The following is a 68,430-nucleotide window of genomic DNA, read 5'->3' as shown; positions in this document are numbered from 1 at the left end:
GTGGAGAGGGCGCCTTTACCCCCAGATGACCTTTGACTTATGCCCATTTCCCTCGTTTAGGCTGCGGGGAAAGGGTCTGGCCATGCTGCATGTGACCCGAGGGGTCTGGGGATCCAGGGTCCGAGTATGGCCCCTGTTGCCCGCGCTCCTCGGCCACACCTGGGCCCTGTCATCGCTGGCGGCCAAGATGGGGGAGTACCGCAAGATGTGGAACCCCACGGAGCCCCGTGACTGGGCCCAGCAGTACCGCGAGCGGTTCATCCCGTTCTCCAAAGAGCAGCTGCTCCGCCTCCTGATAAAGGTACCGCCCGTCCCGGGTCCAAGAGCCTGGGAACTACGAATCCCGGCAGGCCTCGCGGCGGTACAGCCCTTCATGCTATAGAGGGCTGCCCTGGCGCCCCTAGGGAGTTGTAGTTCCTGTTCCCTTTATAGGCCCAGGTGGGCGTGGAGTGAGTTGTAATGCAGGGGACTGACCTTTGAGATGCAGATACAGCAGCAGTTCCAGACTCTAGCTTGTTCTGGGGGCTGGAACAAGCACTCACTGGGGCATGGTTTTTCCCTCTACAAAATGAGTATAATAATCATCCTCATCATTACTATTACTACTGCCTAATAATAATTATTATACCCACGAAGCTATAATTATAATGATACCACACAGAGCTCTTATTATATGGCACTGTGCTAAACATTTCCCACATATTATTGAATTATTGAACAACCCAATAAGAGAGGAACCACCATCATTCCCATTTTACAAATGAGGTAACTGAATCAGGAAAAGGGCAGTGACTCACCCAAGGTCATGACTAGTGGCCCAGATTTGAACCAAAGTGGTCTGACTCCACAGCAGGGCGGGGACAAGGGTGAGGCAAGTAGGCACTTGCTCGACCCTAACAGCTTACCCCACTATTGCCATCATACTTGTGATTATTCTGTATTATCATTCATTCATTTAATAATTATTGATTAAACACCTATATGGACTAAGTCCTGTGCTGGGCTTTATCCATACACAAAAGTATACATACACACACATAAACACACATGTACATATACGGACACACATAATCACATCACATTCTCACCATTGCTTTTTTGAGAAAGAGGGTATGATCCTCTGTTGCCGATAAGGAAACAGGCTCAGAGAAGTGATGACATTCACCCCGGGCACCGAGATAGGAAGCATAAAAAAGTGGTTAAATATGTGTGCTCTGGAGTCAGATAGGCCTGGATTGGCCACCACTTCTCTTTATACAGACAGTGTAGCCCTCAGCAAGTGACTTCCCTGAATCTAAGTGTCCCCTCTGAACAATGAGGGTTATAATTCCATCAACCTCCTTGCATCCTCTAGAGGATGATATCATGCCAGCAAACAGTGCCTGGCACACAAATAAGGAGTGACTGCTGGCCAGTAAGTGTCAAAGCGGGAACTTGAACATCTAGCTCTTCGAGTCATCTGTTTTTCACTCTCTGGAGCTACCTCAGTTTCTTGGCCAGTGAAATTGATCAACCCTTGTCCCTTCTAAAACACGCCCAAATTTTAAAGAGCCCAGAGCTCTGATTGTCTGTCTGGGCTGCCCAGGAAAGAATTCCTCCCCATGAGGAAGTAGGGAGAGGCCTAAAGAGAAGTTTTGCTTCCCGAGGTAACAGGAGTTCCATTCCAGTCCTGCGGAGAAGGCGGCTTTGGAGGAGTTCGTGACCCACGTGAACTTTTGCACCTTGTTCCACTACCATCACATCCTGGCCCAGCTGCAGGTGAGGACAGGGCCCCTCTGGCCCCGTCATCCTTGTTTGCTTATCCATTCATTAAGCAAAAATTCTCTGAGCGCTTACTTGGAACCTGGCCCTGTTCTAAGCACCGGCAATGCAGCAGTGAGCAGAACAGATGAAGCCATGCCCTTGTGGAGGTGACATTCCAGTTGGGGAGATGATAAATCAATAATTATAAAATATGATACCCAGGAGTTGTAAGTGCTATTGAAAGTGGAATAGAGAGGGACGAGAAGGGCACCTGTTTTAGACAGGGTGGTCAAGGAAGGCTTCTCTGAGGAGGTGACAGGTGAACTAAGACCTGAGTGAAGCGATGCAGCGAGCCCGATGGGTGTCTGGGGAAGGACATTCCAGGCAGAGCGAAAAGCAAGTGCAAAGGCCCTGAGGTGAGAGAGGGCCTGGAGTGTTGCGGGAACGGCAATGGGACCACTGGCTGGAGGGAGAGAGGGCAGGAGGTGAGAGCAGAGAGGGAGTGGGGGAAAATTGTGCCTGGCCTTGCGGGCCACGCAGAGGACTTGGCTTTTATGCTATGTGAGCTGGGAGCTGCTGCAGGTGGGCTCTGAGCAGAGGAGGGTCATGAGCTGATTCGGGTGTCAATAGGATCCTTCTGGCTGCCATGTAGGGAACAGGCGGTCAGAGGCAGGGAGATCTATTAAAGAGTCTATTATGTTTGTCCAAGTGAGAGATAATGGCAGCTCCCACAAGGGTAATAGCAGTGGAGGTGGTGAAAAGTGGTCAGACGCTGCTAGTGGTCCGAAGGCATCAGCATTCGGCTGTGTGGGCAGGGCCTTGAGAGAGAGAGGAGTCAAGGGGGCCTCCAGCGGTTCAGGCCTGCTCCTCCCGAAGGATGCAGCTGCCACTTACCGAGATGTGGAAGACAGAGTGGGGGGCAGGAGACAGGTCTGTGGGGAAGATTGAGAGCTCGGTTTTGGACTCAGAAATTTGAGCTGCCTATTGGACAGCCCGGTAGAGAGAGGGACTTGAATGCCCACAGGCTGGAGATCAGGGGAAGGGGCTGGGCTAAGAAATAACCCTGGAAGTATCTAGATGGTGCTACATGCAGCCACCAGGGGGATTAGTCCTGAGGAGTGAGTGCCAGTCCTGAGGTCGGGGAGGGGAACTGGAAGCAGTGAGGGGGCTGGATAAGGAGCAATCAGAGAGAAGTAGAGCTCCAGGAAACGGCGGAAGCCAAATTCTCAGCACCCTCCTCCTCCTTCTCCACGATCTTGTGTTGGGCGTCTCCAAGACCACCCTCAGGTTCACTGATTTTCACGAGGGGCTCACAGAACTCAGAAAAGCTGTTATGCTTCCAGTCCTAGTTTATTACAGCGAAAGGAGAACAGACAAAATCACAAAGGAAAAAGGCAAGGGGACGGGGTCCAGGAGAGACCAGGTGAGAGCTTCCGGTTGTCCTCTCCCAGCAGAGTCACAGGAACAGTGCTTAATTCGCTCATCAGTGATGCATGACAACACGCAGGGTGGGTGATAACCCACCGGGGAAGCTCACCTGAGCCTTGGTGTCCAGGGTTTTTTATGGTGGTTGGTCAGGCAGGCGTGGCTGACCGCCTACGTGGCTGATCTTACTTACTTAGTCTCCAGCCCCGCCAGAGGTCAAACTGCTACTTTATGGCCCCACCATGAGTCACATTGTTAGCACAGACTATCGGGTGTGGCCCAAGCCCCTGGTAAACCAAGATACTCTCATCAGGCAGGATAGTCCAAGGGCTTAGAGGTTCCCTCCCAGGAGCCCACCAGTTCTTTGGAATGTGCAGGGTTTGGACAACCCAGGCCTGCCGAGTTAACCCTTTACTGCTCCTGCCCCCCTATAGCTCTCCTCTTTGCTTTGATGAGGGGCAACATCGGCCCCTCTGTGTCAGGCTCAGCAACTCCTTCCTGCAGAACCGAGGAGCAGCTGCCATCAGCCCCATTTGCAGAAGCAGAAACTGAAGCTCCAAGAGGGCCCAGATGTGCCCAAGATCATACAGGTCCCAAGTGGCAGAGCCAGGATTTGCACCCCTGTCTCCTGGCCTCCAAGCTCTTCTTTGGAGCACTTTTTAAAAAAGTTATTTAAAAATATATTATTATATAAACATTTAAATATATTGAAACAGAAAGCATATACAGTGAAGACACACATTCTCACTGAGGCAGCAGGTTTTAAACGGAGACACTGAGAGGGTTGGGTAGAAGCACCAAAGGTGAGTGAGACACACTGGGTGACCATTTGCTGGTGACCTAAGTCCCTTGAGGAACCAGGCAAAGAACAAGAAGAGCCCCAGTTCAGGCACCAGCTTTGTCGTTCACTAGGCGTGCGGGTGACCTTGGCAGGTGACCTCTCTCTGCTCCTCCTTTCTCCTACGCATTTATTCATTGAATTCACTCACTAGATATTTACTGAGCGCCTACTGTGTCCCCCGAATGGTTCCAGCCCCCAGGACACAGCGGTGAGCCTGAGATGTGTGTATCTGCCTCATGGCGTCATGTTCTAGTGAGGGAGACAGACCCTTGACAAGGTAAAGAAGTAAAATATGTTAAGAGGTGCTAAGTACCATAGATAGGGGTGCCAGATAAAGTACAGAGCACCCAGTTTACTCATTTCCTACTGCTGCCATAGCAAATTACCATCAACTGGGTGACGTAAAACAAGAGATTTATTCTCTCAGAGCTCAGGAGGCTGGAAGTCCAAAATCAAGTTGTTGGCAGGGTTGGTTTCTTCTGGAGGCTTGCAGGAAGGGAACCATCCTATGCTTCTCTCCCAGCTTCTGGTGGGTGCCGGCAATCCTTGGCTTGTGGACACATCACTCCAATCTCTGTCTCCATCTTCACATTGCCTTCTTTTCTGTGTGTCCTTTTCTGTCTCTTATAAGGACACTCTCATTGGATTTAGGGCCCACCGTAATCCAGTATGATCTCACTTTGATCCTTACCTTAATTATACCTGCAAAGACCCTATTTCCAAATGAGGTTGTATTCTTTTTTTTTTTTTAATTTATTTTATTTTTACTTTTTTAATTTTTGGCTGCATTTGGTCTTTGTTGCCACACGCGGGCTATCTCTAGCTGTGGTGAGTGGGGGCTGCTCTTCATTGTGGTGCGTGGGCTTCTCATTGCTGTGACTTCTCTTGTTACGGAGCACGGGCTCTAGGCACGCAGGCTTCAGTAGTTGTAGCATGCGGGCTCAGTTGTTGTGGCTCATGGGCTCTGGAGCACAGGCTCAGTAGTTGTGGCACACGGGATTAGTTGCTCTGCGGCATGTGGGATCTTCCCGGACCAGGGCTTAAACCCGTGTCCCCTGCACTGGCAGGCGGATTCTTAACCACTGTGCCACCAGGGAAGCCCGAGGTCATATTCTGAGGTTCCAGGGGGACATGAATATTTAGGGGACAGTATTCAACCTTCTATACCCAGTTAAATTTGAATTTCAGTTAAGCTATGAATAGTTTTTTTTTTAAGTATAATTATGTCCATGTAATATAATCCTTATATATTGCATAGGACATACTTAAACTAAAAAATTATTTGTTGTTGATCTGAAAATCCAATTTAACTTGATGTCCTGCATTTTATTTCTTTTTAGCTAAATCTGGTAACCCTAATTAAGAAGAAAAAGAAATCAGAGGTATTTTTGCAATTTTAGGTGGGTAGTCAGGGAAGGCCTCAGTGAGGGGGTGACATTTGAGCAGCGACCTGAAGGAGGCCAGAGTGAGCCATATGGAGATCTGTGGGAACGATAAGTGCAAAGGCCCTGTGGCAGGGGTGTGCATAGTGTGTAAGGAGGAACAGCAAGGTGGCTGGTGGGGCTAGAGCTGAGTGCCCAAGGGGGACAGGGCTGAAGATGAAGTCAAAGAGGGGACCCGGGGCCAGATCCTGCAGGGCCTTGTGGGGCACAGGGAGGACTTTGCTTTGACTCTAGGTGAGGTGGAAGCCAGGGGAGGGTTCTGTGCAGAGAATAGGCGTGAGCAGATTTAAATGACAACAGGCGCCCTCTGGTGGCCGTGCCGGGAACAGACTGGGGGTGAGGATGGGAGCCGGGAGCTGGGAGTCCCGCGCTGAGGCCACCACAACAGTCCAGGGGGTGAGAAGTGGTCAGATTCTGGATCTATCAATATTCCCAATGTGGTGCCATCAGGATTTGCTGACGGGCTGGAGAAAGAGAGGAGTCCAGGCTGACCCAAGGCTTTGGGCCTGAGCACCCGGAAGGATGGGCTTGGCCTCTTCTGAGATGGAGAAGATGGGGGACGCTGTGGGGTGGAGTGGCGGGGGGAATTGGGGAGGGAGCATGTTTGGGGAGGAGTTTCAGGACCCCAGTGTGGGACATAGAAGGCTTGAGAGGGGGGTGGTGGGGACGGTCGTGAGTCAGACGCTCTCCCCCCTGTGCAGGGATGAATTCAGACTGTGAAGGCGAGGGTCTGTGTGAGTGGATGTCCACACTGACCTTGATGTCTGTACCAGGGTCTGTGTGCAAATTAGAAGAAAGCACCCCTTACCCTAGCCTGGGGCTGTCTAATATGATAGTCACTATCTACACGTGGCTGTGTAAATTTGAAATAATTGAAATTAAATAACAATTTAAAATCCCATTCCTCAATTGCATCCACCACGTTTCAAGGGCCCAGTGGCCATCTGTGGCCAGCTGCAACCTATTGGATGGTGCACATGGAGATGTTTCCGTCACTGCAGGAAGTTCTATTGGATGGTGCTGTTCTATATCCTTTATTTCCTTATGAAAAGATGATAAATGTCTAGGTCTGCAGCATCTACAATGGTACAATTTAGGTCTGGTACCTTTGGGAGGGCACATCTAGAATGGTTGTTTTGTTGGAAGATAGGGATTAGAGGATGTTATTTTGTGGGCTTGATGTTGGATTTGAGGCAACTGTGACATCTCTAAAGAAATGTCAAGTGGAGAGTTTGTATTAGTTTCTATAAAGGCTTAGCTGCTGTAACAAGCAGACCCCACAAGGCAATAGTTTAAAGGAGGTGGAGGATTCTTTCTCTCCCACTTAACAGCCTTGTGTTAAGTGGGCCAGGGTGTATAGGCAGCTCTGTTCCACATGAGATGATGCCGGGACCCAGGTTCCTTCCAACTTGTCGTTCTGCCATCCCCTTAGGGCACTATCTTCATCTCTGTGGGCTCAGAACTGGGTTGTAGGCAGAAGAGCATTCTAAGCTGGTAGAACAAGGAAAGAGTAGAAAGTGCAGGGGGGGCAAGAAGTGAGGGAGGAGGTGTACCTGTCACTTCTGCTCACATTCTGTTGATGAATTCTCCTAGCCACACCTAGCCTCTCAGAGGAAGATGGGAAATGTAGTCCATCTGGGCAGCCCCATGGCCGCCTTCACCTCTATTACTGTGGCAGAAGGGGAAGACAGAGCTCATGCACTGGAAATGGGTATTAGGTCTGGAACTTGGAGGAGAGGTCCGAATTGGAGATGTGGGTTAGGTAATTATCTGCGCAGAGGTGGTGTTTAAGGGCATGGGGATGGCAAGGTGACTTAGAGCGAGCTTGAGGGAAGAGAAGGAAAGAGGGCCTAGAATCAAGCCATGGGGTACCCCATCATTTAAAGGATGGGGCCAGGGACATCCTTATGTGTACCCACAATCCCTCATGCAGTGACCTAGCTCATTTTTCTTCTCTCTGACTCTCTCCTCAGGCCTTGTATGACCCCATCAACCCTGACAGGGACACCCTTGACCAGCCTTCACTTACAGACCCCCAGCGTCTGTCCAATGAACAGGAGGTGCTTCGGGCTCTGGAGCCCCTGCTGGCCCAGGCCAACTTCTCCCCGCTCTCAGAGGACACCCTGGCCTACGCTCTGGTGGTCCATCACCCTCAGGATGAGGTCCAGGTGCTTGTCTTCCAGAGGAGAACCAAAACTCCCAGGATGCCTTGGGGTAGGGGTGGAGCCTTTGGGAAACAGAGGCTGCTGGGAGTTGTAGTCCTGAACACAGGGCACTAGCCCTTGTGGCACCTTTGGTGAATTAGAAAAAGGCGCCTCTTTCTCAGGTCACTTCACTGCCATCTGTTGTAAAAGTATCATAAGATACAGGTCTTCTTAGGACTAGAGACTTTATCACCATCTGCCAGAAAACCAATACAGCTGTCCTTTGGTATGGTGGGGATTGGTTCCAGGACCCCTGTGGATATAAAAATCCCCGGATGCTCAAGTCCCTTATATAAAATGGCATAGTATTTGCATATATATATGCACATCCTCCTGCATACTTTGTCATCTCTGATTACTTATAATACCTAATACAATGTAAATGCTATGTAAAGTAGTTGGTGGTACACAGCAAATTCCAGTTTTGCTTTCTGGAACTTTATGGAATTAAAAAATTTTTTTCTCCATGCCGTAGTTGGTTGAATAAATGATGTGAAACTCACGGATATGGAGGGCTGACTATAATAAATAATATCAGTACAAAATACTCACCATTAAAATCAACAAAATTAGGGAATTCCCTGGCAGTCCAGTGGTTAGGAGTCAGCGCTTTCACTGCTGGGGCACAGGTTCCACCCCTGGTCAGGAAACTAAGAAGATCCCATAAGCCATGTGGTGCGGCCAAAAAAAAAAAAAAGTCAACAAAATTATAATAAAAATACTAAAATCTTCCAAAGTTCCACATTTTAGTGATTTTTAAGATGTGCTTTTTTTCCGAAGTCATACTTTACTGTCTCTGAAATTGGGATGTGACTTACAAGGGGTAGTGTGAAATAGTTTAATTGGCAATATATTTTCCCTTTTAGTTGCTTCATAAAATAATAAATTATAGAGTATCTTAAAATCAATGGCATCTTAGATTCTAGGAAATACGGTAGTAAAGATGACTGTGATGTGAATGGCACCATCTTGGGCGTTGTGCCCTTGTGCAGTATACAACGTGAACAACCATACGTGGCTGTTCTGCCTACACACTGGGTGATGATAAGCCTGGGAAGTGGGGAGCAGGGGATCATCCGGGGCAGGGGCATCTAATTCGAGTATCCCACACTCACACCCCAGCTTATGCTCAGCTGCCCCTGTTTCCTTCTTCCCCCTTGGCAGGTGACGATAAATTTGGACCAGTATATCTACATGCAGTTCTGGGCCCTGGGCCAGCGAGTCGGGCAGATGCCCCGTAAGTCCAGCGTGGGCTCCAAGCGTGGCTTCTTCAGGTCGCCCCCTGCAGAGAGGTGAGGCGGCCCTTGTTCCCCAGCTGCAGCGAGAGGGAGCAAGGTTAGAGTCGAGAGGGGACTGACAGGTCAGTGTCTGGATTTGGGTGTCTGGGACCCGGGTGGGAAGTCAAGAAAGGGGGAGAGGTGAATCAAATACTGCCTTTTCTTTCCAAGGAGAAGTAAGAACTACAATTCCCAGGGGAAGAGAAAGGGTAAAGACATTTTTCTCCATTTTCCTAATGAGGAAAACTGAGGCTCAGAGAGGGAAGACCACATTCTGAAAAACTGGTACCGCCAGGATTCTGATGAACATTATGTTTTTAACAGATATTCAAATACAGAGTAGGGTCAGGAGAGCCAGACCTTCTCACAGTCAGCCAGTGGACCTGTCAATCACCCAATCCTTCTGGAAATCAGTGTATCAAATACGGTCACGAATCCAAAAACAAAACACAACAAAAACCAAAGATAAAAAGTCTCTTATATCCTTTAAACCAGTAATTCCACTTCCAGGACTCTCTTCCAAGGAGATACTTATACTTGCAGAGTCTGTGTTTAATTATCTGTCTCTCATGCTGGCCTATAAGCTCCACAAAGGCAGCTCCACAAAGGCAGTGTTGTCTCTCCAGAGCTAAATAGCACTCCCTGGCACCTAGCAGATACTCTGAAATATATATAGAATTTGAATTTGAAAATTAACTAAAGTAATAAACTATAATGGAAAATTTAAAAAAAAGAATAGAAGTATATACATATATACGTGTGTAACTAAATCACTTTGCTGTACACAGGAAACTAACACAATATTGTAAATCAACTATACTTCAATTAAAAAATAATTAAAAAGATAATTAAAGAATCTTAGCTCTCATTTATCAAGTTCTTAAAATCAGAAGCAACCTATGTGTCCAATAATAAGGGATCGCATCATGTCACTGATCCCTTATTGTTGGACACTTATGTCTGACTTTCCTCCCACCATTGTTACTTAGCTTTTAAAATGATGATGTGACTACAGAGCCAGAGAGAGTGTCCTAGGGTTGGAGTGGGGCTCCCTGGGGTGATCCTGACCATCCTTGCCTCTCCATCTCTGGCCATCAGGAGATACTTTAAGCGGGTGGTGCTAGCAGCCCGAACGAAGCGGGGGCACTTGGTGCTGAAGAGCTTCAAGGACATGCCGTTGGAGGGCCTGGAGCAGCTGCTGCCCGAGCTGAAGGTGCGCACGCCCACCCTACAGCGGGCCCTGCTCAATGTCACATTGGTCGTCTCGGGCGTGGTGTTCTTCGTCAATGTGGGCATGGTGGTGCTCTCCGACCTCAAGATGGCCACCTCCCTGCTGCTGCTGCTCTTCACTGCCTTCATGGGCCTGCGGGCCGCCAAGGTAAGCGGCCCACCCCGCCAAGCCTGCTCCTTGGTGTTCAGCCAGGTCAGGCCACCCTATCGTTTTGTTTCTCTTTTTGTGGATTATTCCTGCTTCGTGCTGTGCTTCCTTTCCTTTCCTTATTTACTCAACACAACCTTGGGCAGGTTTCTTGATCTCTCTGTGCCTCGATTTCCTCATCTGGAAAATGGGTATAATAGCAAGACCTGCCTGGTAGGGCTGTTGTGAGGAGAAAATGAGTGAATCTGTGAGGAACACTGGATGCAGGGCTGGCACTTGGCTAGTGGGACACAAGTGTTCACAGCCACTCACTGCACGCTTAGTGACGTGGGAAGGGTGTGTGTTTTAGAACCAGACTGCCTGGGTTTGAATCTAGTTCTACCGTGTTCTAGCTGTGTGACCTTTTTTTTTAGCTTTTTTTTTTTTTTTGGTGGCTGCACCACGTGGCGTGTGGGATCTTAGTTCCCCGACCAGGGATCGAACCCATTCCCCTGCAGTGGAAGCGTGGAGTCCTAACCACTGAACCTCCAGGGAAGTCCCTAGCTGTGTGACCTTGAACAAGCTGCTTAACCTCTCTGTGCCTCTTTAAAGTGGAGATGACAGTGGGGGTTGTTGTGGGGATTAAATGAATTAATACGCATACAGTGTGGAAAACAGAGCCTGGCACATAGTACAGAAAGTATTATATGAGAGTTCGCCATTAGCATTATTACTATTATTATTACTGATTGGGCTCTTGTCTCCTGAGGCTGGGCTTCCCCATCCTGGCCAGGTGTCACTATCACCAGGGGAGCTATTTTATAAACGCAGCCTCCTGTGTTCTAGCCCATATGGACTGAATTGGAAACTCTGGGACCGGGGCCTGTATTGTTAACAGGCTCCCTTCCTGATTCCGCTACACGTGAGTGCAGGGCCGCCTCATCCAGTTGTGCAGGTTGTTCAGCATCCAAGGATGCGCGCCCGAAGGGACAGTTGGGGGCTGGAATCCAACTTGTGCTTTGCTTGCTGAGCCGCGAGCTCTGTCTCGAGGCTGAGGTGGCCTCGAGGGGCTGCCTTTTACTGATTCTCCCCAGGGTTGGCACTTGCCCCAGGAATGTGGACTGGCATGAAGTGTCTGTTGTGCCCGATCATTCACTTGCTGGTTCATTGGTCTTCAAGCTGTTTTCAGCCATCCCAATGGGCTCGTAGGCAGCCTGGTTAATAAATCCCACAGATAATAACCAGACTGCGCTGGCTGAGAGGGTTGCGGGTGTGGGGGGAGCACTTCCTACCTAGAACCAAGGGTCAGGTGGGATTGGAGGGAAGCTCTGAAAGGCGGGGACTGAGCCTTTCAGGGGGCTGGGTGAGCACAGCTTGGGGGGATCTCACAGTGATGGAGTCTGGGGTGCAGCGTGGTGAAGCGAGGCCCCAGAGGGAGTGGCGAGGGCCTTGAATGCCAAGGCAGGGGCCCTGGACTTCAGCCTCAGGGCAGGGGGCTATGGAAGGGCTGTAGGCATAGAGGGCGTGTGGCAACCACGGACAACGGAGGGGAGGGTGCCGAGCTGCTCTGGGGAGGACATGCACAGTTCTAGCCCAGGGAGGACCATCCGTGCCACCTCTCAGTGGCCCGTGGGGATGGAGGGTCCTGAGCCTCTTGGGCTCTGACGCACCCAGTTTAAAACCCAGTTCACTAGTTAATTTACTGCATCCCTTAGACATGGCTGAGCCTCCATGCCTTCACTTTATCATTTATTTATTTACTTATTTATTTATTTGGCTTGTGGGATCTCAGTTCCTCAACCAGAGATTCAGCCCGGGCCATGGCACCGAAAGCACTGAATCCTAGCCGCTAGACCACCAGGGAACTCCCTCCATGCCTTAAATGTGGGCCTCCCTGGCCTCTGGCCAGCTGCCCGCACAGCATGCATCTTCCCCTAAACCCCCTTGTCCTCCCGAGTTCCCTGTCTTGGGGCAGATGCTCAGATCAAACACCTGGGAGGCTGATTTTGCCACAGGATACACGTCCCTCTTTCTCCCTCCACCCCCCCCCCCAAAAGAGCTCGTCCACTTCCGTGGTTTCCACAAGCAGCTCCCCATCATCTCCTAGATCGGGCTGCTCTGTGCTCAGCCTGAAGCAGCCAAGTTGGCTAGGTGGAGGGCAGCATCTCTCCCACACCTGCTCCTCCTCCTGGTTCTCCATCTGTGGTTGACCCCGTTGTCCCCCAGTCACTGGCTAGACCCCTGGAAGTCGCCCTGGCCCTGCCCCCCAACCCGTCAGTCCTCAGCCCGTCCTTCCTGCCCCCCCCCCCCCACTCCAAGTCTCTGTGCCCATCTCCTCTCCTCTCTCCTGGCTCCAGCTCAGACCCTCTTCCTAGCCCCCCCCGTTGGTTCCCTCCAGCCCATCCCCATTGGCCCCGGGGCTGGCCCTGCTTCTCCCTTGCTCACAACTTGGCATCGGAGACCTTACTTCCCCAGCCTCATCTGACACAATTCCCAGCTTCAGCTCCACCAAAATATACTTGTAGCTCCTCCCCCCGCTTCTCTTTTCTTCTCTCTCTTTGCACATGCTGTTCCTCCTTCTGAAATGTCCTATCCCCGTTATCGGGCTGACCAACCCTGCCTCAGCCCTTACCCTCAGCTCAGAGGCTCCAGAAAGCCCTCCCAGTCTTCACGGGCTGAGAAGGCTCCTGCTGTACTCTGGTTCACTGGGGGCCCCCTCAGCCCAGCACAGGGGAGGCCCGTGAGGCAGCCTGAGAAGGGTTATTGAGCTGGCATCCCAGAGATGCCGCAGGGCCGGTCCTGCCCTGGAGGGAGAGGTGTGGGGCACATGGACAGACAGCCACGTGCCTGACGGAGGTCGCAGTGGGCCCTGCAGGAACCCGAGGATGCATCTGCCCATCTGTGGGAAGCGACGACCATCCTGAACCTTGACAATGAGGCAGTGAGTGTTTCCCAGGAACAGCTAGAGCTGGCTTGGCCTGTTCCAAGGCCCAGAAGCCTGAGAGAGCAGGGTGTGCTCAGGGCAATGCTCGGGGTAAATTGACTAATTCACTGTGGGCTGCGTTCAGAGGGGAGAAGCACGAGGTGAGTGGGAGAAATCCTCAGGGGCCAGGCCATGGAGTTTGGACTCTCTGAGGGCACGAGGGAGCCATGGGACGGCTGGGAGCAGGGGAGGAGCAGGGTCAGTCCCGGGGCTGTGCGGAGACAGACTGGAGTGGGGAAGACTGAGGCCGGGGGGAAGGCCGGGGCTGTGCACTAAGTGGGCTGGAGGGGAGGGGACCCGGCCGAGAGAGTCAAGGCAGGAGGCTGGAGCCAGATCCTGACAGGCTGGCGAGGAGGAGGCGAGGATGGTGCCCGAGGTCTGGCCTGTGATGGGCTAGATGGTGGGGCCACCCCAGATAGGGACCCCAGGGGAGGAAGAAGCTGCGCCGGGAGCTGGGTGAGAGGAGACACCACACTCAGCGTGGGCCGCGTTGAAGGGAACATCCAGGTGGCCAGTGGTGAGCCCTCTCCAGGGAGAGGTCTGGCCTCATCTGCGTGCCGCGGAGTGGCACGACCTGCTCACTTAACCTGCGAGAATTCTACTCCATAAGCTTGGCAGAAAAGAGGCACACAACCCAACGTGTTTTTCATACCAGACAGTCCCGAACGCACGCAATTCCTGCATCTTGCCTCCAACCAAAGAAATGGAGATTCGTTCCAATGTGGGGACATTAACCAACTGTGCTGGCCTTGTAAGAAGAGAGTGCAGTTCACACAGAGCGTGTCATTGGTACTGTGCTGGCCATTTCAGCGATTTTCCAGGGCTGTGTTCATTTCAGAGGCATTTCACCTTAGGTCTCCGAGTAAGATGGGCAGCACTCTATGGGCAGAAGATACTTGTGTTTCAAGGACCAGCATCCAGCAAGGGGTGTGGACAAATATGTGTAGCTAATGTTTCAATGCTTGTGACTGGCCAGCCTTTGTGTCAAGTGTTTTATTAACTTCCGAAGCACTTCCTGTCATCTGCCTTGGTTCACAGACAGCGCTGCCCGAGGACTCAGGTCTATAGCCACAGCCTCACGGCTGGAGGGGGGCAGAGATGGGACTGGCATCCAGGCCTGTGGGCTGCAGGACCCAGCAGCCTTGAACTCATTTGGTGGATGAGAAGAGAAATCTGGGTGGAGGGTCTGCGTGTGAGCCCCAGAGGGCACTGGTGGGCTCTCATTTCCCTCCTTAGGGACAACAAGGGTGGGGAAGGGGCTCCAGGCGAGGCGGGACCAAAGGTGGGGGAGGGGGCAGCCAATAGACAGCTGGGCCCCAGACCTGGCCCTCCCTGCCTTCTTCTCTGAAAACGGCTCATCAAGTATTTGTTGTCCGTTAACACTTCTCTTTGACAATTTAACATTTAAAACCTTTTTTTTAATTATGGAAAAGTTCACACAGATGCAGAAATAGAATAGTGTAATAAGCTCCCTTGTAGCCAGCGCCAGTGTCAGCAGTTAGCAACAGTCAATCAGGTTTCACCTAGAGACCGCCTCCCCGACCGCTGGATTATTTTGAAGCAGATCCAACACGCATCATCTGGAAACACTTCAGTATGTGTCTAGACGATAAGGATTAAAAAAAAAAAAAAAATCATAGTAACAAAAAGTGCCCAGACTAAAACTCCTATGGTCCGGAAATCCTCGAACACATCCATTAATACGTGGCTCAGAGGAGCAAACCAGGGGCGAGAGCATGTGGGTTAAACATACAAATACCCAGGCCCCAGTCCTGGGGACCTGAACCGAAGAGGTCTGGGGAGGTCCCTGGAGCCCTCGGGAAGGGCTGTACCAGCGTAAGTGACCCAGGGGTGTGTATATGGGTGACGGTGCGTGCTGGGTGGGATGGCGGGGGGGTGGTGTTTGGATGGGGGTGTGGAGCCCCAGGACGGCCCTGACCCTCCCGGATCTCGTCTGGCCTGCAGATGTTCGGACAGCGGCGCAGCGTGCAGGCGCTGGAGCTGGCGCACATGCTCTACTACCGCAGCACGTCCAACAACTCGGAGCTGCTCAGCGCCCTGGCCCTGCGCGCGCAGGACGAGCACACCAAGGAGGCGCTGCTGGCGCACAGCTTCCTGGCCCGGCGGCCCCGGGGGGCGCGGGGCCAGCCGGAAGGTAGGACTGCGAGCGCCAGGTGCCCCGCCCGCCCCGCCCGCCCCGCCCCCTTTGCAGCCCCGCCCCCGCGAGGCCCCGCCCCTTCCCACCGCTGCCTGGCTCAGATGTGGCCCCACGTGGAACAAACTCCACCCTGCCCCTACCGGGTTGAGACAACCATTAGTCCCAAGTGGCCCTGCGCCAGTGAGACACCATCCCCACGATGCCCACCTCCCAGTCCCGGCTCGCGCTGGTGAACCCGATTCAGCAGTCGGGACCCCTGACCCAGCTTCTGCTCTTCCCTGGGGTGACCTCCCTCTCCTAACCTCAACCTCGGTAGGAGTCTTGGATCAGGCTCCTGTTGTGGCATGCTCCCCACTCCCCGCCCGCCTCTTCCTATACGTGAACCCAAACACTTCCTACAAGACAGCCTTATCCGTTACCTGTGTAAGCGCCAGGTGGTCCCTCCCCTGAACAAGAGTCCCTGGCTTGTCCCCAGATGAAAGCCCCAAAGCTGAGCCTCCTAGGCTTTGTCCCACTCCCCTAGGCTTCTCCCAAACCCAGACCCCTCTTATTCGCCGTGCTGCACCCTCCCTGCTGCGCGCTCTCAGTCCTTCCAGGTCTGTCTGACCTCCTCAGGACACCTGCCTCTCCCTCTGCAGAGACCTGCCAGTGGCTCCAGTCGGAGGTGGAGAACTGGCTTCTAGCCCAGTCAGGCTGTGACGTGGCCTTCAACGGCACTCGGGCCCTGGCCCACCTGCAAGCCCTGACCCCCAGCATCGGGATGTACCCGCCCCCGGGTTTCCCCAAACTAGACCTGTTGGCTACTATCACTTCCCCCAAGGCCGCACCAGCCAGCACTGACGAACCCTTATAGAAACCTCTCTGTCCCGCCCCGCCCAGCCAGCAGGTTGGGAAGTAAGCTCCGCCTCCTCCTCGACAAGCCGTCAATCATGGCTACGATGCTTCAACACTCCACAACTTCCAGTTACTTATTACTACTTAACGTTACTCTGTTTTCTTAAACAAAGTCGCCCATCAAGGCAGCCAGCTGTTGCTAGGCCCCCTCTTCGGATGAACAGCCAATCAAGGCTTTTGGGCCATGCTTTTGTTCCATCTTGGTCCCCCGCCCCGCCCCCCCCCCACCGTAAACATTTAAACGTGGTGCCAGCCAATCACAGCTGTGCAACGCTACAAACCACCAGGCAGAGTTGTTAAACTGTGCCCTCTCGAGGCTATATATCACTGTCTTTTTAGCCTGTACCGGGCAAACTGCCCATCGTGTTCACCGAGGCAGAGCTCCAGCCCACGTCCAATGAGAGCCTTTTAGCCCGGTTCTCTGGCAAACCGCCAATGACAGCTGTTGGGCACAACCAACCTTGGGCAGCCAGTTGTCCCTGCATGGAAGCAACCAATCAGAATTTTTAGAGGAGACCTGATCTTTCTATCAATTGCAGCTACTTATAAGGCAGGCCATTTGGTCAACTGTCGATCAGCTTGTCCAGGCTGAAGGGGTTGGGAGCCTTGTGCCAGGCAGAAAGCTGGGCCAGGAGGAACCAGAAACTATCCTCACCCCAAGGCTCACGTCCACTCAGGCCCCAACAACAAAACTCAGGCGCCTTCCCTGCCCAGGTCCCTCACCCTTTCCACAGAAACTACCTCAGCCTGGATCTTGCCTCCACCAGTGGCCTGTGCAATATTTATTGGTCTATCAATTTCTCCCCTGTCCCCTCTCCCAAAGGAATAAATCATGTTTCATAAATCTGGATGAGTGGGGTAGCCGCAGGGGTTGGAGAGAAGGAAGGCATTGGAATCCTGGAAAGAAGAGACTCTGGGTCTTGGGGGAATGCATTTTGGGTGGGTCCCGGGCAAAGAAAGCTGTAGTCCTAGAGAGAGACTAGGCTTGGAGTTGGTGAAATAGATTGGCTGTGGGTCACAGAAGAGGATTTTAGGGAGGAACTGACTCCTGAGCGGAGCCCTGGTTCCCCAAAAGACTGGGTCTTCTGAACACGGAAGATAGGGCAGATGGTTCACTGCACAAAGACACACAGCCAGGGGATGGGTTGGTGTAAAAGTCAGCCTCTCCCCTTCCCACATGTGTCTTGATGTGGGGTTGAGTAAGCCTGGAGAAGGGGGGGTGTCATCTAATTTTTACTAAGGTGTCATATAGATTAGAGGCAGCATTTGGAGAGGGTCGGGGAAGAAGAGGGGTTGGGTTCCAAGAGGGAAATGGAAAAGTGTCTTCTCGGAGGAAGGGTCAGAGGGAGAAAAAAGAGAGACCAACTGTTACCAACCAGGGTTCTTGGCCTCCTTAATCAATAGAAATTGATCAGAGGCCAGATAAGAAATTCAGGCAAGGCTTTATTGGGGTCCCTGCTGCAGCAGGGGGGAGCGAGAACAAACAGTTTCCCTTGAAGTGGGGGTTGAGGGTAGGGGTGTGTCCAGGGGTCGGGCCGGAGGGGTGGCTTAGGTGTTTTGCCCACCCCTTCGGTGTTGTGTGCAGGGGGCATGCATAGTACCCTGCTTTTGCTCCTGGTTCTTCAGAAGTGGCAGCTGGGCTTTTTGGTCTCTTAGTATCTTGTTGTCCAGAATTTGCCTCAAGTGCACATGCACGCAGTTAGTCCCTTATAGTTTCTTTGTATTTTGTGGCTGGAGGAAATGTTTGTCCAGGTGCAAGCAAGGTAGCAAAGGGTCCTAGGTCCCAGCCTGTCTAACAGCAGTCTAGAACAAGACACACAGCCTCGCCGGTTGAGAGAGAGAGACCCTTGGACAAGGAGAGAGGACTGGAAACACGGATTCCTGGTTCTTACCTAGAAGTGCCTGAAGGTTTAGTCTTGGGAGGAATCCTGAGTTTTGAGACCGGAGGGCCCGGGGGCCTCAGGTCTGTGGAAGGGGAAGAAGGGCTGCTGGGATCGCTGGCTCCTGTATCCCAAGTTAGAGAGAGATGGGGGCTTGGAGCTGGACGTTCTGAAGGCCAGGCTGCTGCTGATGGGGGCTGTCCCCATTCAGGAAAGATCGGGCACGAGCAGCCTGGGTCCCAGGAGAAGGAAGGAAGGAAGGAAGGAGGCAAAGGTAGAACGAGCGGTTAAATGGTTTTATTTTCTGGAGGCGGGGTGGGGGCTTCGGGGTGAGGTGGAGGGGCCGGGAGCCGGCTGGGGAGCCAAGGGGACGCGCGGCCCTCACTCCCGCTTCCGCAAGTGGATGTAGATGATGCCGCTGGCCAGGGCGAGGGGGAAGGCCACCCAGGCCAGGGCGAAGCAGTAACCGAAGCTGCCCCCTGATGGGCGCTCCGCCAGGATCTCCTCGGCGTGAATGGCGTAGATCAGCGCCCCGGTAAACACCGCCACGCCTGTGGGGAGATGGGAACCACGCGTCACGCAGGACCCGCACAAGAAGACTGCATTTCCCAACAACCCACGGGCCAAAGAAGCCGCGGGAGGGCGAGTGCGCAGCACCGCTGCCTGTTGGGAGTTGTGGTTCGCTCCCCCAGCGCCGTGCCTCGGGGCCACTGCAGACTGGCCTTGGGCAATTTAGTTAATTTTTTCGGGCCCCCCTTACTCATCCATTAAATGGGACGAAAATACCTACTCATCCATCCATCCATTCAAGGAATACTTTTGAGCACCTTTCTACAAGCCAAGCGCACAGATAGTGAATTAATAGAACAAGAGGGAACCTAGAAAGATAATGTTCCCCAAAACTGATGACTATGATTAACTTAGTCCTTTGCACCTGAAGTCAAAAAACTGAAGAGTACATAAAACTCCCTGAAGTGTCTGATACATAGTAGGTCCACAAGAAACAGCAGCTGGCTGACATTATAAGACCACTACTATTATGATTCAGAGTTCTCCGCTGGGGTATTAATTAGCTACCTATCCCTGCTGGCCCCCCTTCATCCCTGGGATCTAAATTATTTGTCCACACCCCCTTCCCCAGCCCTGGGTCCTTGAAGCCCTAAGTGCCAGTTCCCCCATAACTCAGAGCTGCACACGACAAACCACCAAGTCACTGAAAACTACAACTCCCCTAAGTCCCTGGGGCAGAGAGGTAGCCAAGGGAGAAAGCTCAGGTGGTCTTTAGGTTGTTGAGAATTGTTTTCATTCATCAGATGTCCATTCTCAGCGCCCCCCACCCCCCCCACACACATCCTCACAGGCCTCCTCCCTTCCCTTCAATTCCCAGGGATCAGTGCTCACTGGTGCAAAGCTGGCAGAGGCCAGTGGCATAGAAGAGCCCTCCTCGCCGCATGGTGTAGAGCTGGAACATGAACAGGATGAAGGACAGACAGCAGAGGATGAGGGAAAGCACCATGAGCACCTGTACCGCCTTCAGCCAGCCTGCAATAGGAGACAGAGGTGGAAGTCACAGCAGGTCCAGAGTTCCAGCTCCACCTGCTTGCTCATCATTGCCCCCACCAACCCTTCTTCCATTTAGAGACATACAACCTTAGGTACTTAGTAGTATCACTTATATCGACCTCAATTCCCGTAACTTTCCTAAATTCCCTTATCAGTTCTAGAAGCTGTTTGCAGATTCTTTAGGATTTTCTGTATAAAGATGTTCACTGGGAATCAAGACATTTTTACTTCTTCCTTTCCCATCTTTATGCCTTTTATTTCTTTTTCTTGCCTTGTTGCTTTGGCTACCTCCAGTACAATGTTGTATAGAAGTAGTGAGAGCAGAAATTCTTACTTGCTCTTAGGCAAAAAGCATTTAATCTTTCACCCTTGACTTCGAAATTTCTATGGATGCAGCTCCACCCCTTTAGAACTCAGATGCATCTGGCCCCACTTCTTTAGAACCTTAGAAGGATTCAGCCTCACCTCTCTAGAAACTTAATGTGGTCCACCCCATTGGAACTTGGACAGATTGGTCCCAGCCACCCCTTCAGAACACCTGTCTCCTTAGAACTTTGGAAACATAATCCTATCTTCTCAGAATCTTGGGAGCTTTTCCCCCATTCTTTAAGCCTATAGCATGTGGCCTCCACTCCTTCTGAATCATAGGGAGTGGGGCTTTTAGCCCATCCTCTTTAGAATATGAGCATACTTCCCCCTACCATCCAGATAGATGGGTCATCATACATCAGCTTCGGTCACTGAGCATGGGGACCCAGACCCACCCACTCAAACCTTGGGGGGTTCCCAATCCTTGGTCCCGGGAGGAGACTTGGGGTTACCCCTCCCTTTTGCAGACCAGTTTCCAATGCCCCTCACCCCTCACCATTCTCGCTGACATTACTGCAGGCCCACGTTTTGTTGTCACTGTTCCATGTGCAGTCGTACCAGAGATTCAGGGACTCCTTCCCGGGGAGCGTCCACCAGGACTGGGATGGACAGAGGAAGAAGGACAAAGTTAGGGAGACTAGGAAGGGTTAGGAAAAGGGCAAGGTGCCATGGGAAAGCATGGATTTAGTAGGAAAGTGGGGCCGGGGGGAGGCACGTAGGGTGGAGGCAGAGCTCAGAAGGGTGAGGGCTAGGGAAAGGGGGCGGGGCCAGAGTGACTTTAGCGGAGGGGCGTGGCGGGAGTCTGCAGGAGAGCAGGAGGCTCCTACTCCAAGTAGGCTTACCTTGTCCAAAGTGGCCACGAAAAGCAGGATGAGGATGAGGATGTGAAGGGCAGAGACCACCAGCAGGAGGAGTGACATGGCTGCGTTGGAAGCCTGGGTGGGGACGTCAGGAGACCATCACGTCAAGAGGTTGGCACAGGGGCAGGGGACATGTCTGAATTCTGGTGGAGAAGGGGGCTGAGTCCAGACTCCCAGGTCTAATGGAAAAGGGGGCTAGGAGCCCCGGACTCCCGGTCTGAGGGAGGAGGAGGCTGGGGTCCAGACTCCTGGGTCTGAAGGAGGAGGGGGCTGGAGGCCCGGGGCCCGGACTCCTGAATTCCCCAGGGCCTGCAGGGGGCCAGGGATGGACTCTTGGGTCCGGAAATGAGTAGGACTAGCAATGTGGCCCCCATCTCCTCAGAGCCCTGTCCCTGGGCACATATGGGCCAGGTTATGAAAATTCATACTGCCGCCTGTTCAGATTCATCAGAAGCTGGGGTCTACCCCCAGAAACAGGCATCCTTGAGTCACCCCACTCCTCTCCTGGGGTGGGGGGAGGAAGGGAGACCCGGTGAGTCATCTGGTCGGTGACTCATCTCGCCCCCTTGCCTCCCAAACACCAGGGAAACCCCAGCCCCTGGCTATGCCCATGAGGTCCCCACCCCACCCTGCTGCCAGACTAGTGTCTACTGGACACCTTGTAGGGAAAGTGGACAAGATCCGTGATGGGAGTGGGGAGAGGCCTGAAAAGAAGGAGCCAGCTTCCCATGACCCTTCAAGTGTCCAGAAAGGGCGGGAGAGGGCTGGGGGGAGGTGGCTGAAGGGTCCCCAGACTCTGCTTGTTCTCACGAAAAGCCCTGACCTCAGGGTCCTCGGGGGAAATGGACAGCCACAGGAAAAAAACGGCAGGAAGTTTTCGGGTGGGGAGACTGTTGGGAACCCTCAAACTTTGCCGGGCTCCACCCCTTCCCAAGTCTCCACCCCAAGTGCGAAGAGATCACTTCTTAAATTACAAGGATTTCCAAGCTTCTCCCAAGCTGGGGTCTCCTTTCCAAACTGCTGCACACCCAGGAAAAGAAAGAAATCCCAGTCTGAATAACGGATTGGAAACTTACCGAGCGCGGCGGAAAAAGTCAGAGCTGAGTCTGGTCCCTCGCTTGGGCCTCCGTGCCCCGCCCTTCTCCTCCCTCCTTCCACCCTGTCGAGGCCCCCGCCTCTCACCGCCTTTCTCCCTCCCTCCCTCCCTCTCCCCTCTTGCTCTCTCCTTCCTTCTCCCCTCCAATCCCGGAACTCTCTCTCTCTCCCCCTCTCCCTCTCTTTCTCCCTCTCTCCCTTTCTCTCTCCTTCTGCCTCTTGTCTCTCTCTGTCCTGTCCTCACTGTCTATACCTCCTTCCTCCTCTCTCTCCTCACTCTCCTGGTTTCTCTTTCTCTGCTCCTCTCAATATATACTGACCCTTTTATACACACCCTCACCACACCCAGCTGAGGTCTGCAGCCAGAGGGAGGGCCCAGGCACTCGGGTTCCTCATTCTCTGGGCCCCCACCCACTGCCCCCAGACAGGCATCTTCTGGGGCTCCCTCCTGCGGTTGAGATGATGCATCCTCGGAAGGAAGGGAACAGAGCTGGGGCCCTCAGGTGGGGCAAGCATCAGGGGTGGGAGGATTTAATTCTCAGGCCTCTGCTCTGGGACTGGTCCTGGGACTGATGTCTGCTTTCCTTGATGGGGCTTAGGAATGAATCCTCAGAGGGATGGGAGACTGGGGGACGAGGCCAGATTCCTGCAGCGTGGAGTGAGCTGAGGGCTGGTGGCGTTGGCACCATGGTGGGGGTCAGGGGATGGGAAATGGGGAAGTGTGAAACTCTGGAGGGGGCAGGAGGTGGAAGTTAAGAACCCAGGGCTACCGTTTCCTGCCCGGGGGACCTTGACCAATTATTTCAACTCTCTGAGCCTCAGTTTCCTAATCTATGAGGTGGGTACAATACTACTCATAATACTGACAATATACTAATACTGATAATAACAATTCTGATACTTATTCTAAACGAATAAGGTAATACCAGTACACTAACACACTTAACATGTTTATTCCTTTCCTCATCAAACATTCATTGGACATCTATTATGAACCAGGAGTTAATAATGAAGAAAATAGATGGGAGCCCTGCTGTTCTTATGGAGTTTCCCTTCTAGTTGAGGGAGAGGGACGATAGAGACAAAACATCAGTGAAGAAGATAGATTTCAGATAGTGATAACGGCTTTGAAGGAAATAAAATAGAGTGACACTGCTAATGATGGGAGGCTACTTTATTTTATTTATTTATTTTTTTCACACACACACACTGTATTTTATTTTTACAAGAGATAAATAGACTGACACCAAGCATTGTACATGGATGACCACAATGGGAGGCTACTTTAAAAGGGTGATCCGGCCAGGCCTCTCTGAGGAGGTGACATCTGAGCTGAGACTTGCAGACGGGAGTCATCTGAATGCGGGGCAGGGAGAGGACGTGCACAGGCCTTTGAGAACAAGTTCAGGCTGTTTGAGAAGCAGACAGAAGGGCCAGTGTGGCCAGAACATAGGGAACGAGAGAGAGTGGTAGGAAGGGAAATCAAAGAGGGCCCTTGAAGCCTAGAGGAGGAGTTTGGATTTTATTCTAAGTGCAGTTGGAAACCACTAGAGGGTTTTAAACAGAAGTGCAGTACCAGGGACTTAATGTCAACTATTACTGTTATCATTGTTATTTAATTCTTGGGTTACTGAATTAGGGTGGGGGGTAATCACCACTATGTACCTGGGTCTCTTGGCAGGGTTGGGTGCTTGGTGAAAAGCGAGGGACAGGGAACCAGATGTCTGGAATATGGAATTAAGAGCTGGAGAGCTGAAATCCTGGGTCCCTACAAGGGAAGGGAACTGGACGATGGGATGTCTGGGTATCTGATTGGGCCAGAGCTAGAGGGAGGGAGAATGGCTGGTCATCTGGACTCCCTGAGTGGGTGAGGGAAGGGCAGTTCAGTGACTGGGTGGGTTCTCGGGGGACCTGGAAGCTGGGTATCACTATAGCACAGACTCTATAGAGATACGCTGGCTGGATTCAAATTGAAACTGCTTTACTCATTCGCTGTGATTTGGGGCAAGTTACTAATCTCTTTCTGCCGCAGTTTCTTTATCTGTAAAATCGAAATAATAATAGTAAATACATCACGGAGCAGTTCTTAGAGGAGTGCCCGGCACCAAGTAAGCACTGTTGTATGTGCTTGTCATACCAGATATTGGGGCCCTGAGTGGATCCAGTACTGGGAGACCCGAGATCAAGGTCTCTAGGATTTGGGGAAGGGGCAAAATCTTGGGTCTATTGGGTCCCAAGCCTACAAAGTTGGGAGTACAAAATGAAGGTCCCTGGGGGTGGGGAATAAAGTAGTTCCAGTTTACATCTTTGAGAAGGACAAGAGACTGGAGGTCTGAAATCAGTTCCCCAGGTAAGTTAGAAAGCCTGGGTCACTGGGGGAAAAATGAGGGACTGGAGATCGTATGCTCTTCAAGGAGGCAAGGGGACTGGACCTGGGTCCTGGGAGGAGTCTGGGAACTAGGGTGTAGGGAGATGGAATTTGAGGGGGGGAGGTGGGGAACAGGAGGCTAGGACGCTGAATCAAGCTCCCAGAGTGGAATCAGCGCCAGAGTTGGGTATCCCGGGGATGTTCGGGGCAGGGGGTCCCCCATGCTAGGGCCCTATAGAAGGGGGAGAATCAGGGGACCCGAGGGCGGTGGGGGGATCTCCCCCTCCTGGGCCTCCAAAGCTACGAGCTGAGCGCCCGCGGGCCGCTTCCTCCCACAGGAAACCGCAGGCATCGGGCACACCCAGCCTGCAGGGAGCGGTGTCTACTGCCAGCCCGCTCGGTAGAGGCCCACGGGGGCAGCCGCCTGCCGTCAAGGGGGCAACAGCCTGCCGTCAACGGGTCGTGCCCTACGGGGGTAGGGGCGCCGCCATGGGGGCGTGGCCGGAAAGCAGGGGCGGCACGGAGCGCCCTAGGCCCCGCCCACTTCCGCCTCTCAGTGCGCGGACCTCTAAGGCGGCTGTGGGTTTTTGGCTGCCTCTCCGGAGGCCGTTGGCCGCGCATGCGTAGTCAGCCACTTCGAGGACCTGAGGCGGCGGTGAGCGCTCCTCCCCCCGTCACAATTCCCGGCATCGGCACCGCGTGCCTGCTGATGAATCCTCAAAATAACGTGGTCTTAATCAGCTTGAGACACGCATCTCTCACGCCCCGTCCCGAAGGACCTTGGCCCAGTTCCAAAGCCTTTCAGACGTTTCCCTCCCAGCCCTGCCTCCACAGGCTCTTTTAGCTACTGCCTCTCCCTCCTGGAAACACACAGCCCAGCCCTCACAACCCTGTGCTCCCCAGACAGACCATCTCGACTTCCCTCCCCAGGCTCTCTGAGCCTGAGTGCCTCCCGGTTAGTCGTCCCCCGCTCCCTGCCACAAGTCTTGGGAATCCGCGCTCTTCCGGTGCCCTCCCACCAGACCCCTCCCGTGCTCTTCCAGCCACGCCCCTTTCAGCCCTCGAAGCCCCACCCCTCAAAAGGCCCTCAGCCCCGCCCTCTACTGGTATCCTTGCCCCTCCCCTCTCAAGGCTCCGAAGCCCCGGCCTGGACGGGTTTCTGACTCCCTGCCGAGGTTCGCCAGCCCCAACCCTCTCCGGACCCGGCAGCTCTGCCCTCCCCTGAAGCCCCGCCCCTCAGGCCCACCCAGTCCCTCTCCTCAGAGGCCTTTTCAGTCCCGCCCTTCATAGTCCTCTACAGCTCCGCCCCTCGCAAGGGCTACAGTCCCGCCCTCACAGGCCCTCCCAACCCTGCCCCTCACAAGGCCTAGAGTCCCGCCCCCACAGGTCCCGCCCCTGACAGGACCCCCGAAGCCACGCCCATCTCAGCCCTCTAGCCCCGCCCCTCGCAGGGCTCCCCTAACTCATCTGCTCATAGCACCCGAGCTCCCCGCAGGTCTCCTCGTGGCCTCCTTGGCTTCTCCTCCCCATTCTCGCCTCCCACGGCTTTCTTCGGTGGCCTTGGCCCCTCCCCGGCTGCTGTCCTCAGGCCTCATTGGCCCCTCATCTCCCCAGTAACCAGACCACAACAGTGAGCTTGGAGCATCCAGGACATGTCAGGCACTCCAGCCCAGCAGGTAGGGACCGGGCCTCGCTCCCCTCAGCCGACGGGGTTGGGGAGATTTCCCCCTCCTCTGTGCCCCCTCCCCAAACAGCCCCGCCTCGGAGATACCGAGAGCCTAGAAGTCGCCCCGCCAGAGTCAGAGCCGCGACGCGAGACAGAGAATGTGAGAGGCGGGAGGTCGGGAGGGGCATGGGAAGATACTCTAGAGGTGTCCCACTCCAACCCACTGGAGGAACTGAGACTCAAAGAAAGGCCAGAGCTAGTTCTGGGGTCACTCTCTTCCAATTCCTAGTCCCTCGCTGTTCATCGCCCGCCCTCCTCCTAGCCCTCTCCTGCTCGCCGTCTGAAGGGGTCCCGTACCACCCCTACAGGAGCCCCACCCTCTCTGGCCAAGATGCCTTTGGGACTCTCTGCTGGGAGCAGTCGTTCCGAGGATGGAAGCGAGGCCTTCCTGGAGGGAATGGGTAATTCATACATTCTTTATTTCATTCATTCTTTTCCCGGTTTTCCCATGTTTCAGGTCCTGTGCAGCAGGGCGCTGGGGACAGGGAGGGCCTTCAGGAGCGCCCTCTAGTGGGGAAACGCACATGCTCCAGAATGGAGGTGGAGCCGGGCAGATGGGCGGGCCAAGCCTGGGGAGTGGAATGGCCGGGTAGACTTAGTGCAGAAGTTTGAGCGGGGCCCAGAACTTCTCTCGGGAGTTACCAACAGGAGAAGGAAGGGAAGAGTGTTTCCGCAGAGAGAACAGCATATGACTAGAGCAAGGTTTCTCAGTCTCCACACTGTTGACCCTTGGGGTCAGATGTCAGATCATTCCTTGCTATCGGGGGGGACTGTCCTGTGTGTTGGAGGATGCTCAGTGCATCCCTGGCCTCTCCCCACTTCATGTCAGGAGCACCCCCCAACCTGCCCCCGCACCATGACGATCAAAAATGTCTTTAGACATGGCCATATGTCTTTAAGGGGGCACAATTGCTCCTGGTTGAGAACCACTGGGCCGTGAGAGGTGGGGAGCTAGTGGACGAGACCGGAGAGGTGGGTAGGGTCGGGTTTGTGGGCCCTTGAACACCAGGGTGAAGAGCTGGGACTTTGTCCTGGAGATGCTGGAGCGCCAGGGAGGCCTGTGACAGCTCTAGGTGTAGAAAGACCGTCTGGAGCTGTGAGGGGAGGGGAGGTTAGGGAGGAGGCTGGGGTGATGGGGTGATGGTCCAGAAGGGGGAGGATGAGGCCTGAGCCAAGGGGATGGACTGAGAGTGAGGAGGCGGGAGGTGGGGCTGAGGAAGGCTGGGCAGTGGGCTGAATGGGAGGGAGGGAACAGGAATGGTACCCCGGGGGGTCTTGGCCCCTGTCCTCAGCTTTCCCAAGTTCCAGGTCCTGTGCTTCTGGTCCCTGAGGACTGTGAGGCCTCCCAGGAGTGCCCCCTAGTGGGGAAACATGTGTGCCCAAACACCGGCTAGGAGTGGGTTTAGGGGAAAAATGCGGAGGTCGGCTTGGGGTACAGGAAGTATGAAGGGATGAGGAAGCTTGAGGGATACAGGAACCGAGGTGCAGCCCTAGAGTGGTGTTGGGAACTGGGTCTGCAGTTCAGTTGCAGTTTTTGAGACCCTAAAGGAGCCAGAATTCCTGGGTCCTGGGGAGGGAGGGGCTGGAACCTGGATTCCTCTGGAGTCCCTCCCTGGCCTGGTCCCACCTCAGTGGATTGGGAGCTGAGCAGACTGCAGCGGCAATGCAAAGTGATGGAGGGTGAAAGGCGAGCCTACAGCAAAGAAGTCCACCAGCGCATCAAGAAGCAACTGTGAGCCAAGCGCCTGGGTCCCTGGAGCTGGGGAGGGGGCTGTTGAGGAGGTGGGTGCTGGCCTCCTCCTGGGGCTGACGGGGGAGGGAAGGCCCAGTGTGTCTGGACTTTAGTGAGGCCGAGCTCTGCCCCTTTCTGGCTTCCCCTCCACTTCCCTGCCTGGGCAGTGAGGAGATCCAGCGCCTGGAGGGGGTGCGGGACAAACTGCAGGTCCAGATCAGCATTGCCCAGAGCCAGGTCAAGCGGCTGCGGGACAGCAAGAGGCTGGAAAACATGGGTCACCTGCTCAAGTGCCAGGTCCAGGCGCAGGCTGAGGTCACGGAGCTGCAGGAGCAGACCAGAGCCCTGGACAGGCAGGTGGGTTCTGAGACCAGACTTGGTGGATCTTACTTAGGCGCATGTGTCATGACCTCTTTGAGCCTTACCTTCCTCATCTGAAAAATGGGGTTATTGAAAGCATCTCCCTGGGGGAGTTGTGTTCAGGCTCCGGTAGGAATATGAGTATTTAGTGCTTAGCACAGCCCCACACCTTCAAAAAAGGTGGTTAAGGGGGAAAGATTCACCTTCTGGAGTCAGTGAAACCTGCATTAGAATCCTGGTCCTGGCATATCAGCGCTGTGTGACCATGGGCAAGTCTTCACCTCTCTGGGCCGTAGTTTCTTCATCTGCAAAAAGAGGATGTGGGTAATTCAGCAGAGTCTAGACAGATTTTTTTTTTTCCTGGCCGTGCCATGTGGCATGCGGGACCTTAGTTCCCTGACCAGGGATCGAACCCATGCCCCCTGCAGTGGAAGCGTGGAGTCCTAACCCCTGGACCGCTAGGGAATTCCCTAGACAGATTTTTCATCCTATTTGCTTCAAGACCTTGTTATTTGGCCGTTGATACAAGGTGACTTTTCTAGGCCAGTGTTCTTTTTTTTTTTATAAGCCTACATCATTTACTTTTTTTTTTTTTTTTTAACTTTTGGGTTTATTTATTTATTTATTTATTTATTTATTTATTTATTTATTTATGGCTGTGTTGGTCTTCGTTTCTGTGAGAGGGCTTTCTCTAGTTGCGGCAAGTGGGGGCCACTCTTCATCACGGTGCGTGGGCCTCTCATTATCGCGGCCTCTCTTGTTGCAGAGCACAGGCTCCAGACGCGCAGGCTCAGTAATTGTGGCTCACGGGCCTAGTTGCTCCGCAGCATATGGGATCTTCCCAGACCAGGGCTCGAACCCGTGTCCCCTGCATTGGCAGGCAGATTCTCAACCACTGCGCCACCAGGGAAGCCCTAGGCCAGTGTTCTTTTCAGTTTTTAGGACCACGACTCCTTGTGACACAGTTCATAAACACACAGATACAGTCGTTTTTCCCACTTCAAGTGACATATTCACAAGTTCCAGGGATTTGGATGTGGACATCTGGGCAGGAGGGTGAGGGGCATTTTTCTGTCTACTACATGTTCTATAGTTTTATTACATTTGACTTTAAATCAGTCCGTTTGTTCAGCTCTCAATATCACCCTGAGCTGCCTTTTGGAAGGTGAATTCTGTCTGATTTACACACCTCAAAATTTGGGCTGTTTCATGGTAGTACAGTGGCTTAGTACGTCTTGGCTGCTGGAGCTGGCTTTCCTTAGTCTTTCATGGGAACTCACCAGAGACAGGTCCAACCGGGATGATCTTATTATCTTGACTCCATGGATTCCTTTGCCCTAAGAAACTTGATTATGGAGAATGGTAGGTCAGGTGGGTCCTCTGAATAGAGCTCTGTAAAGTTCCACATGAGCTCAAGAAAGGATGTAGTTGTCTGGTGATAGTCATTCATTCAACAAATATTTGTTGAGTGCCTACTAAGTGCCAGGTGCTGTTCTAGGTGTTGAAGACACAGTAGTGAACAAAACAGACAGGAGTCTGCTCTCATGTAGTTTACATCTACTGGGGAGATAGACAATAAGCCAAATAAAAGCCAAAGAAAGGGACTTCCCTGGTGGCGCAGTGTTTAAGAATCCACCTACCAATTCAGGGGACATGGGTTCAAGCCCTGGTCTGGGAAGATCCCACATGCCGCAGAGCAACTAAGTCCATGCACCACGACTACTGAGCCCGCATGCTGCAACTACTGAAGCCCGCACGCTAGAGCCCGTGATCTGCAGCAAGAAGAGCCACTGCAATGAGAAGCCCACGCACCGCAACGAAGAGTAGCCCCCACTCGCTACAAGTAGAGAAAGCCTGCGCGCAGCAACAAAGACCCAACGCAGCCAAAAAGAAACCCAAAAAAACCCCCCAAAAAACTGAAGAAAGAATTTGTTCCAAAGAAATCACCCAGAATCTTGCACAGAGAGACAAAAAGATGAGGAACCTGGAAGGGTGGTCAAGACAATTGCAGATCTAGTGAGAAGGTTTAACAGTTGTCTAATAAAAGTTTCAGAAGAACAGAAAGAGAATGGGACAGAGGTAATGTGTGACATGATAATATCTGAGAACTTTCCAGAACCAATGAAAGAATGAATCCACAGATTCAAGGATGCCTTAGAGTCCAAAACAGGATGAATAAAAAAGCCACGCTTACACAGGACATACAGAAATTTCCAAAATATACAAGCAGCCAGGAAATTTTTAAAAGGCATTACTTTCAAAGGAGCCACAGTTAGACTGACAACTGATTGCTCAAAAGAAACATTGGAAATCATATTGTAAGTGTCATTGTAACTTCAACATACTAAGAGACAAAGCTGTCAACTTAGAATTCTATGCCCAGTGAAAATATCATCGAAGAATGAGAAAGCAGAATACACATTTTCTGGCAAAGAAAAATGTAGAGTTAGCCAAACTATATGTGTTGAAGGATCAACTTTTAAAACTTCCCATCTGTTACTGACTGATACTTTTGTAAGGCTTGTGTCTTGGGTGACTTGCCACATGAATTCAACAGCACCCAAGAAGAGTTTCTAAATGCTTAGTCTCATTTTCTGAACCTATCACATCGGAGACTGATGACTGACAGATCTTGGACTTGTACCAGTTCATAGCAAAAATCTATGTAGATATAAAAATTTTTTGATAAAATTCAGCATCCATTCATGTTGAAAACTCTTAGAAAGCCAGGCATAAAAGGAAATTCCCCAAGTTTGATAAAGGGCAACTAAAAAACATCTACAGCAAACATCATATTTGATAACGAAACATGGAAAAAAAATTCTCCTTGAGATCAGTAACAATATAAGGATGTCAGCTAGCACAGCTTCTATTTAACGTGGTACTGGAGGCCCTATCCAGCGCAGTATTGCCAGGAAAAGAAAAAACAAACAAACAATTTAAAGATTGGAAAGGAAAAAATGAAATTGTCAGTATTTGTAGATGATATATTTGTGTACATAAACAATCGAAAAGAGCCTAAAGCTAACTTACTCTTAACAAGGTATTTTAACAATGTGGCTGGATACAAAATTAATATTTCCCTGTGTTAGCAATAACTATTAGAAAATAGAAGAAGAAAAGACAAATTTATAATAGCCAAAAGAAGTACCTAGGAAGAAATCTAACAAATGTGTGCAAGACCTTGATAGAGTAAATTGTAAAAGTTTATTGAGGGGTATTAAAGAAGAATTTAATAAATGTAGAAGTATACCATATTCATGGATTGGAAGAGTTAGTGTTGTAAAATGTCAGATCTCCAAATTGATTTATAGAATTAATGTAATCCCTACAAAACACTAAAAGTTTTAATTTTAATGGATGGAATTGACAAAGAGAGTCTAAGGTTTATAGAGAAGTGCAATGAACAAGATGACTAAAATTTACTTAAAAGAAGAACAATGTGGAAGGATTTGCTCTATCGGTTATCAAGATTTATTATAAAGGTCTTATGCGACTTCCCTGGTGGTCCAGTGGTTAAGACTCCGTGCTCCCAATGCAGGGGGCACGGGTTCGATCCCTGGTTGGGGAACTAAGATCCCACATGCAGCACGATGTGACATAAATAAATAAATCTCTTATAATTGATGCAGGGCTAATCAAGTGGGATAATGGGACAGAATAGGGAGACTGGGATGAGACCTATGCATATGTGGACACTTGATATTTGACCTCAAGAAATGGGAAAAGGAGCATTCTAATAATGGTGCTGTGAAAATTGGATATCCATACTGTAAGATGAAACCAGACACTTAGCTCTCACTGTCCCCAAAACTAATTCCAGATGGATCAAAGGTCTAAATGTGGGAAAGTGCAGAACATTTCTTAAGTTACAGAAGTCTCTACTTTTAAAGGAAAAGATTGATACATTCCATGACTTTAAAAATAGTAACTCCTGTTCATCAAAATAACCATAAAGAGTGTGCAAACTAAGTCACAGAACTGAAGGTTACTTGTAAGACATAGCTGATGAAGAACCTAGCGTCAAGGACATATAAGGATCTCTTACAAATCATTAAAGAGTCAGCTCAATTTAAAAACAGTCAAAGGAGGACTTCCCTGGTGGCGCAGTGGTTAAGAATCCTCCTACCAATGCAGGGGACACGGGTTTGAGCCCTGGTCCAGGAAGATCCCACATGCCGCGGAGCAACTAAGCCCGCGTGCCACAGCTACTGAAGCCCACCCACCTAGAGCCTGTGCTCCGCAACGAAGAGTAGCCCCCGCTCACGACAACTAGAGAAAGTGCAGCAACAAAGACCCAACGCAGCCAAAAATAAATAAATTAATTTAAAAAATAAAAATTAAAAAATTAAAAAAATAAAAACAGTCGAAGGACTTGCGTGGGCACATCACCAAATAAGAAATTCAGACGTCCAATGAATGTAAGAATTATCACTCATCGGTATTCAGAGAAAGGCAAATGAAAGCCATAAGGAGATATCATCACACAGCCACCAGATTTTCAAAAATTAGTGTCCAAAAATACCAAGTGCTGGGGAAAGAAGGAACAGTGGGAACTCTTATGAAGTGGTGGTTGCTAAGACCCCACCAGTTGGTGGGAGTCTAAATTGTCATGAGTATCCTGAGAAGTTTTTTTCCCCCGTTATCTATTAAATTTGAAGAGAGACATACCCTGCGATCTGGGGTTGCATCCACTCCGCATGGATGGCCACCAGAAGCAGTCTTGGGCTCTACCTGACCGTCACACTCACAGGATCCAATAGGCTGTCGCTTGGCAGCAGGTTCACTTAACTCTGTAGGAGGAAAGAAACAACAGCATCCAGTACATCTTCCTTGAGCGTCCAGGGGCTGCTTCTCAGCGTCTTCAGTTGGATGGTACTGTATGGGTGGGTGTTGCCCGCCCTGGCCTAGGGAAGTTTTATATACAACATGAGCCACCTCTTGTAACAGGTCATCAGGGCAGCTTCCAAGACCCCACCAGGAACGTATTCCATTGTAAGAAACACCCCACAGAGAAACCAGTTTTCTATTCAGTCCTGCTCATGTAGGCCTTTGGGGTCTCTGAGTCCACTCACAATCCTCCCAGTCTGATATAGTTCACCAATCAGGGGCCATTTTTGTAATCAGCATTGTTGCCTGGGAACACAGCTGGCCTTCCGTATTTACATTAGCCCAGTATGTTTCCATGGAAACGGTGTTAGAAGGAAGTAAACCAAAGTCACTTCCCAGGAGAAAATGGTTTAGATTTGTCAGTAACCCATCCTCCCACGCAACAATTCCGCTTCTCAGTCTATACCCTGGAACCAGGACTCATGAAAACAATGTTGATAGATGCATTATTCATATCATCTAGCTCCAGATTGGAAATAACCCAAATGTTCATCAATATTTGAATGAATAAATTGTAGTATATTCTCTTTTTAAAAAATATTTATTTATTTATTTATTTTCACTGAGCCGGGGCTTAGTTGCGGCATGCAGGATCTTGTTTTAGTTGTGGCATGCGGACTTCTTAGCTGCAGCATTCAGACTCTTAGTCGTGGCATGCGGACTCTTAGTTGCGGCATGCATGCAGGATCTAGTTCCCTCACCAGGGATCGAACCTGGGCCCCTGCATTAGGAGCCCGGAGCGCTACCCACTGGACCACCATGGAAGTCCCATGTAGTATATTCTTATAATGACATAGTATACAACAATAAAAAATTACAATTAAATGTTTGTGGATGAATCTCACAAACATTTGAAGGAAGCAAGGCATAAAATATACAGACAGCATTATTTCATTTACATAAAATTCAAAACCAGGCCAAGCCAAACTTTTGTTTAGGGGGTTTATACCTGGGTGATAAAACTATAAAGAATTTCACTTAAGGAAGTATGGCAAACAGATTAACGACTCCCCGAAGATGTCCATGTCATCATCTCTGGAACCCGTGACTATGTTAGTTCACATGGCAAGAGACTTTGCAGATGTGATTGCAGATTTTGAGTTGGGTAGGTTATCCTGGATTATCTGAGTAGGCCCAATTTACTCACAAGGGTCCTTATAAGAGAGAGACAGGAAGGTCAGAGTCAGAGGAGACGATGTGATTATGGAGAGAGGAGATGTAACAACAGAAGCAGAGGTTGGAGTGGCCATAAGACAAGGAATCCAACCTCTAGAAACTGGAAAAGGCAAGGAACGAATTCTCCCCTGGAGCCTCCAGGAGAAATACAGCCCAGCTGACACCTTGATTTTTAACCCAGTAAGACTGATTTCCGACTTCTAATCTCCAGAACTGTAAGATAATACATTTGTTTTGTTTTAAGGCAGTAAATTTGTGGTATTTTGTTACAGCAGCAGTGGAAACTAACACAGGAGAGTGGTACCTCTGTGGAGGGGAAGATGGTAGTGATCAGACTGCAGTGCTGTCAGTATTCTAGTTCTTGACCTGGGCGGTGGTTCAAGGATGTTCACTTTTAAAATATATAGATATATAGTAAACTGTACATATGTGATCTATGCACTTTTCTGTGCACAATAACATTTTTTTTTAATAAATTTATTTATTTTATTTATTTATTTTTGGCTGTGTTGGGTCTTCGCCGCTGTGTGCGGGCTTTCTCTAGTTGCGGCGAGCGGGGGCTACTCTTCATTGCGGTGCGCAGGCTTCTCATTGCGGTGGCTTCTCTTATTGTGGAGCACGGGCTCTAGGCGCATGGGCTTCAGTAGTTGTGGCACTTGGGCTCAGTAGTTGTGGCTCACAGGCTCTAGAGCGCAGGCTCAGTAGTTGTGGCGCACGAGCCCAGTTGCTCTGCGGCATGTGGGATCTTCCCGGACCAGGGCTCGAACCCGTGTCCCCTGCATTGGCAGGCGGATTCTTAACCACTGCGCCACCAGGGAAGCCCACAATAACATTTTTTAAGGAAAAAAAGATGTTACCCATCATAGACGTAAATGTAAAACCTAAAACTATAAAACTTCTAGAAAGAAGTGTAGGAGAAAATCTTTGTTAGGCAAAGATTTCTTAGATGCAACACCAAAAGCATGATCCATAAAAGGAAAAATTGATAAATTGGATTTCATAAAATTTTAAAACTTCTCCTCCTTAAAAGGTTCTGTTCAGAGAATGAAAAGACAAGTCCTACATGGGGAGAAAATATTTGCAAAGTCTGTACCTGACAAAGAACTTATATCCAGAATATATTAAGTAGTTTTAAACTCAATAAGAAAACAAATGACCTAATAGGAAAAATGGCCGAAAAGACTTGAACACACACTTCACCAAATATATATAAAGTGGAAGCAAGCACGTAGAAATATTAGTCATTAGGGAAATGCATATTAAAATCACAAGCTACTTCTACACACTTATTAGAATGGCTAAAATTTAAAAGACTGACCTTACCAACTGTTGGTGAGGATGTGGAGAAACTGGAACTTTCACACCCTGCTGGTGGGAATGTAAATGGGACGACCACTTTGGAAAATAGTTTGGCAGTTTCTAAAGAACTAAACGTCCACCTACTGTATGATTCAGCCATTTCCACTCCTAAGTATTTACCCTAGGAAAAAGAAAGCACATGTTCCTACAGCAAATTGTATATGAATGTTCATAACAATTTTATTTGTAAAATTCAAAACAGAAACAACCCAAATGTCCACCAACAGGTGAATGGATAAACAAATTGTGGTACATCCATACAGTGGAATACTACTCGGCAATCAAAAGGAATGGGCTAGGGCTTCCCTGGTGGTGTAGTGGTTTAAGAATCTGCCTGCCAGGGCAGGGGACACGGGTTTGAGCCCTGGTCCGGGAAGATCCCACATGCTGCGGAGCAACTAAGCCCGTGCACCACAACTACTGGACCTGCATTCTAGAGCCCGCGAGCCACAACTACTGAGCCCACGTGCCACAACTACTGAAGCCCGTGTGCCTAGAGCACGTGCTCCGCAACAAGAGAAACCACCTCAATGAGAAGCCTGCGCACCGCAGTGAAGAGCAGCCCCCGCTCGCCGCAACTAGAGAAAGCCTGCGCGCAGCAACGAAGACCCAACGCAGCCAAAAATAAATAAATAAAATAAATTTAAAGAAAAAAAGGAATGGGCTATTGATATACCCAACGACTGGGATGAATCTCAAAATAATTGTTATGAGTGAAAGAAGCCAAACCCCTCCCCTCAAAAATAGAGTATATACTATGTGATCCCATTAATCTAAAACTCTAGAAAATGCAAACTGGTCTAACTGGGTTACGGCATGGGAGTAGGGGGCTGCAGGAAGGAAGTGGCAGGGGGAATGGCAAAGAAGAAACTTTGGGGGTGATTGGTATGTTCACTCCTTCGATTATGTCAAACTTACCAAATTGTCTGCTTTAAATATGTGCAGTTTTATTGTGTGTCATTTATACCTCAACAAAGCTGAGAAAAAAATTTCCTACCTCACATCATCTGAAAACAACAAGTCTAGTTAGATTAGGGACTTAAATGTAAAGAGCGAAATTTGAATACTTTTAAAAATTGAAGGAGAGTGTTTTCTAATCTTGGGAAGAATTTCTTGAACTACCTACGTTACTGACTCGGATCCTTGGCCTCTTTTTTTCCCCCAACACTGCACAAGCTTTTTCAGTGGCCAAATATTGGAATCTTTATTTTTTATTTATTTATTTATTTTTAAAAATGCATATTATCTGTTTGTTTTTTTTTGTTTAAGCCGTGCCATGCGGCTTGCGGGATCTTAGTTCCCCGACCAAAGATTGAACCCAGGCCACGGCAGTGAAAGTACCGAGTCCTAACCGCTGGACCGCTAGGGAATTCCCAAGACTGGACCCTTTAATCAATAGAAATTGATAAGAGGCCAGACCAGGAATTCAGGCAAGGCTTTGCTGGGATGAGGGAGCGAAAACAAGTAACAGGTTCCCTTGCTTGCTCCCCGAAGCGTGGGGTGAACTGGCTCCTTAAATGGGGTGAGGGTAGGGTGAATGGGTAGGTTGGAGGCGAAACTTAGGCGGTCTGCACCCCCCCTTGGTGGTGCTGTGTGCGGGGATCATGAGCTGTACCCTGCTTTTGCTGCCAGCACCTCAGAAGTGGCAGTTGGTTTGTGGCCATTTTTTGTCTTGTTGTTCATAATTGCCCCACTGATTGCACACGCATGCAGTTATTTTTAGTCCCTTATAGTTTCTTTGTATTCTGTTGCTGGAGGAGACGTTTGTCCAAGTGCAAGTACAAGCACTCCAGTAAAGGGTCCCAGGTCCCAGCCTATCTCACCTAAACTTTCTTTGTTCCTGGAACCCTTAATTTCTTAGTAAATTTTTTAGCCCCCAAAGAAACATTTAACAGGGGTGTGCTGGGAAACCAGCAATTAGCGGGGGAAAGCACCCTGATTTGTAGCATTTTCTTTTCTTTTTTAAAAAATTTTATATTAGAGTATAGTTGATTTACAATGAGCATTTTCTGATTTTCATAACGTCAGTGTTCTCATCTAAGCTGAGGTGAACATACCCTATCATGACCCCCAGTGAGTCACACCCTTATAGAATCCCCTCCCCTTCAGTGGCAGCAGAACTCGTGACAGCAGAATTTGGCACAGGTGATGGGTTGTCCCTCCCTTGATGAGGTTATGCTATTTATTTATTTATATATTTTTGGCTGTGTTGAGTCTTCGTTGCTGCACATGGGCTTTCTCTAGTTGCGGTGAGCAGGAGCTACTCTTTGTTGTGGTGCGCGGGCTTCTCATTACAGTGACTTCTCTTGTTGCGGAGCACGGGCTGTAGGCGCGCAGGCTTCAGTTGTTGTGGCACACAGGCTCAGTAGTTGTGGCTCATGGGCTCTAGAGCACAGGCTCAGTAGTTGTGGCATGCAGGCTCAGTAGTTGTGGCTCACGGGCTCTAGAGCACAGGCTCAGTAGTTGTGGCATGCAGGCTCAGTAGTTGTGGCTCACGGGCTCTAGAGCACAGGCTCAGTAGTTGTGGTGCATGGGCTTAGTTGCTCCATGGCATGTGGGATCTTCCTGGACCAGGGCTCGAACCCGTGTCCCCTGCACTGGCAGGCAGATTCTTAACCACTGTGCCACCAGGGAAGCCCGGTTATGCTATTTAATACTGCACCATAGTAGACTGAAGAAGCTGCCATGCTGTGGAGAGGGCCATATGACAGGGAACTTCTGGGGGCTCTTAGGAGCTGAGGGCCTCAGTCCTGCAACCACAAGGAACTGAATTCTGCCATCAACCACGTGGTGAGTCCTGGATGAGACCGTGGCCCTGGTGACCCCTTGATTGCAGCTTTGTGAGTCCTGAGCAGAGGATCCAGCTGAGCTGTGTCACATTCCTGACCCACAGAAACTTCAAGATAATAAATGGGTGTTGTTTTAAGCCACAAGGTTTGTGGTACAGTCGGCCCTCCATATCTACGGGTTCTGTATATGTGAATTCAACAAACCAAGCATGGAAAATATTAAAAAAAAAAAAAAGAAATTCCAGAAATTTCCAAAAGGTAAAACTTGAATTTTTGGGGGCCAGCAACTATTTACATAGCACTTACACTGTATTTACAACTACTTACATAATATTTACATTGTATTAGGTACTATAAGTAATCTAGCCATGACTTAAAGTATACAGGAGGTTGTGCGTAGGTTATATGCAAATACTACGCCATTTTATATAAGGGACTTGAGCATCTTTGGATTTTGGTATCTGACAGGAGTCCTGGAACTAATCCCCTGTGGATACTGAAGGGCGACTGTAATTTTTCTGCAGAAATGGAAAACTAATATTATGGTCAATTTCAAACTACCAACAATTTAACTCATGTAATTCCTGAAAATGTAACAATGAGCTCTCAAGAGCTGTCCAAGGGGGCCCCAGTATTGCACTGCTAACAGCTCTATTATAGCAATTTGGACCAAACAACCCAATAAATGTTTGCATCCTAACAACCTAGAAACCATTTGAAAAAATAATATACGTAAATTGAAAAAAATTGTGTTTCGTTCTTAAAAACCACAATTACCTGTGGCACGTTTGTGCCTATTGGCCACTTTGCAAATTTTCAGGTCTCGGAGTCAGAGTGGACTCACCATTCTCATTCCACACTGATTTCTGAGCAGTACTTGCTTTTTTTCTTAATTGAAAATTTTACTGGGGTAATTGTAGATTCACCTGTGGTTTGAAGAAATTATACAGAGAGAGTCCTTGTACACTTTGCTCAGTTTCCCCCAATGGTACCATTTTGGGGGTTTTGATTTTTATCACAGCAACTGCTACAAACTCAGTTTCAGAAAGATGTGACGTTGGACTTCCCTAGTGGTTCAGTGGGTAAGACTCCGCACTACCAATGCAGGGGGGCTGGGTTCGATCCCCAGTTGGGGAACTAGATCTCACAACACATGTTGCAACTAAGAGTCTGCATCTTGCAACTAAAAACATGCCACAGCGAAGATCCCGCGTGCTGAAACTGACCTGGGGCAGCCTAAGTAAATAAATAAATAAATATTAAAAGGGAAAAAAAAAAAGAAAGATGTGACATTGGACTTCCCTGGTGGTCCAGAGGTTATAACTCTGCGCCTCCACTGCAGGGGGCACTGGTTCAATCCTTGGTCGGAGAACTAAAATCCCATATGCTATGTGGCGTGGTTAAAAAAAACGCAAAAAACAAGACAACAACAACAACAAAAAAGAAAGATGGGACGTCATCAAAAGGCATGTAACACCGTCTCACGTTGAACCTGGGAACTACCTTGAGCTCCAGGTTCATGTGGTGTCTGACCAATGTCAATGTGTCTCCCTCAAATTTTAAAATATCCCCTTGGTTGCCCCTTTGAGTTTGCTGCAATGCTCTGGGGTGCCTTGGCGCATGTATTCGTTTCCTTGGGTGGCTTATACTACAGAAATTTATTGTCACACAGTTCTGGAGGCCAGAAGTCCAAAATCATGATGTCGGCAGGGTTGGTTCCTTTTAAGGGCTGTGAGAATCTGTTCTGTGCATCTTGCTTAGCTTCTGGTGGTTTGCTGGCAGTCTTTGGCATTCCTTTGTGTGTAGAAGCGTCACTCCAATCTCTGCCTTCATCTTTTTTTTCTTTTAAAAAAATCTTGCAATACAATTTTAAAGGTTATACTCAATTTACAGTTATTACAAAATATTGGCTCTATCCCCCGTGTTGTACAGTACATCCTTATAGCCTATTTCACACCCAGTAGTTTGTACCTCCCACTTCCCACCCCTATATTGCCTCTCCCCCTGCACTGGTAACCACTGGTTTGTTCTCTATATCTGTGAGTCTGCTTCTTTTTGTTATTTTCACTAGTTTGTTGTATTTTTAAGATTCCACATCTGCCTTCATCTTCATCTGGCATTCTCCCTGCTGGCATGTCTGTGTGTGCAAATTTCCCCTTTTTTATAAAGACGCCAGTGGTGTAGGATTAGGGCCCAACCCAATGACCTCATTTTAACTTGATTACTTCTGTGAAAACCCTGTCTCCAAATAAGGTCACATTCTGAGGTTCTGGGGATTAGCACTTCAACATACGGATTTACAGGCGACTGAATTCAACCCATAGTGGTGCACAAATTGGGAAACACAGTATCAAGCAATTCATTTATTCATTTAGTCTGCATGTTTTGTTGCATGCCAACTCTGCGTCAAGCACAGAAAAGATAAAAATCTGCCCTCATGGAGTTTCCAGTCTAGTTGGGAAGACAGCATACCCCAAACAAGTCAAGATGAATATGGGAATGAGAAGGGCAGGTTGGAAGTTGGTTTCAGGCATCAGGGCTCATCCTCTCCTCCTCTTGGTATTTACCAGGATTCTTGGCCTTCCCCAGTCAATAGAAATTGATTAGAGGCCAGACAAGAAATTCAGGCAGGCCTTTACTGGGGCCCCTGCTGCAGCAGCAGGGAGCGAAAACAAGTAATAGGTTCCCTTGCTGGTTCCCAGAGTTGGGGTGAGCTGGTTCCTTATATGGGGTGATGGTAGGGGTGTGTCCATAGGTTGGGCCAGAGGGGTGGCTTAGATGTTTTGCCCAGCCCTCTGGTGGTGTACTGCAGGGGGCACACATAGTACCTTGCTTTTGCTCCGACCCCGTTTTTGCTCCTGACTCTTCAGAAGTGGCAGCTGGGTTTTTTGGTCTTTTTGTACATTCTTGTCCAGAATTTGCCCTAACTGCGCGTGCATGCAGTTATTTGTAGTCCCTTATAGTTCCTTTGTATTTTGGTGCCCGAGGAGACGTTTGTCCAGGGGCAGGCACTGCAGCAAAGGGTCCCAGGTCCCAGCCTGTCTCACTCTCAGGCTCCTGTCTCCACTTTGTCTACTGTGTGTGGGGTCCCATCCCTCCAGATCACACATTTCTCCCAAAATACCAGGAAAGGACTCGGCTGGCTCAGCTTGGGTCACACGTCCATCTCTAAATGGATTGTTTGGAGCTGGGTCATGTGGCCGGCAGGGCGGCGTGTTATGGTTGGAAGTCAGATCCACATGGAAGGTTGGGTACTGACCTCAGAAGAGGGGTACAGCAGATGGCTGGGGCCACAAGGACCGCAGATGTCAACCACGCTCAGTCACTCATCCTCCCACTCATCTCCCTCATTCCCTCCATCTCTCCCACATTCAGTCAACAAATAGACACCATGTTCTTTCTTCCAGATCCAGGAATGGGAGAGCCGGATCTTTGCCCATGGTAAGGATGTCAAGGCCCCGGGATGCATCCTGGATCAGAAGGTCACGAGCCAGCGAAGGATCAAGATCCTTGAAGACCAGTTGGACAGGGTGAGGGTCAGCCTCTTGGCTGTCTCCAGACCTGAACTCTTGGGGGAAGAACTGAGCATGGGAGTCAAGTTTCAGAAACGGTGGACCAGATTCCTGGATGCAGAGTGGCCTAAAATAGTGGGTTCCCTAAGTGGGGTTAGGAGACAAGATCCTGGAGGGATGGAGGGTCCCCCAGGAAAGGAGACTGATGCTTGGGTCTTGGGGGGGTGGCGATGCTCTCAGAGTGCCCAGATTGGGAATGGGCCCCCTACCTGACAAGTGCCCCCTTCTCGGCTGAGAGTGGAAGAGGGAGGCAGGCCAGGCCTCAGACAGAGTCTTGGTATCCTCTCCCGCCCCCCCTCCCCACCCCCATCCCAGGTCACCTGTCGCTTTGACATCCAGCTGGTTCGGAATGCAACCTTGCGGGAGGAGCTGGATCTCCTGCAGATCGAGAGGAACCGCTATCTGAATGTGGACCGCAAGCTGCAGAAGGTCAGTGGCCCTGAAGCCCAGGACCCCTTGGCCCAGCTGGAGTGGAGGGGAGGATACGAGAGTCACCCTACTTTCTCCAACACTCGGGCCTCAAGTACGGAATCGCCCGGAGCCATAGGTTTACTTTAGTCCGGAGGGAATGGAGACCGGAGAATGTTCCGGGCTGCCCCCAGCAAAGAAAGCAGCCTCATTGAGATTTGCAGAAAGCAGAGATGTCACTTTGAGTGTTATCACCCAGGGCAACCAAGGCGCAGACAGGACCATTTACATTCCATGGGTTTCTCACTAACCTTTGAAGTCCTTTGAAGAATCCTCCCTCCCTCCTTCCACCTCCCTTCCTTCCTTTATTCTCTCCCTCTCTCTTTCTTTAAGTTTTACTTTGAAATAATTTCAAATTTGCAGAAAAGGTGCAGGAATAATACAAAGAACTATATATCCTTCACCAAGATTGATAATTTGCCAAATTTACTCTCTCTCTGTCTGTCTCTGTGTGTGTGTAATTAGTTTTACTGAAAATAATTTATTATCACAACTGACGAACTATTTGAGAGTAGGATGCAGACATTACGGTCCTAAGAACTTCAGTGTGTATTTCCTAAGCACAAGACCATTTTCTTATATAAACAAAGTGCTCTTACCCAAGGGCACTGAACATTGTTACAATTCTAAGCAGTCCATATTTAAAGTTCATGATTGTTCCAGCAATGTCCTTTATAGCTAATTTAATTATCCTGCTCCAGGCTCTGGGCCAGGATCCCACATTGCATTTGGTTGTCCTGGCCTCATTCATCTGGAACAGTCCCTCGGCCCTTCTTTTTTTTTTTTTTTTGGCTGCATTGGGTCTTCATTGCAGCGTGCAGGCTTCTCATTGTGGTGGCTTCTCTTGCTGTGGAGCACGGGCTCTAGGCACGCAGGCTTCAGTAGTTGCGGCGCATGGGCTCAGTAGTTGTGGCTTGCTGGCTTAGTTGCTCCGCGGCATGTGGAATCTTCCCGGAGCAGAGATCAAACCCGTGTCCCCTGCATTGGCAGGCAGATTCTTAACCACTGTGCCACTAGGGAAGTCCCCCTCGGCCCTCCTTTGTCTCCATGACTTTGACATTTTGGAAGCATCCAGGCCAGTTGTGCTGTGCGACGTCCCTCAATGTGGATTTATCTGATCTTTCTCCATGATTAGATTCAAGTTGTGCATTTTTGGTGGAATATCACAGAGGCGGTATTGTGTCATTTGCGGGCATTATATCAGTAGGCACATAATGTAAGTTTGTCCCATAACTAGTGACGTTGACCTTGATTGCTTGGTCAGCCAGGTTTCTCCAATACAGGGTTTTCCTCTTTGTAATGACTGAGTCCAGGGAGGTTCTTTGAGACTATGTAAATATCCTGTTCTCTGATACATTTTCACGCAATTGTTCTAGCATTCCTTAATGATTTTTGCCTGAATAATTATTATTGTAATGGCTACCAAATGGTGATTCTTCTCTCTCATTTCTTCTTCATTTATAAGATGGCATTTTACTTAAGGAAGAACTTCTTAAGTGTATTTATGGGTTATCAGTAAGCATTCATGTATTCTTACTTTATTCTGTGGGTTATAATCCATAGTGCTCATTATAATGTTCAGATTGTCCCAGATTTGGCTGGTAGGAGACCCCTCAAGCTGGCTCCTCTGTCCTTTGGACAAGCCCATCTTTTTTTTTTTTTTTTTTTTTTTGAACACTTCCTTACTTTCTGGCCCAGGAAGATAGTCCAGATTTTCTTGTACTTGATCAGCCTTAACTGTCAAGTTAGCATTTCTCCATGGAGTCCTGATTCTTCCTAGTGGGGAGTCCTGCTTCTTCTTCTCTTGGTGCTGAGAAACCAAATTACAGGCACTAGGAGTCCTCACTGCTACTGGGGTGTCCCTGCCTTGAGGCCCTTTCTCTGGAGAGAGCTAGGAAACACACGCACATATTTTAAAATTGTGAGTTCATGTCGGTGCCTCTCATTCCAATCCATCACCACTGGGTTATTCCTGAACCTTCCCTATTTTATCTTTCTCTTCCCCACAGTGGGAACCTTGGCTCCCAACAGCGTTCATATACGTACTCACTTGTTCAATCCTACAAAACACATAAGAGAGGTTCAGAATTACTATAGCTGTACTAACAAACACCCCCTGAACCTGAGCATTCAAGATTTGTTTGCAGATTGTTTTGTTCTCTGAGGGCATGGGTATCTATCTATGTATTTATCTATCTCACATTATTGTATTCAGAAGTCACTGGGATTAGTTCCTAATTTTTTGGTCTTCTTTGTGGTTCTGTTCTGTGTTTGAAATACAGTTAGGTTCACTTGCTTCTGTTTGTATTTGGTTTTAGTTCTCTCCCCTATCCTTGTTGATTTAATTTTCTTTATGAATATGTAAACCATTGACAAGGGTTCCCAAATCAAAACGATGCCAAAAGGTAAGCCACAGAAACATCATTTCCTCACCATCTCTTCCACTTCATTCCCATTCAGCCCCCATAGTTTCTGGTTATCCATCCTAGGTTTCTTGTTACAAAAGTGTATGTGTTTGGGGCTTCCCTGGTGGCACAGTGGTTAAGAATCCGCCTGCCAATGCAGGGAACATGGGTTCGAGCCCTGGGCCGGGAAGATCCCATATGCCACGGAGCAACTAAACCTGTGCGCCACAACTACTGAGCCTGCGCTCTAGACCCCATGCTCTGCAGCAAGAGAAGCCACCGCAATGAGAAGCCTGCGCACCGCAACAAAGAGTATCCCTCCACTCTGAGAAAGCCCGTGCACAGCAACGAAGACCCAATGCAGCCAAAAATAAAAATAAAAAATAAAAAAAGAAGTGTATGTGTTTGTGTGTGTGCACGTGCACACATACGCATGCACATGTATTTATACATACATATATATGTATGTGTGTATTACATTAATATATACACACATTATATATGTATATGTATGTGTATGTGTGTATATATGTTTCTATACATTAATACATATATACACATTATGTATAAAAAAATATATATATAATTTCCTCTCGTCTTTCTCCTGAAATAACCCTTTTTACGCATAACTCTGCAAAGACACTTCCATAGAACTAGAAAACAGATTAGCGTGGTCACAATCATGAAATTCACACAAATTTCTGACCCCCACCACAAAGTTAGGTCAGCACTCTTAGGAATATGCTGGGTTGGATGTTTCACTGCATCCCTTTTTTATTTATTTATTTAATTATTTATGCCTGCGTTGGGTCTTCGTTGCTGCACGTGGGCTTTCTGTAGTTGCGGCGAGCGGGGGCTACTCTTCGTTGCGGTGCACGGGCTTCTCATTGCGGTGGCTTCTCTTGTTGTGGAGCACGGGCTCTAGGAGCGCAGGCTTCAGTAGTTGTGGCACGCGGGCTCAGTAGTTGTGGCGCACGGGCTTAGTTGCTCCGCGGCATGTGAGATCTTCCTGGACCAGGGCTCGAGCCCATGTTCCCTGAATTGGCAGGCAGATTCTTAACCACTGTGCCACCAGGGAAGTCCAACGTTTCACTGCATTCCTGCTCATCAATCTGGCTTTCCTTTCACTTGGTGCCTGTTTAAAATCCCTTTCACCGATTGCCGCTAATTAGGAAGGTCCAAGTTTCTAAGGCCCAGGAACCTCACTTCTTATTGGGAAAATGTGGGGCTTAAAGGAGGGCCCTCCAGTGATGAGGGCATTGGAAGTGGTATCTGTTTTGTTCTCTTGGCAGGAGATCCAGCTCCTGCGGGACACGGTCAGGACCCTCATGGTCTCCTCCACCTCTGCCTACACCATCAGGTAGGGCCCCTGGAGGCATCCTAGATGACTCAGCCCATGCATTTTCTTAAGGAAGTGGTGGGAAGGTTCCAAACTCAAGAAATAGATTGTCAGAACCTCCTTTTTTTTTTTTTTTTTATAAGATGCCCCTTTCTCTCCCCCCTCCACTGATTTCCCAGCTTCTCGGGCAAGGTCCCTCTCCTTGGGTGTATGAATTAACCTCTTTAGCCCCAGTCTGTTAATGGCATGTAGCACATAGGGATGTAGAAAGGCTTAAGGGGAATTCCCTGGCGGTCCAATGGTTAGGATTCCGCACTTTCACTGACATGGCCCAGGTTCGATCCCTGGTCCGGGCACTGAGATCCCACAAGCCACAGGGTGTGGCCAAATACATAAATAAAGAGACTTAAGGGACTTCCCGGGTGGTCCAGTAGTTGAGAATCTGCCTCCCAATGCAGGGGACACGGGTTCGATCTCTGGTCGAGGAACTAAGATCCCACATACCTCGGGGCAACTAAGCCCGGCACCACGGCTAGAGAGAAGCCCCTGTGCTGCACCTAAGGCCCAACGCAGGCAAAAATAAACAAATATTAAAAAAAAATAGACTTAAGTAAGTGCACATAGCAGGGGGCCAGGAACGTAGGAAGCATCAGTGAATGACCGTAATTAGATTGATATTTATCAGTATTGGCTGAAAGGGACAGAGATTCTCTCAAGCCACCTTCAGACAAAGGATCATGTTGTATGGAGTCTAGAAGCCCCAGCTGCTCTGCTAATGGACGTCTGTCTCTGCCTCTGGGCTCTCATGGGCTCCATGCTCTCTCTCTTATCCCAGCTCTGCTCCTTTCTGCACTTCAGCCCTGTTCTCTGGCTCCAAGTGCTGTCTTACCTTCTCTTCAGTGTCTTGTTTCTACCACCTGACTTCTGCTTATCGTGGTTCATGATTCCTCACAACATCGGTTATAGGCCAAATCTACCTTATGGTTTCTATGATCTTTCCTTCTTTGTTCCTCCTTTCTTTCCGTTCTTTCTTCTTTCTTTCTTTTCTTTCTCTCTCTCTCTTTCTTCCCTTCCCTTCCCTTCCCCTTCCTCCCTCCCTTCCCCCTTCCTTCCTTCCTTCTTTCCTTCCTTCTTCCTCTCTCTCTTTCCGTCTTTCCTTCCCTTCGTCTGTCTTTCTTCCCTTCTTCCTTCCTTCCTTTGAGTTAAGATGCACATAAAATTCACCTTTAAAAAATTTATTTATTTATTTATTTATTTTGGGCTGCGTTGTGTCTTCGTTGCTGCGCGTGGGCTTTCTCTAGTTGTGGAGAGCGGGGGCTACTCCTCATCGTGGTGCGCGGGCTTCTCACTGCGGTTGCTTCTCTTGTTGTGGAGCACGGGCTTTAGGCACACGGGCACGCGGGCTCTAGAGCACAGGCTCAGTAGATGTGGCGCACAGGCTTAGTTGCTCCGCGGCATGTGGGATCTTCCCGGACCAGGGCTTGAACCCGTGTCCCCTGCATTGGCTGGCGGATTCCTAACCATTGCGCCACCAGGGAAGTCCCAAAATTCACCATTTTAAAATGTACCATTCAGTGGCATTTAGTACATTGATAATGTTGTGCAACCATCCCTTCTGTTTTCATCACCCCCAAAGGAGACCTGTAACCATTAAGCAGTTATTCTCTTTCCCTCTTCCCCAACGCCCTGGCAACCACTAGTCTCCTTCCTGTCTTGACGATTTACCTATACATGTGCCTTTCCGTAAATTTACCTTTATGTTTCATGTAAATGGAATCATACAACGTATCCTTTTGTGTCTGGTTCCTTTCACTCGGTGCAGTACTTTCAAGGTTCACCCACGTTGCAGCGTCTCTCAGTACGTCATGCCTTTTTATGGCTGATTCTGTAATTTGTTACCTGTGGTCCTCCATGACCTCTTCAGAGTCTTGACTCATGGCTTCTGTTCACGCATAGCTCTGGCTTCTTCCTAACTTGGCCTTCATAACATGACCTTTTGTGGCTTCTCTCTGTACATCCTTTTAGCTTCGGCTTCCCGCTGTCCCCTTCTTAGCATTTCCCAATTCAAATTCTGAGGAGAGAATCTGACTGGCCCGGCTCATCTTTTCTGCCACGTCCCACAAGTGATGGCCTGCTGGCCTGTCTTTGCATCACCAGGATCTAGCCTCTGCCAACACTCCTCCAGTTGACTGCAGTGGGCAGCCTAGCGGGGTGCAAAGATAGGGTGGTTTCCATTAGAAGGCAGGGGGCAGCTGTCAGGACCAACACTTCTGTCAGACCAGCCAGTGTCTCCATTGCTTCCTTGCTGGCTGACCTGGGCAGGTCACTTCCCCTCTCTGAGCCTCAGTTTCCTCTACTGTGACGTGGCAACGGTAATGGTATCTACCTCCGGGGCTGCTGTGGGGACTTATGGCGTGCTGCTTTAGAGCATCTACTGAAGGGCCAGGCTCTTGGGAAGTTGGGCTCCCTCTTCCTGGCCCTTCTGTTGGCCTGAAGCCCAAGGCACAGAAAGAACTGTGAGTTCTAATCCCTGAGGGGCTGCTAGACGGGTCGCCGGGGGCTAGGGCTGGTGGGTGCCAGGAGAGGACTCCCACCAAGAGGACTGACCTGAGTAAGCCTCAGAGGAATTTGAACAGAGCAAGAAGCTAGTGCCCTGAGTCGAGGCAACCAAGGTTGGCGAAGGTGTGGAAAGGGGAACTAGAATGGTCCATGGGCAGGGACCCGAGGAGACTGACCTGCTGTTCTCCCAACCTAATGACCCTCTGACCTTTGATCCTGTGACCTGTGAAGTAGGCTTGGGGCACTCTGAGTTTACAGTTGGCTGCACTACGTTTAAAAGCTTAAAAGCTCCACCTTCGGCCAAGCAGGCCAGGGGAGTTTCAGTGAGTGAGCCCCCTGACTCTCCCCATAACCCCATCCTGACCCAGCTCTAGGAACCTAGACAATTTTCTGCCTTTTGTGACCTTAACGGCAACCTGATTCTGTCCCATCCCTGTGACCCCAGGCTGACTCTGCCCATCCCTGTGACTCCAGGCTGACCTCACCCGGCCCTGAGACCCCAGGCTGACTGTGCCCCATCCCCCCCCCAACCCCAGGATGACCCCGCGCATCCCTGTGACTCAAGACTGACCCTGCGCCATTCACCCTCCAATCCCAGGCCGACTTCACCCATTCCTGTGACCCCAGGCTGACCCTGCCCCATTCACCCTCCAACCCCAGGCTGACCCCGCCCCTCCCTGGGCCCCAGGATGAACCCAAATCCAACCTCCAATCTCCCTGACCCGGGTCTAACCCCCCACCCCTCCCAGGGAGGAGGCGAAGACCAAGTTAGGCATGCTGCGGGAGAGGGCAGAGAAGGAGGTGGCCCAGAACGACACGGAGGTGCAGATCTTGCAGCGACAGATCGCGCACTTGGAGCAGCTGCACCGCTTCCTCAAACTCAAGAACGGCGATCGGCAGCCGGATCCCGCCGTCGTGGAGAAGCGAGAGCAACGGGGTGAGGCCGGGGCCGCCACCTCTGCCTCCAGCAGGCCGGGCCAGGGGAGGGGCGGAGCGGCTCGCTCCAGGTCTCGCCGCGGGGCGGGGCCGGCCGGGGGGCGGGGCTGGAGGGGCGGGGTCTGCGCGGCTGCGGTGTTGTTGCCCCCTCCCCACCAGCGTCCCCAGCCAGGCCCCTCCGCCCTGGTGGCCGCCCCGGACGCCGACCTCACCGCCCCCTCACCCCCCAGCCCGGGAGATGGCCGAAGGCCTCCGGAAGACCTCCCAGGAGAAGCTGGTGCTGCGCTACGAGGACGCCCTGAAGAAACTGTCCCAGCTGACCGGGGAGAGCGACCCGGACTCGCTGGTGGAGAAGTACCTGGAGTGTGAGTTCCCGGGGGTAGGGGGCGGGGATGGAAGGGGCGCGGGGGTGGGGCAGGAGCACGGCGCCTAGCCCCCCGGAATCCAGTGCAGACTGTGCTCGGTCTCGGTCACCGAGGGCCTCCGCTTCGGCCCTGGGGACTTCACCTGCGCTGGAGGGACCAGGAATCAGGCTCCGCCCTACTCGCCTCTTCCCGTCCGCCCTGCCTCCGCCCCTCTCTCTCCCCGCTTTCTCCCCAGTCTCTCTCCCACCCCCGTCTCGGGCCTTCTGACCCCTTCCTTCTCTGTGTGTCTCCACCCGTCTGCATCTCTCTGTTCTCACTGAGTGTATCTCCGTCTTTTTCTTTCTGTCCAATTTCCCTGGCGTGTCTGCCTTCCCGCCTCCCCAAGCCGTCTCCCCTTCCCCGTTCCCTCCCTCCTCCGCCTCCCTCATTCCTGGGCCTGCGGGTCACCCTCGGAATCTTCCCCTCAACCTCTGTGTGCCAATCTCCGTGTCCCTGTTGCTGTCTTTCTCCCGGGGTCTAATGTTCTCTCTTTACCCACCTTTACCGTTTTCTCTCCCTCACTTCTCTGTTTCTCTGTGTCTCTCTCGGCATTTCTGTGACTTTCTCTCGGTCGCTATCTCTTTCTGTCGCTCTGCCTTGCCCTGTATTTCTCTGTGTCCCCTGTGTCTATTTCTTTGCCTATATCTCTCCGTCTCTGTCTCTCCTTGTCTGTGTGCCTTTGTTGCCTTTCTCAACATCTCGTTCTCTGCCCTTCTGTGTGTGTCTCTCTGTTTGCTGGTCTCTGTCTCTCTGGACCCTGCCTTTCCGGACTCCCCCCAGTGGAGGAGCGGAACTTCGCGGAGTTCAATTTCATCAATGAGCAGAACTCGGAGCTGGAGCATCTGCAGGAGGAGATCAAGGAGGTGAGCGAGACCCGCCCCTCCCCTCCCCTCCCCCTCCCCCGCCCCCGCCCCTCCCCCGCCCCCGCCCCCGCCCCTCCTCCACCCGCGTCGGCGCCGCCTCCCGAGCTGGGCCCAGTGTCGTGCCCCTGCCCCTGTAGATGCAGGAGGCCTTGGTGAGTGGCCGCCGCAGCGAGGAGGACCGCCGCTCGCGGCAGGAGCAGCAGCGGGCCGAGTTGCAGCAGCGCGTGGACGAGGTGCACACGGAGGCCGAGAACCTGGAGGCCCGCTTTCAGAACTTTCGCGGGCAGCTGGAGAAGCTCAAGACCGGTGAGCACCCGCCCCGGCTTCTTCATCTGGAAGGATGCGATGAGCAGGCGGAGAACCCTGCCTGGGCTGGCCACGTGGAGACATTCCACGGACCACTTTGTGCACTCCCTTTTCATCTGTCCCGTATCCATCCAACCATCCATTCACTCATCCATCCATCCATCCTGCATCCATCCATCCTTCATCCATCCATCCTGCATCCATCCTGCATCCATCCATCCATCCTGCATCCAGCCATCCTGCATCCATCCTGCATCCATCCATCCATCCTGCATCCATCCATCCTGCATCCAGCCATCCTGCATCCATCCTGCATCCATCCATCCATCCTGCATCCATCCATCCTGCATCCAGCCATCCTGCATCCATCCTGCATCCATCCATCCATCCATCCTGCATCCATCCATCCATCCATCCTGCATCCAGCCATCCTTCATCCAGCCATCCTGCATCCATCCATCCTGCATCCATCCATCCATCCTGCATCCATCCATCCATCCTGCATCCATCCTTCATCCGGCCATCCTGCATCCATCCATCCTGCATCCATCCTTCATCCGGCCATCCTGCATCCATCCATCCATCCTGCATCCATCCTTCATCCGGCCATCCTGCATCCATCCATCCTGCATCCATCCATCCTGCATCCATCCAGCCATCCTTCATCCATCCATCATTCATCCATCCATCTATCCTGCATCCATCCATCCTGCATCCATCCATCCTGCATCCATCCATCCATCCTGCATCCATCCATCCATCCATCCTGCATCCATCCTTCATCCGGCCATCCTGCATCCATCCATCCATCCTGCATCCATCCATCCTGCATCCATCCTTCATCCGGCCATCCTGCATCCATCCATCCTGCATCCAGCCATCCTTCATCCATCCATCCTTCATCCATCCATCCTGCATCCATCCATCCTGCATCCATCCATCCTTCATCCATCCATCCTGCATCCATCCATCTATCCTGCATCCACCGTCCATTCATCCTTCTGGTGTGGAGTCCATGAGAGTCAGGCAGCCCTGGGTTTGAATCCCAGCTCCACCATTTGTGAACCTTGGTGTGTGGTTTCCTCTGTTGGAGCCCCTCCGGAAGTGGGATAGCAGTGCCTAGTTTGTAAGGTCGGCTTGAGAATTAGATGGGATGACGGATGGAGAGAGACTGGGAGGTGGCAGTGGTGGTGGGGGGCAAGCAGGAGGGCCACCTCGTGCTGCGCGGTCGGAGCTCAAGTATTGGAAGATCCTCTTTCCCTCTGTTGTAGGGACTGCGGTGACAAGCCCTGTGCTAGGTGGTGAGGGCCGGGCAGGGGGAGGGCAGGGAAGAGACTGACATGGGCTCTGGATACTCATAACGCAGGGGCTGGGAAGGAGGACACCTTGGGCCCTGCAGGAGCAAGAGTATGCCTTAGCTCAGAGTCGGGTGCAGGACCAGGATTTGGGGGGCCCAGTGCAGAATGAAAATGCGGGGCCCCTTGTTTAAAAACTCGCAAGAATTTCAAGTGACAATAGAAGAGCATCAAACCAAACGTGGGGCCCTTCTCAGCATGGGGCCCTGTGCCCATGACATTGGCTCTGCTGGGGTCACAGGGGAGGTCTCCTGGGAGCCATGATGCTTGAGGCTGATTTTGAAGGATGAGTACTTAAAAACTGGGGAGAGGGGATGCCCCCAGCAGGCGGGGCCAAGGCTCGGAGGTGCATCCAAGGAAAGCAGGTTCTTCGTGCAGAGAGGGCGTGGGTGGGAGTTGAAGAGGGTCAGATCCTAAACGGATGCCAGGCTGAGGCTTTTTCCTGGGGGTGCTGGGGAGCCATGGGAGGGTTGTGAGCAGGAGAGGGGGGTGGATCGGAGGGAGGGGGATGAGGACGGAGAGGGAGAGATGGAGCACAGAGGTGTCGGGCTGAGGGACCATGGGGGGATGAGGGCTGAGGCCCACAGGGGTCCGGCCCGGTGAGGGTGCAGTGGGGAACCTGGGAGGAGGAGCTCCTCTGGGGGATGAGGCTGATCTCAGTGTGAGTGGCACTGCGGACTGTTTGGAGAGGGACCCCAGCAGGAAACTGTATGTGAGCCTGGGGCTCAGGTGGGGGAGGCAGGGGAGGGTGGTAGGGATGCCACAGGCTGGGTGCAGATTCCTGTCAAGGTCATGGGTGCATCTTATTTCATTCACAATAACCAGTTAACTAAATACAAGCGGGCCAATTGTGAGAGCGTGTCACAGCCTTGGTGCTGCTGTGAATTTCCTCCGCTTTCTCCCGGGGAGCACGTGTGTGTGTTTCTGTGGGAGAAGCACATCCTGAGCCGTGGGCTCGCTGGGTTGGGTGGAAGCTGAGTGATGCTGAGCCGTGAGCAGAGGACTGGCCGTGTGGAGGTGCCCGTGTCACGTTTTCCTTGGACTCCCCTCGCTTTTTGCCCTCTGGCATCTGGAACCCGGTGGCCGGGCACACCGCGATGCCCTCCCCCCGCCTGGCTGTCTGAACTTGGGCAAGTCCCTTTGCATCTTTGAGCCTCGCTTGGGCAGCAGGGCCTTGAGGAGAGGAGAGGGTGGCACCCCATGGGCACCGGATCCATGATGGCCTGTCCCCTCTGACCCCAGATATCCAGCGCCTCTTCACCAGGGCCCAGTGTGACAGCACCGTCATCAATGACCTCCTAGGGGTCAAGAGCCACATGAGAGACCGGGACATAGGCCTCTTCCTGGGCCTCATCGAGAAGCGGCTGGTGGAGCTCCTGACGGTGCAGGCCTTCCTGGAAACCCAGGTTGGGGCGCAGACGGTGTGCAGGGGGGACAGGGTGCCGGGGCCTTGGAGGCGGACCTGAGCGGACCACTGGCTTCTCCACCCTCCAGAACAGCCTCTCTGCCAGCTCGCCTAACGCTGCCCTCCTGGTGCTGGGCCAGAGCCCCGAGGGTCTTCCCAAGAAAGTGGCCCCACCTCAGCCCCCTGACAATCTGTGAGCCAGAGGGCAAGGGTCAGCGAGCTTCCCCGGGGGCAGAGGAGACGCGGGAAGGGAGGGTGGGGGCGGGCCCCTGGGACTAGAAGGTGGGTGGGGCCCGGGGGCGGGGGGCGGGGGGAGTAGAAGATGAAGTGGGTACTTCGGGGGAACCAGAAGGAGTAAGGGCTCCAGGGACAGTCGATGGGGCCCTGGGTGGACCCGAAGGGGAAAGGGCGCTCAGAGCCCGGCGCACGGCTGAGGGTCTCAGGGCCTAGCAATGAGGCGCCATCGGCCTTCTGAAGGTCGAGGAGTAGAGTCCCTTCCTGTCTTCCACCCACGTTAGCGAGGACCCCCCAGGCTTTGAGGCCAACGACGACTATCCGCTGAGCAAGGAGGAGTTGCTGAGCCGCGTGGTGAAGTCGGTGAGGACGGGTGCCCGCGGGCGCGGGGCAGCTCTGCCTCCTCCGGGGCCCTAACTCACCTCCCCCGCAGCTGGAGGCCCGAGAGCAGGCGGGGGAGCGGCGCCTGGAGGAGATGGCCGAGGCCGTCAGGAAGGTGGACAGCACCCCGGCCAGCCCCGGCCTGCCCCTGCTGCCCAAAAGCCCCCGCGCTGTCCCGGGCTCCCTCGCGAGCCACAGGACTAGCGGCATCCTGGCGTCCAGCGGAGGCCGCGCCACCAGCTCCAATGTCGGCCGCGTCACCTTTGGGGACCCCAGCTCCAGCGCAGGCCACACGACCTTCGGCTCCACCAGCGCCGTCACCGGGGGACTTACGTCCAGCCGGGGCTCGACTGCGGGCCGAGTGATCTCCAGATCCCCCAACTCTAGCAGCTACCTGGGGTCCTCTGGATACTTGGGGTCCAGCAGAGGCCACGAGAGCTTTGGGGGCTCGGAGAGCAAAGGCCCTGAGTCAGAATCGAGTGGAGGCCTCGAGTCCAGCAGAGGCCAAGTCTCAAGCACTGGCCCTGCCTCTAGCACCGGCCGGGTCTCCACCACCAGCAAAGATTCCCAGAGCAACTACTAAGGGCACCCAGCCCCCACCCTGCCCCTGGCTCCTTGCAGGGCCTTCTCTGGGTCTCTGCCTCTCAATTTCCCCTATGACTCTCCATCTTTCTCACCCAGCTCCGGGTGAACTGCCTGCACACCTGTCTCCATCTCCCCTTCACTATGTCTCTGCATCTCTTCCCATCAGCTCCCCCTCATCTGTCTCCTGGTCCCCCTCTCTGTTTCCAACCTGCCCTTCCCTTTCGGTTCCCTAATCTCCTGTTCTCTAGGCTTCCCGTTCAGTGTGTCTCTGTCCTGTCTCCGTGTCTGTCTCCCCATCTCTGCTCTGACCTCTCTGATTATCCCCCCACCTCCTGTTTCGGCTTCCCCATTTCTAACTCCCTCTCCTCTCCCCCATCTCCCAGGCCCTCCTCGCATCTCATGTCCCTGTCTCTGTAGCTCCTCATTCCTTGTCCTCCTCAAGAGTCCCCAGTACTGACCAGTGGGGGAAGAATGGGGGCAAAGACATCAGGGTCAGCATGAGCTGTGACCATGGGAAATAAAGGTCAGAGTCTGATTTTTACCCCAGCCTGGTTACAAGCGTATATGTGGGTGAGTGAGCATAAGACATGGCTGTTTCCTCTACCTTTGGCCCAGGAGAAAAGGTATGACCCTGTCCCTATTCCCTGCCATTCATTCATTTACTCATTTTTTTTTTTTTTTGAGACTTGCACATTTCAGGCTCTACTGAGAACCAGGAACCGTTATCAGTCAGGATAGGCTGGGTTATGCTGCAGTAAGAAGCAACCCCAGAATCTCAGTGTGTACCTTTAAAATTTTTTAATTTATATTTTGGAATTCTTCATATCTCAAGAGAGGGGACTGAAAGCAGCATGTCAACCTTGCTACCTCAAAATTGCACAGGAAAGAAAAAAACTCCAAATTGCCCCCAAATTGCCCACCACATGGTTGATTAATTAGCTTTAATCAAGACATATAAAGAATATAAATGGTGACAACAGAAAGAAAGTATTAAAGAAAAATAAGGGAACTGGAACTCGTTCTGTTCTCACAAATGCAGTTCAACACACAGACTTTATAAGAATGCTTTAACAACACAAAACAATCTTCAAAATTGTACTTAAAAAACTGGACAAAATTGGAGGTGACTCTCGCCTGTGTGTGTCGGGGCTGCGAGCAGGGGTCGCCACCTTCCACTCTCAGCCATCCCGGAAGTTCAGTCATCGGTGGGCCTGGCACCGTTTGCTAATTTAGTGCAAACGTGGGCTCACTAGTTGTTTTTTTTTTTTTTTAACATCTTTATTGGAGTATAATTGCTTTACAATGGTATGTTAGTTTCTGCTTTATAACAAAGTGAATCAGTTATACATATACATATGTTCCCATATCTCTTCCCTCTTGCGGGCTCACTAGTTTTGTTTGTAAAATAATTAATCCATCAGAGTCATGGGATTTAATTTCCATCATGAGGGAAAGGGCTATCGATCTTGTGATCTGATGAGAAAGCTTACCTCTATTTATTCAGTTTACAGGCAGGATGTTAAAAGCAGGGCAGCAAATGATCAAGACAACCCAGCAGGGTGAAAGCCTTCTGGAGGGAACAGTCACTGGACCTGACCACAACTCCTACAGTTTTGGGCATCCTAGAAAACATTTTTGTTGAAATCACTTCTGAGAAATATTCATAAGGAACAGGAGATGTTGGGATGAATTATTAATTTTCACAGTCTCTTTAGTGCACAGTACAAAGTTAATATTTTTGTAAAAGTTCTCCCCTTCACACTGTATCAAATCAGATCCTTTGAATTAACGCTATGATGCAGAATCCCATCTCCTCCCTAACAGTTGCAGGGGAGGGGGACTCTCCATCTCTTTTCCCATTGATTTGACAAACATTTATTGAGTACTTACTATGTGCCACACAGGGTACTAGGCTCTGGGGATATAACAGTGAACAAGAAATTTAAAAACGGGTATTTCAGGAAGGCGATGGAAATGGCAACTCCCTAGGATGTGACTTCTGGAAGTTAGGCTGTCATTCTCACTTTCTCCTTTGGGACCTGGGAAGTCTCATCTTGGCGGGGGGCAGAGTCATGACCACCAGCCCTATTTGCCATCCCAGAGGGACTTCCTCTTCTTTCTCTCCTAAGACAGGACAATGAGCACAGAGAACCCAGACCCTCAGGTCTCCCCTCCCCAAAGTGGTCTCAAGCCCCTATAGCAGGAGGCATTCAGCCTTAAACCCCCCCACCCCGAGTCTCAGCCACCTCAAGGGTCCTAGAGCTACACTGAGTAGAGCCTCCCCTGGTCCAGAGGCTGGGCTCGCCATCTATGGATGGTCAACCTTGTGGCAACAAGCTCAGAATAGAACTGAGGCCACTTAAAGAAAAGTCAAAGAATCAAACCCAGAATCCTCTTGGTTCCCAAGCAAGACAGCACTACCCTCGGGGTCATAGTCACATCTCCTGTGGCTCAGGGTGGAGAGAGGGATGGAGGACGCAGGCTTGCTGGGCCAAGGCTGTAGCTAGGAGACAAAAAGAGTGGGCTGCTGATACCTGCTTTTGAGTGGGGGTGATTTTTGTGGCGGTGACGGTGGTGGTGATAGTGGTGATGTTGGCGATGGCCGTAGTGGGGATGGCGATGATGATGGTGAATGAAGGTGGTGACTTTGGTGACAGTGATGATCACGATGTGATGCTGATGGTGACAGAGAAGGGGATGTGATGATGACGTTGATGACCGTGGTGATGATGGTGATGGAGGTGGTGGTGACAGTGGTGTTGGCAATGATGCTGCGAGCGCCACTGGTGGCCACCTCAGTGCAGACTTTATTGCCGTCTCAGATTCATCTTGTGACATAAGAAGACTTGCATTTTTTAAGCCTGAGCTCGGGAATGTCATTCATTTACATTATACAGTAATAAGAAAACAGCAGACCAGTGCAGCTCAATCTTATTGGCAAAATGGAGAAAGGACTAAATTAAATTGTACTCAATAGCAGTGAAATTTGGAGCATTTAGTGATTTCTCTCTTTTAGGACTGAGGCAGAAACTGGCACTGTCGCATACAACCTGTGTGGCTTTGGACAAGTGTCTTCACCTCTCTGAGCTCCGTTCATCTTGAAGTCAGAGGGGGAATCCCTGGAGGCGTGATCAGGGGATCTGACCAACATTTAAAAATAGGAATACCGTAGAATAAAAAACATCATGCAGTACAGGGTGGTATTTGATGAAACCATGTTGATGTGAAATGATTTCTTACTGTGCGTCACGGTCAGAAAAGTTTGGAAGCCACTGATAGATGGCACCCATCATCATACACTGATTTTCAGACAAGTGCCCACTAATAACACCCGATATCAACTCCCTTTCAGATGCCGATTCCACTTCACCCAAAGCAAACGTTCCGGGTCTCCCAGCGGCTCTGTCTTAGCAGAATCCCGCCGCCAGGTGGCGCCCGTGCCCCGCTGTGAGCGGATTCTCCGTCCTGACTCAGCCCAAGCTGGTGATTTCCTTGGGGGTCCCCCCTCGCCCCGAGGATCGAGTTTACTGGGACTAAACGTCTTGACCACGAATAGAATTCCCCGAGCAGAGCACGGCAGGAGGGCGCAGGCGGTCACGAAGGGATGTGGCCATCCTAAGATACCCACTCATCCCTTCTTGATTCCACATTGTTCATTAAATGCCTGTGTGCACCAGACGAGGTCCCCCCTCCCAGAGCTCACATCCTGATGGGGGAGGACGGACAAGATCCCAAATTCAAGACCCCACCAGTACAGGGAAGCCTACCTACCTAGTCTGGTGCAGGACGGCACGAGGTAGAATCTCGCCCGCCCCCAGCTGGCTGTGACCTTGGGCAGCTTGCTTAGCCTCCCTGTGCCTCAGTTTCCCCTGCTACAAAATGGGACTAATAGCACCCACTTCATAGGGTTGTCGTGAGCATTAAGTGAGTTAATATTTGTAAAGTACTTAGAAGGGGCCTATGTTTGTTAAACCCAGTGTTTGCGGGATCTTAGTTTTGAGACCAGGGATGGAACCCGTGCCCCCTGCATTGGAAGCACGGAGTCCTAACCATTGGACCGCCAGGGAAGCCCCAAGATGAAGTTGTTTTTACAAGTGATGGAAGAAATGCCCACATATTGAGGTATGGGGAAGTCATTTTGGCTTATAGATGATTTAATCTGAATTTGATGCGAACAAGAATAGCCTGTTTATGGCCTATCAGACATACAGTGTACATCTGCTTTAATCATTAAAGAAAAGGGTGCATTGACCAGAAGTAAAGCGTGTCCTTTTTTTTTTTAATAGTAATCTTTTATTTATTTATTTATTTATTTTATATTTTATTTTTGGCTGTGTTGGGTCTTCGTTTCTGTGCGAGGGCTTTCTCCAGTTGTGGCAAGTGGGGGCCACTCTTCATCGCGGTGCGCGGGCCTCTCACTGTCGCGGCCTCCCTTGTTGCGGAACACGGGCTCCAGACGCGCAGGCTCAGTAATTGTGGCTCACGGGCCTAGTTGCTCCGCGGCATGTGGGATCTTCCCAGACCAGGGCTTGAACCCGTGTCCCCTGCATTGGCAGGCAGATTCTCAACCACTGCATCACCAGGGAAGCCCCGGTTTTCCCTCTTTGATTCTTCCTAGTTCCCGCACATCTTTTCGCTCTGACTTTTTCCCCAAACAAAGCACCTGCATCTAAGCCCTTGTCTCAGGCTCTTCTTTTGCGGGGGATGCCGAGTTAAGACAAATGATTTGGGCGGACCAGCACCAGCCCGGGTTCAGCGGGGCGCGCAGGGCATTAAAGAATGTTTCTTGCGCGACCTCTAGTGGTGAGACGTATGTAATTACCTTCTATTTTCTCTGGGTTCTCAAATCCTCCGTGACTACTTCTTGTTCCGTTTCCTTGCCCTTTCCTTCCAAAAATCCGCTTCCCTTCTGGTGTCCCCCGTGTCCTGTTTCACCTATGCCTTCACTTCTAAGCGGATATTTTGAAGAAAATTGAAAACATACCATTTCACCTGTAAATACATCAGTATAGATGTTTAAATAATGAAAGCTTTAAAAATATTTCTTTACTCTTAAAAAAAACCCATAATGATTAGGAGTTTGGGATTAACGTATACACACTACTATAGATAAAATAGATAGGGCTTCCCTGGTGGCGCAGTGGTTGAGAATCTGCCTGCCAATGCAGGGGACACGGGTTCGAGCCCTGGTCTGGGAAGATCCCACATGCCGCGGAGCAACTAGGCCCGTGAGCCACAGTTACTGAGCCTGCGCATCTGGAGCTTGTGCTCCGCAACAAGAGAGGCCGCGATAGTGAGAGGCCCACGCACCGCAATGAAGAATAGCCCCCACCTGCCACAACTAGAGAAAGCTCTTGCACAGAAACAAAGACCCAACACAGCCATAAATAAATAAATAAATAAAAACTTAAAACAAACCAACAAACAAATACTTAATGAACTTTGACAAATGGCACTCTTCCAGGACAGGTAAACTATTTATTTTGTTAGACTTCCTAAGGATTCTTTGATCTATGAAAAACACCTCTCTGAAGAAAATACTATTCACAACAAAGTGACCGTGAATGTAATCATAAGTGTCCTTATAAGAGGGAAGCAAAGGGAGATTTGATGCAGAAGAAGAAGGTGATGTTACCACTGAACCAAAATACTAAGCTGCTGGCTGTGAAGATGGAAGAAGGGTTCAGGAGCCAAGGAATGCAGCTCTAGAAGATAGAAAAGGCAAGGAAATGGTTTCTCCTCTAACGTCTCCGAGGGAGCACAGCCCTGCTGACACCTTGATTGTGGCTCAGTGAAATTGATTTTGAACTTCTGATCTCCAGACTGTAAGTGAACAAATGTGTGTAGTTTTAAGTCACCAAATTTGTGGTAATCGGTTTCATGGGAAAGCAATACCTGCCATTTGCAGCCAAGACTCCACAGAGGGGACACAGCTAAAAAAAAAAAAAAAAAACCTTTTATTTGGCGTTTATTCAGCACCTTCTGGATACTAGGCACCAGACTGAGTGCTCACAATAACCCAGTCTTCTGCAGGGAAACTGAAGCTCAGAGAAGGTGAGTCACTTGCCTGAGGTCACAGCGCTTGGGAGTGGAGGAGTCAAGATTTGAATCTGGAAAGTAACACTAAAGCAGCCCTCACAAATCCATACTCATCTGTGAATTTGGGGATGGTGTTAGAGATAATGTTATTAGCTAATATTTATTTGATACTTAGAGGGTGTAGGCACTGTTCTGAGCAATTCGGGTGTATTAACTCCCTGAACTCACTCTATGAGGTGGGGACTTTTATAATCCCCATCTGACAGATGACAAAACTGAGGCTCAGAAATTAAGAAATATCTGGATCAGATCATAGAGCTGGTAAGAGGCAGAGGTGGGATTTGAACCCACAATATCCTAATGAACCTTCATTTGATAGATGGGGACCCAAGGGTCCAGAGAGGCACAGAAACGATTCCAAAATCACTTAGCACTGACTGGCCTCTCCTGGGCTGGGACCCAAGCCAGGCTGCCTGCATGCTGTCCACATGCTCTGTGACCTCAAGAAGTCAAGATGCCACTCTGGACCTCAGTTTTTCACCTGAGAAGCAAGGGGCTGGGCTGGACCCACATGTGGTCCTCAGAGCACCCCCATCAGAATCACGGGAGAGTCTGCTGAAACATACACATGAGTGTCACCCACAGAAGCTTCTCAAGTCAGGAGCTTAGGAGAGGGAACACTCCTCACCATGCAACAGCCTAGATGCTGGTGATGGAGCAGTGAACAAAACAAGCAAAACTTCCTCCCCTCTACTGTGGCCCAGCAGAAATTAAACAAGTAAAATATTAAGTATGGTGGATGAGTTTTCATTCGAACCAGTTTGAATGCAGCAGTTTGCATGAACATTTTCTTGTGCACAAGAATTTTAAACGAGCTGATAGCCAACAGTTTTCCTTGAAACGAATTTGTATACCCAAAGTTTTCACTGAAACCAGCTTCTGCAGAGGACTTTTCATTAACAGGAGCTAGTTTACAACTTTTTCATTTAAGTTAGCACAAATAGGGGACTTCCCTGATGGCGCTGTGGTAAAGAATCCGCCTGCCAATGCAGGGGACACGGGTTCAAGCCCTGGTCCGGGAAGATCCCACATGCTGCGGAGCAACTAAGCCCGTGCACCACAACTACTGAGCCTGCGCTCTAGAACCCGCAAACTACAACTACTGAGCTTGCGTGCTGCATCTACTGAAGCCCGTGCGCCTAGAGCCCGTGCTCTGCAACAAGAGAAGGCACCACGATGAGAAGCCCGCGCACCGCAACGAAGAGTAGCCCCGCTCGCCACAACTAGAGAAAGCCCGCGCACAGCAGCGAAGACCCAACACAGCCATAAATAAATAAATAAATTTATTTTTTTTAAAAGTTAGCACAAATATTGGGCTGGCCAAAAAGTTCGTTCGGGTTTTCCATACAGTCTTAGACAACCTGAACGAACTTTTTGGCCAACCCAATATATGCGTTAGGGTTAGAGTTAGGGTTTTGTTTTTTTAAAAAATAAATTTATTTATTTCATTTATTTTATTTTTGGCTGCATTGGGTCTCCGTTGCTGCACGTGGGCTTTCTCTAGTTGCAGTGAGCGGGGGCTACTCTTCCTTGAGGTGTGAGGGCTTCTCATTGCAGTGGCTTCTCCTGTTGTGGAGCACGGGCTCTAGGCACGCGGGCTTCAGTAGTTGTGGCTCGTGGGCTCCAGAGCACAGGCTCAGTAGTTGTGGCGCACGGGCTTAGCTGCTCCGCGGCATGTGGGATCTTCCCGGACCAAGGCTCGAACTCGTGTCCCCTGCATTGGCAGGCGTATTCTTAACCACTGTGCCACCAGGGAAGCCCTAGAGTTAGGGTTTTTTATGAAGACTAGCTTGAAGGCAAACATTTCATGAAAGCCTGAGAAGTAAAGGAGGGAAAGGGGATAGGAAATGCCTGGGGTGGGATGGGAATGCCACCTTAAAGGGGATGACCTGGGAAGGCCCGCTGAGAAGGTGACACTGAAGCAAAGACCTGAAAGATGTACACGGAGGCGGAAGCGAGGGAGTCCTCATTTTCTCAAATGGCTCTCAAGTTTGAGATCCAGCACGATCGTACATCTATCACTGCCTCCTGTTCTGGGTACAGAAATAATGAATACATTCGTTGTGCAACTGCTCTGAATCTGACACCATCTCCTGGCATCCCCACAACAGTGAAGGTGCCGTTCTCACAGAAGCCGAAACTAAGGCTCAGAGCCGCGTGTCCATGGGCCAAGTCACAAAGCCAGGCAGTGCTAGATCTGGGAATCAAACTCACAGCTGCCTAAATCTCTATTCCTGCTGAGACCTGACTCCTGGGGTGGGTGGGCGTCGGGGGGCTCACCTCTTCTTCTGGGACCTCAGGCTCCTCAGGGTGTATCCTCAGTTGAGATAGACTGAACCCCAGAAAGTCTGGGGGGGTCTCCAGGACCCGCTTCTCCATCTCCCGCCTTCATTGGGTGCAGTCTGTCCAAGACCCAATCCTTGGCTCTGGATGCTGAAGTGAGGGTGAGGTGGGGCTGCCGTCGGTCAGCTCCAAGTGGTGAGGAGGCAAATGGGGCTGAGGAAGAGAGAAGGGAGGTGACAGGGAGGGTTTTCTCCAAGCTGCTGGTGTTGGGAGAGAGGTCTCCTCCAAAGTCTCATCTGCCCTGGGGGCCCCAGGGAGGCCCTCTCTCTCCAAGACCCTCCTCGGAGGGACGGCAGATAGTCCCATGGCCTCCACCACTGTACTCTCCGTCCCCACAGCCCTGAAACCAGCTCATGCGTGTCCTCACCCAGCCTCCTCCAGGCCTCCCTGCCTCCAGTCTCCCCTTTCCAGTCCATCCCCCACGTGGCCCTAGAGGAGTCTTTCTGTCCTCCAGAGCTGCTCCTGCCTCTTCCCTGCTCACATTCCTCCCATGGCTCCCCAGAACCCCCAGTAGAAAAATGAGCCCCTCGGGACTTCCCGGGTGGTCCAGTGGTAAGGAATCCGCCTTACAATGCAGGGGACGCTGGTTCGATCCCTGGTCAGGGAACTAAGATCCCACATGCCACAGGGCAACTAAGCCCGCGTGCCTCAACTAGAGAAGAGAAAACCCGCATGCCACAACTAGAGAGAAGCCCGCGCACCACAGCGAAGATCCCAGGCGCTGCAACTAAGACCAGATGCAGCCAAAAATAAAGTAAATAAATCAATCAATCTTAAAAAAAGAAAAAAAAAATTGAGCCCCTCAACCTGGCATTCAAGGCCCTTCACAATATGGCCTCTTGAACTGAACCTTTGTCTTCCTCACTTCACTTCCTTTCTCCCCAGCTAGCCCAATGAGCCTCACAGTACCAAGGACCAACCACAGCTGACAGCACCGGAACCTCACTCCCAAGCCCCCTGGATGACCTGCAGACCCCTCACACTCATGACATCTGTGCTGACCTTAGAGTCCCCCCCCCCCAACCCAGTCACTGGGTCAGATTCCCAGGGAGTTCTCATCCCTCCCTCCTCCTCCTTCCTACCCCCTCCCTGATCTGTCAGTCTCCCATCCTTCCCACGCTTTCTGTCTTTTATTCTCCCCTCTGTCCCCAAGGCCCCTGCCACAGCTCAGGTCTTTTTCTGTTTGTTTGTTTTTTGGCTGCGCCCCACGCATGTGGGATCTTAGTTCCCTGACCAGGGATCGAACCCTCATCCCTTGCAGTGGAAGCACGGAGTCTTAACCACTGGACCGCCAGGGAAGTCCCAGCGCAGGTCTTCTCCTCTCCTCTGGGATCATCACCCCAGCCTCCTCTCTGGCCTCTCACCTCCAACCTCCGCGATCCAGTCCATCTCCCACACAGCCCCGGACAGGTCTTTCTGCACCCAGAGCTGACCTTCCTCCTCTCCTGCTCACAACCCTCTCATGGCTCCCCAGGACCGCGGCACAGCGTCAGGCCCCTCAGCCTGGCAGTCCAGGCCCCTTGATATGTCCCCTGCATACTCTCCAGCGTCACTCTCGATGTATTTGCCCACGGACCTTACATTCCAATGGGCAGACCCTCCTTCTGCAAGTGGATCCTCAACTCTTCCATCATGGGGCGTTTGCACCTGTTGTTGGCCCACATCTCAGAGCCTCTGTCAGAATCTAACTCCTGCTTCAAGGCACAGTTCAAACCTGTTACCCGCGCACACACTCACCCTGACCCTCCCCATTCATACACGCAGAGGTCACTCCCAAGCACTGCCCAAATCTCCCCATGCAAACAATGGTCTCTCCCAACCATTCATCCCCCTCAGTCGGACACACAATGAACTCGTCCACCCCAACCTCCCACCTCCCCACACAATGAACTCGCCCATCCAGAGACCCCCCCGCCTTCTTTCCCTGACAAAGTTCTTCCAGGCCCCGCCCCCTGCACACAAGGGTCTCCTGAAGGCCTCTTCGCTCTTCTCCCAACTGTTTGGACCCCCTTTCCCCCCCTTCCCCCCATTTTTCTCCTGACTTCCGTGACAATGATCTCACCCGCCAAATGGGCCCTTCCTCACTCTGGCCCGCTCCTCCCACCCCTCTGCTGGAAACTTGGTATGTCCTGGAGTGATAGAAGGGAACGGGAATCGGGCGAGACCATTACCCGAGTGTGTGTATGTGTGTGTGTGTGTGGGGGGGAGAGGCATGAAGGGAGTCCCTTCAACTAGGGACTGACCAGACTTCTGGCTCCCCAGGTGCCTTTCAGATTCGACCCGTCTCTTCCCAAACTTCGCCGCCTCACCTTTCGGTCCAGGTATACTGCCGGTTCACCGGGCTCTCCATTCACAGGAGGACTCGGGGTAGCGGCGCTTCCGGCCACCCGAATGCGCATGCGTAGTGCATTTCCGGTACCGTGGCTGGTTTTTCTCAGGAGGTTGAAAAGGGGAGTCTTCCCTCCCCCTGCAGCGTCACCAAATTCCCCTCAAACGTCAACCCACTGCTTCAGTCTCTCAAAAAGAAACGGGAAAGGCTGATATATAGTAACAACCAGTTACTGATGTACTTAGCGTGGGCTAAGAATAAGCACATTATTTTCAGTTCTCAAAACAGCCTTGGTTAGTTACTATTATCCCCAGTTTCCACACGAAGAAACTGAGGCTCAGCGAGAAGGAGCCTCAACAAGTGCGTGACAGCCGGATTGGGAGCCTGCTGTGCATGACTTCATCCAAGCACTCTTTCTGCTAAAATGAGAACCACTGGAAAAGTGCAGGGGGTGGAGGTTGAGCGGGAAACTACCCTCCTCTCTGCTGTGTCCTTAGGCAAGTTACTGAACCTCTCTCATTTAATTTCCCCAGCTGGAAAACGGGCACAATGGGGTGTTTGGGGTGATCCTCTAGGTAAACCAACTGGCACAATGTAGTTCAGGGCTAATTAAATATCACCATGGGGGCAGGCATAGGATGTTGATGAGCGAAGAAGCCCATATGGGGAGCTATGAAGAGAGTTCTTTACTATCCACACAGAGAAGAGTTACTGCTACCCGTCTCCTGCCAATTGTTGCTACAAAAACACAGGCCCATAGTCTGAGATGGCGTGCTTCAGCAGACTGGATTTCAAACCATTTTTTTGGAACCCCAGAGTTCTTCCCAGGTGCATGAGGCCGAGTTGGAGGACGGGGTGGGGCAGGGAGGCAGGACCCTGTGTATCCCAACTCCTGCTTTAACTTTAGTAATAATTTTGATGATGACAGTCTTCCAAACACATCCCATGTGTTACCTCAGTTATTCCTCCAAGAAACTTATGAGATGGATACTACTGTTATTTCCATTTTACAGATGAGGAGACTGAGGCACTGGGCGTTTAATAATTCTGCAAATGACAATGAATTCCATGGAATATCCCAAGTCCTCCTCTACCACCCCCTCATTTGTTTTCTAATGTAACCCTTGTGCCCCAGTTCCTCTTTTATCACCTGAATTCCTGGTGTCTATTCCTCTTCTGTGTCCCCCAGCTCCACTATGACTCTGTTTCTCTAATACCTCCAATCTCCCCTGTAATATCACTGCTTCCAAATTCTGAATCGCCTCTATTCATTTCATCAACATAATTTATGGAGTGTCCCCTCTGTGCCAGGCACACTTCGGGCCCTGGAATTTTTCATGGTAAACAGCACAAGGCCTCCCCCTAGCGGGGAAGATGGACAATTAAATGACAAATGATGGACAAGATAATTTTAGATCCTGATAAAGTTTCTGAAAGGGGAATGGAATAGTTACTGGTGGTAGGAATGGGGTGGTGGCTACTTTAAATAGGGCTGTCCAGGGGATCCTCTTCTGGGAGGTGACATTTAAGTCTGAAAGGTAAAGAGTTGGATGGGCAATCCAGGCAGGGAACGGCAGGGGCAAAAATTGGATTAAGCTGGTCCTGTTTGGGGAACGGGGTGGAGCCCGCTGTAGGTGAGGCAGGAGGGCAAGTGATAAGAGATATGGCTGGACAGTTAGGAACCGGGAAACTCCACATTCGCCGTTAACATCCCAATTCACCCTATATATCAGCACTGGCCAATAGAACATTCTCCGATGATGGAAATGTTGTAGATCTTCAGTGTCCAATACAGTGGAGCCATTGAGTATTCGAAATGGAGTGAGTGTGACTGAGGAACTGAATTTTTAATTATATTTCACTTTAATTAATTTACTTTAGCCACATGTGGCTACCTGCTAGGGTATTGGACAACATAGCTATACAACTTCCCATTACACCTCAAAACATTCAGCTCTTCTTATAATTCCCCCACTCTCCCAAAACATCTCAGTGTTCCTTACAAGTCTCCACTCGCCCCTATAAGAATCCTGTAACAACTGCACAAATGTTCAAACAACCCAATTCTCGGTTCCTTTTACATATGAATTCACCAAAACACTCCCAATCCCTTAGTATCTCCCCAGCTCCGCCTATTTCACCCCCATCACACTCTCCGTTCCTCCATGAACACCTCAGTTCCTCTGCTGTTACTCTACTTCCTCCCAAGACAGTCCTTAAACACCTTCATCTCACCCCGCCCCCTTCCACTCCAGGGTTACCATGGCAACGCAGCCGCAGCCGCAGCAATCATGCGCACCTAGCCTGGCCCATCACCATGGAAACCGGAGCGGTCTCCTCCACGCCACCAACCCAC

General features: G+C 50.9%; 3 protein-coding genes, 1 long non-coding RNA gene and 1 other non-coding gene across 15 annotated transcripts in view; 3 read left to right on the top strand and 2 right to left on the bottom strand.

Moving 5' to 3' along the window:
- Positions 1–17,172, top strand: part of TMEM143 (transmembrane protein 143) — a 17,649-nt gene extending 477 nt beyond the window's left edge. Inside the window, exons 2-8 of one of the 2 annotated variants that reach the window (XM_007168214.2) lie at positions 61–301; positions 1,654–1,758; positions 7,425–7,619; positions 8,820–8,947; positions 10,031–10,310; positions 15,238–15,427; positions 16,069–17,172. In XM_007168214.2, the coding sequence (XP_007168276.2) occupies positions 61–301; positions 1,654–1,758; positions 7,425–7,619; positions 8,820–8,947; positions 10,031–10,310; positions 15,238–15,427; positions 16,069–16,283 (1,354 nt within the window). In that variant the 3' untranslated portion in view covers positions 16,284–17,172. The remainder of the gene's footprint in view (positions 1–60; positions 302–1,653; positions 1,759–7,424; positions 7,620–8,819; positions 8,948–10,030; positions 10,311–15,237; positions 15,428–16,068) is intronic. The other variant, XM_057534875.1, reaches the window with a different exon arrangement.
- Positions 17,173–18,486: 1,314 nt separating this feature from the next.
- EMP3 (epithelial membrane protein 3) lies at positions 18,487–22,360 on the bottom strand. 2 transcript variants are annotated; one of them, XM_007168215.3, is made up of 5 exons: positions 22,073–22,360; positions 20,979–21,071; positions 20,633–20,735; positions 19,606–19,746; positions 18,487–18,755 (listed from the first exon to the last, which is right to left on the bottom strand). In XM_007168215.3, exons 2-5 carry the CDS (start codon positions 21,054–21,056, stop codon positions 18,586–18,588), a joined length of 492 nt encoding a protein of 163 aa, XP_007168277.1. In that variant the 5' UTR covers positions 21,057–21,071; positions 22,073–22,360; the 3' UTR covers positions 18,487–18,585. The 2 variants fall into 2 exon arrangements, with proteins under 2 accessions (XP_007168277.1, XP_007168278.1); XM_007168216.2 differs by having other exon boundaries at positions 20,979–21,139; positions 22,073–22,199.
- A 3,567-nt stretch (positions 22,361–25,927) lies between these two features.
- Positions 25,928–55,825, top strand: ODAD1 (outer dynein arm docking complex subunit 1). Of its 9 annotated transcripts, none has more exons than XM_057535049.1 (15): positions 25,928–26,135; positions 26,448–26,586; positions 27,818–27,917; positions 28,085–28,274; positions 41,899–42,021; positions 42,379–42,492; positions 46,229–46,296; positions 49,584–49,771; positions 50,001–50,135; positions 50,955–51,037; positions 51,175–51,343; positions 53,941–54,104; positions 54,193–54,296; positions 54,622–54,700; positions 54,771–55,825. In XM_057535049.1, exons 1-15 carry the CDS (start codon positions 26,112–26,114, stop codon positions 55,299–55,301), a joined length of 2,211 nt encoding a protein of 736 aa, XP_057391032.1. In that variant the 5' UTR covers positions 25,928–26,111; the 3' UTR covers positions 55,302–55,825. The 9 variants fall into 9 exon arrangements, 7 of the variants coding, with proteins under 7 accessions (XP_057391032.1, XP_057391033.1, XP_057391034.1 ...); XM_057535050.1 differs by having other exon boundaries at positions 54,622–54,696; positions 54,771–55,229; XM_057535054.1 differs by having other exon boundaries at positions 25,937–26,135; positions 26,494–26,586.
- Positions 39,556–39,628, top strand: TRNAG-ACC (transfer RNA glycine (anticodon ACC)). The gene has a single exon. It is a non-coding gene; the product is annotated as a tRNA-Gly (tRNA).
- Positions 55,826–56,154: 329 nt separating the features above from the next.
- On the bottom strand, positions 56,155–66,138 carry LOC130705786 (uncharacterized). The gene is made up of 3 exons (XR_009006194.1): positions 66,055–66,138; positions 63,683–63,898; positions 56,155–56,925 (listed from the first exon to the last, which is right to left on the bottom strand). It is a non-coding gene; the product is annotated as an uncharacterized LOC130705786 (long non-coding RNA).
- Between the last annotated feature and the right edge of the window lie 2,292 nt (positions 66,139–68,430).

Source organism: Balaenoptera acutorostrata, chromosome 19 (genome assembly GCF_949987535.1).
Source record: "Balaenoptera acutorostrata chromosome 19, mBalAcu1.1, whole genome shotgun sequence".
In the NCBI taxonomy this organism is placed as follows: Eukaryota; Metazoa; Chordata; class Mammalia; order Artiodactyla; family Balaenopteridae; genus Balaenoptera; species Balaenoptera acutorostrata.
Note: the sequence above shows the minus strand (reverse complement) of the source record. Positions and strands in the feature narration are given on the sequence as shown.

Coding starts and splice junctions, on each gene's coding strand:
- EMP3 (XM_007168215.3), bottom strand. CDS start 21,056: ATGTCACTCCTCCTGCTGGTGGTCTCTGCCCTTCACATCCTCATCCTC. Junction 20,736..20,978: donor TCGTGGCCACTTTGGACAAG/GTAAGCCTACTT, acceptor TGTCCATCCCAG/TCCTGGTGGACGCTCCCCGG. Junction 18,756..19,605: donor CCTCTGCCAGCTTTGCACCA/GTGAGCACTGAT, acceptor ATCTCCCCACAG/GCGTGGCGGTGTTTACCGGG.
- ODAD1 (XM_057535049.1), top strand. CDS start 26,112: ATGTCAGGCACTCCAGCCCAGCAG. Junction 42,493..46,228: donor TGGACCGCAAGCTGCAGAAG/GTCAGTGGCCCT, acceptor TTCTCTTGGCAG/GAGATCCAGCTCCTGCGGGA. Junction 51,038..51,174: donor TGCAGGAGGAGATCAAGGAG/GTGAGCGAGACC, acceptor CTGCCCCTGTAG/ATGCAGGAGGCCTTGGTGAG.